Source organism: Electrona antarctica, assembly GCF_951216825.1.
Source record: "Electrona antarctica genome assembly, chromosome: 1".
In the NCBI taxonomy this organism is placed as follows: domain Eukaryota; kingdom Metazoa; phylum Chordata; class Actinopteri; order Myctophiformes; family Myctophidae; genus Electrona; species Electrona antarctica.
In genome coordinates this window covers 32653000-32725088 of record NC_136806.1, presented here as the reverse complement: position 1 = coordinate 32725088, position 72089 = coordinate 32653000, and the positions used below count along the sequence as shown (strand labels likewise).

The window sequence follows — 72089 nt, the reverse complement described above, 5'->3', positions numbered from 1 at the left end:
TCCTCAAAAATGATGGAAAACGGCATGCTATAGTATGCCGTTCGAGACCATGGGCTATAGCCCATCGCCATGGTCATAAATGATGAAAAACGAGGATTTGAAAAAAAGACGAAAATGACTCCGAGACGATGGGCTATAGCCCATGGTCTCGGAGTGATTTTCGTCTTTTTTTCAAATCCTCAAAAATGATGCAAAACGGCATGCTATAGTAGGCCGTTCGAGACCATGGGCTATAGCCCATCGCCATGGTCATAAATGATGAAAAACAAGGATTTGAAAAAAAGACGAAAATGACTCCGAGACGATGGGCTATAGCCCATGGTCTCGGAGTCATTTTCGTCTTTTTTTCAAATCCTTAAAAATGATGGAAAACGGCATGCTATAGTATGCCGTTCGAGACCATGGGCTATAGCCCATCGCCATGGTCATAAATGATGAAAAAAAGACGAAAATGACTCCGAGACGATGGGCTATAGCCCATGGTCTCGGAGTAATTTTCGTCTTTTTTTCAAATCCTCAAAAATGATGAAAAACGGCATGCTATAGTATGCCGTTCGAGACCATGGGCTATAGCCCATCGCCATGGTCATAAATGATGAAAAACGAGGATTTGAAAAAAAGACGAAAATGACTCCGAGACGATGGGCTATAGCGCATGGTCTCGGAGTGATTTTCGTCTTTTTTTCAAATCCTCAAAAATGTTGCAAAACGGCATGCTATAGTATGCCGTTCGAGACCATGGGCTATAGCCCATCGCCATGGTCATAAATGATGAAAAACAAGGATTTGAAAAAAAGACGAAAATGACTCCGAGACGATGGGCTATAGCCCATGGTCTCGGAGTGATTTTCGTCTTTTTTTCAAATCCTCAAAAATGATGGAAAACGGCATGCTATAGTATGCCGTTCGAGACCATGGGCTATAGCCCATCGCCATGGTCATAAATGATGAAAAACAAGGATTTGAAAAAAAGACGAAAATGACTCCGAGACGATGGGCTATAGCCCATGGTCTCGGAGTGATTTTTGTCTTTTTTTCAAATCCTCAAAAATGATGCAAAACGGCATGCTATAGTATGCCGTTCGAGACCATGGGCTATAGCCCATCGCCATGGTCATAAATGATGAAAAACAAGGATTTGAAAAAAAGACGAAAATGACTCCGAGACGATGGGCTATAGCCCATGGTCTCGGAGTGATTTTCGTCTTTTTTTCAAATCCTCAAAAATGATGCAAAACGGAATGCTATAGTATGCCGTTCGAGACCATGGGCTATAGCCCATCGCCATGGTCATAAATGATGAAAAACGAGGATTTGAAAAAAAGACGAAAATGACTCCGAGACGATGGGCTATAGCCCATGGTCTCGGAGTGATTTTCGTCTTTTTTTCAAATCCTCAAAAATGATGGAAAACGGCATGCTATAGTATGCCGTTCGAGACCATGGGCTATAGCCCATTGCCATGGTCATAAATGATGAAAAACAAGGATTTGAAAAAAAGACGAAAATGACTCCGAGACGATGGGCTATAGCCCATGGTCTCGGGGTGATTTTCGTCTTTTTTTCAAATCCTCAAAAATGATGGAAAACGGCATGCTATAGTATGCCGTTCGAGACCATGGGCTATAGCCCATCGCCATGGTCATAAATGATGAAAAACGAGGATTTGAAAAAAAGTCGAAAATGACTCCGAGACGATGGGCTATAGCCCATGGTCTCGGAGTGATTTTCGTCTTTTTTTCAAATCCTCAAAAATGATGCAAAACGGCATGCTATAGTATGCCGTTCGAGACCATGGGCTATAGCCCATCGCCATGGTCATAAATGATGAAAAACAAGGATTTGAAAAAAAGACGAAAATGACTCCGAGACGATGGGCTATAGCCCATGGTCTCGGAGTGATTTTCGTCTTTTTTTCAAATCCTCAAAAATGATGCAAAACGGAATGCTATAGTATGCCGTTCGAGACCATGGGCTATAGCCCATCGCCATGGTCATAAATGATGAAAAACAAGGATTTGAAAAAAAGACGAAAATGACTCCGAGACGATGGGCTATAGCCCATGGTCTCGGAGTGATTTTCGTCTTTTTTTCAAATCCTCAAAAATGATGCAAAACGGAATGCTATAGTATGCCGTTCGAGACCATGGGCTATAGCCCATCGCCATGGTCATAAATGATGAAAAACGAGGATTTGAAAAAAAGACGAAAATGACTCCGAGACGATGGGCTATAGCCCATGGTCTCGGAGTGATTTTCGTCTTTTTTTCAAATCCTCAAAAATGATGGAAAACGGCATGCTATAGTATGCCGTTCGAGACCATGGGCTATAGCCCATTGCCATGGTCATAAATGATGAAAAACAAGGATTTGAAAAAAAGACGAAAATGACTCCGAGACGATGGGCTATAGCCCATGGTCTCGGGGTGATTTTCGTCTTTTTTTCAAATCCTCAAAAATGATGGAAAACGGCATGCTATAGTATGCCGTTCGAGACCATGGGCTATAGCCCATCGCCATGGTCATAAATGATGAAAAACAAGGATTTGAAAAAAAGACGAAAATGACTCCGAGACGATGGGCTATAGCCCATGGTCTCGGAGTAATTTTCGTCTTTTTTTCAAATCCTCAAAAATGATGGAAAACGGCATGCTATAGTATGCCGTTCGAGACCATGGGCTATAGCCCATCGCCATGGTCATAAATTATGAAAAACAAGGATTTGAAAAAAAGACGAAAATGACTCCGAGACGATGGGCTATAGCCCATGGTCTCGGAGTGATTTTCGTCTTTTTTTCAAATCCTTAAAAATGATGGAAAACGGCATGCTATAGTATGCCGTTCGAGACCATGGGCTATAGCCCATCGCCATGGTCATAAATGATGAAAAAAATACGAAAATGACTCCGAGACGATGGGCTATAGCCCATGGTCTCGGAGTAATTTTCGTCTTTTTTTCAAATCCTCAAAAATGATGAAAAACGGCATGCTATAGTATGCCGTTCGAGACCATGGGCTATAGCCCATCGCCATGGTCATAAATGATGAAAAACAAGGATTTGAAAAAAAGACGAAAATGACTCCGAGACGATGGGCTATAGCCCATGGTCTCGGGGTGATTTTCGTCTTTTTTTCAAATCCTCAAAAATGATGGAAAACGGCATGCTATAGTATGCCGTTCGAGACCATGGGCTATAGCCCATCGCCATGGTCATAAATGATGAAAAACAAGGATTTGAAAAAAAGACGAAAATGACTCCGAGACGATGGGCTATAGCCCATGGTCTCGGAGTAATTTTCGTCTTTTTTTCAAATCCTCAAAAATGATGGAAAACGGCATGCTATAGTATGCCGTTCGAGACCATGGGCTATAGCCCATCGCCATGGTCATAAATTATGAAAAACAAGGATTTGAAAAAAAGACGAAAATGACTCCGAGACGATGGGCTATAGCCCATGGTCTCGGAGTGATTTTCGTCTTTTTTTCAAATCCTTAAAAATGATGGAAAACGGCATGCTATAGTATGCCGTTCGAGACCATGGGCTATAGCCCATCGCCATGGTCATAAATGATGAAAAAAATACGAAAATGACTCCGAGACGATGGGCTATAGCCCATGGTCTCGGAGTAATTTTCGTCTTTTTTTCAAATCCTCAAAAATGATGAAAAACGGCATGCTATAGTATGCCGTTCGAGACCATGGGCTATAGCCCATCGCCATGGTCATAAATGATGAAAAACGAGGATTTGAAAAAAAGACGAAAATGACTCCGAGACGATGGGCTATAGCCCATGGTCTCGGAGTGATTTTCGTCTTTTTTTCAAATCCTCAAAAATGTTGCAAAACGGCATGCTATAGTATGCCGTTCGAGACCATGGGCTATAGCCCATCGCCATGGTCATAAATGATGAAAAACAAGGATTTGAAAAAAAGACGAAAATGACTCCGAGACGATGGGCTATAGCCCATGGTCTCGGAGTGATTTTCGTCTTTTTTTTAAATCCTCAAAAATGATGGAAAACGGCATGCTATAGTATGCCGTTCGAGACCATGGGCTATAGCCCATCGCCATGGTCATAAATGATGAAAAACAAGGATTTGAAAAAAAGACGAAAATGACTCCGAGACGATGGGCTATAGCCCATGGTCTCGGAGTGATTTTCGTCTTTTTTTCAAATCCTCAAAAATGATGCAAAACGGCATGCTATAGTATGCCGTTCGAGACCATGGGCTATAGCCCATCGCCATGGTCATAAATGATGAAAAACAAGGATTTGAAAAAAAGACGAAAATGACTCCGAGACGATGGGCTATAGCCCATGGTCTCGGAGTGATTTTCGTCTTTTTTTCAAATCCTCAAAAATGATGGAAAACGGCATGCTATAGTATGCCGTTCGAGACCATGGGCTATAGCCCATCGCCATGGTCATAAATGATGAAAAACAAGGATTTGAAAAAAAGACGAAAATGACTCCGAGACGATGGGCTATAGCCCATGGTCTCGGAGTCATTTTCGTCTTTTTTTCAAATCCTCAAAAATGATGCAAAACGGCATGCTATAGTATGCCGTTCGAGACCATGGGCTATAGCCCATCGCCATGGTCATAAATGATGAAAAACAAGGATTTGAAAAAAAGACGAAAATGACTCCGAGACGATGGGCTATAGCCCATGGTCTCGGAGTGATTTTCGTCTTTTTTTCAAATCCTCAAAAATGATGCAAAACGGAATGCTATAGTATGCCGTTCGAGACCATGGGCTATAGCCCATCGCCATGGTCATAAATGATGAAAAACGAGGATTTGAAAAAAAGACGAAAATGACTCCGAGACGATGGGCTATAGCCCATGGTCTCGGAGTGATTTTCGTATTTTTTTCAAATCCTCAAAAATGATGGAAAACGGCATGCTATAGAATGCCGTTCGAGACCATGGGCTATAGCCCATCGCCATGGTCATAAATGATGAAAAACAAGGATTTGAAAAAAAGACGAAAATGACTCCGAGACGATGGGCTATAGCCCATGGTCTCGGAGTCATTTTCGTCTTTTTTTCAAATCCTTAAAAATGATGGAAAACGGCATGCTATAGTATGCCGTTCGAGACCATGGGCTATAGCCCATCGCCATGGTCATAAATGATGAAAAACGAGGATTTGAAAAAAAGACGAAAATGACTCCGAGACGATGGGCTATAGCCCATGGTCTCGGAGTGATTTTCGTCTTTTTTTCAAATCCTCAAAAATGATGGAAAACGGCATGCTATAGTATGCCGTTCGAGACCATGGGCTATAGCCCATCGCCATGGTCATAAATTATGAAAAACAAGGATTTGAAAAAAAGACGAAAATGACTCCGAGACGATGGGCTATAGCCCATGGTCTCGGAGTGATTTTCGTCTTTTTTTCAAATCCTTAAAAATGATGGAAAATGGCATGCTATAGTATGCCGTTCGAGACCATGGGCTATAGCCCATCGCCATGGTCATAAATGATGAAAAAAAGACGAAAATGACTCCGAGACGATGGGCTATAGCCCATCGTCTCGGAGTGATTTTCGTCTTTTTTTCAAATCCTCAAAAATGATGCAAAACGGCATGCTATAGTATGCCGTTCGAGACCATGGGCTATAGCCCATCGCCATGGTCATAAATGATGAAAAACGAGGATTTGAAAAAAAGTCGAAAATGACTCCGAGACGATGGGCTATAGCCCATGGTCTCGGAGTGATTTTCGTCTTTTTTTCAAATCCTCAAAAATGATGCAAAACGGCATGCTATAGTATGCCGTTCGAGACCATGGGCTATAGCCCATCGCCATGGTCATAAATGATGAAAAACAAGGATTTGAAAAAAAGACGAAAATGACTCCGAGACGATGGGCTATAGCCCATGGTCTCGGAGTCATTTTCGTCTTTTTTTCAAATCCTCAAAAATGATGCAAAACGGCATGCTATAGTATGCCGTTCGAGACCATGGGCTATAGCCCATCGCCATGGTCATAAATGATGAAAAACAAGGATTTGAAAAAAAGACGAAAATGACTCCGAGACGATGGGCTATAGCCCATGGTCTCGGAGTGATTTTCGTCTTTTTTTCAAATCCTCAAAAATGATGGAAAACGGCATGCTATAGAATGCCGTTCGAGACCATGGGCTATAGCCCATCGCCATGGTCATAAATGATGAAAAACAAGGATTTGAAAAAAAGACGAAAATGACTCCGAGACGATGGGCTATAGCCCATGGTCTCGGAGTCATTTTCGTCTTTTTTTCAAATCCTTAAAAATGATGGAAAACGGCATGCTATAGTATGCCGTTCGAGACCATGGGCTATAGCCCATCGCCATGGTCATAAATGATGAAAAACAAGGATTTGAAAAAAAGACGAAAATGACTCCGAGACGATGGGCTATAGCCCATGGTCTCGGAGTCATTTTCGTCTTTTTTTCAAATCCTCAAAAATGATGCAAAACGGCATGCTATAGTATGCCGTTCGAGACCATGGGCTATAGCCCATCGCCATGGTCATAAATGATGAAAAACAAGGATTTGAAAAAAAGACGAAAATGACTCCGAGACGATGGGCTATAGCCCATGGTCTCGGAGTGATTTTCGTATTTTTTTCAAATCCTCAAAAATGATGGAAAACGGCATGCTATAGAATGCCGTTCGAGACCATGGGCTATAGCCCATCGCCATGGTCATAAATGATGAAAAACAAGGATTTGAAAAAAAGACGAAAATGACTCCGAGACGATGGGCTATAGCCCATGGTCTCGGAGTCATTTTCGTCTTTTTTTCAAATCCTTAAAAATGATGGAAAACGGCATGCTATAGTATGCCGTTCGAGACCATGGGCTATAGCCCATCGCCATGGTCATAAATGATGAAAAACGAGGATTTGAAAAAAAGACGAAAATGACTCCGAGACGATGGGCTATAGCCCATGGTCTCGGAGTGATTTTCGTCTTTTTTTCAAATCCTCAAAAATGATGGAAAACGGCATGCTATAGTATGCCGTTCGAGACCATGGGCTATAGCCCATCGCCATGGTCATAAATTATGAAAAACAAGGATTTGAAAAAAAGACGAAAATGACTCCGAGACCATGGGCTATAGCCCATCGCCATGGTCATAAATGATGAAAAACGAGGATTTGAAAAAAAGACGAAAATGACTCCGAGACGATGGGCTATAGCCCATGGTCTCGGAGTGATTTTCGTCTTTTTTTCAAATCCTCATAAATGATGCAAAACGGCATGCTATAGTATGCCGTTCGAGACCATGGGCTTTAGCCCATCGCCATGGTCATAAATGATGAAAAACGAGGATTTGAAAAAAAGTCGAAAATGACTCCGAGACGATGGGCTATAGCCCATGGTCTCGGAGTGATTTTCGTCTTTTTTTCAAATCCTCAAAAATGATGCAAAACGGCATGCTATAGTATGCCGTTCGAGACCATGGGCTATAGCCCATCGCCATGGTCATAAATGATGAAAAACAAGGATTTGAAAAAAAGACGAAAATGACTCCGAGACGATGGGCTATAGCCCATGGTCTCGGAGTGATTTTCGTCTTTTTTTTCAAATCCTCAAAAATGATGGAAAACGGCATGCTATAGTATGCCGTTCGAGACCATGGGCTATAGCCCATCGCCATGGTCATAAATGATGAAAAACAAGGATTTGAAAAAAAGTCGAAAATGACTCCGAGACGATGGGCTATAGCCCATGGTCTCGGAGTCATTTTCGTCTTTTTTTCAAATCCTCAAAAATGATGCAAAACGGCATGCTATAGTATGCCGTTCGAGACCATGGGCTATAGCCCATCGCCATGGTCATAAATGATGAAAAACAAGGATTTGAAAAAAAGACGAAAATGACTCCGAGACGATGGGCTATAGCCCATGGTCTCGGAGTGATTTTCGTCTTTTTTTCAAATCCTCAAAAATGATGGAAAACGGCATGCTATAGTATGCCGTTCGAGACCATGGGCTATAGCCCATCGCCATGGTCATAAATGATGAAAAACGAGGATTTGAAAAAAAGACGAAAATTACTCCGAGACGATGGGCTATAGCCCATGGTCTCGGAGTGATTTTCGTCTTTTTTTCAAATCCTCAAAAATGATGGAAAACGGCATGCTATAGAATGCCGTTCGAGACCATGGGCTATAGCCCATCGCCATGGTCATAAATGATGAAAAACAAGGATTTGAAAAAAAGACGAAAATGACTCCGAGACGATGGGCTATAGCCCATGGTCTCGGAGTCATTTTCGTCTTTTTTTCAAATCCTTAAAAATGATGGAAAACGGCATGCTATAGTATGCCGTTCGAGACCATGGGCTATAGCCCATCGCCATGGTCATAAATGATGAAAAACGAGGATTTGAAAAAAAGACGAAAATGACTCCGAGACGATGGGCTATAGCCCATGGTCTCGGAGTGATTTTCGTCTTTTTTTCAAATCCTCAAAAATGATGCAAAACGGCAGGCTATAGTATGCCGTTCGAGACCATGGGCTATAGCCCATCGCCATGGTCATAAATGATGAAAAACGAGGATTTGAAAAAAAGTCGAAAATGACTCCGAGACGATGGGCTATAGCCCATGGTCTCGGAGTGATTTTCGTCTTTTTTTCAAATCCTCAAAAATGATGGAAAACGGCATGCTATAGTATGCCGTTCGAGACCATGGGCTATAGCCCATCGCCATGGTCATAAATTATGAAAAACAAGGATTTGAAAAAAAGACGAAAATGACTCCGAGACGATGGGCTATAGCCCATGGTCTCGGAGTGATTTTCGTCTTTTTTTCAAATCCTTAAAAATGATGGAAAACGGCATGCTATAGTATGCCGTTCGAGACCATGGGCTATAGCCCATCGCCATGGTCATAAATGATGAAAAAAAGACGAAAATGACTCCGAGACGATGGGCTATAGCCCATGGTCTCGGAGTGATTTTCGTCTTTTTTTCAAATCCTCAAAAATGATGCAAAACGGCATGCTATAGTATGCCGTTCGAGACCATGGGCTATAGCCCATCGCCATGGTCATAAATGATGAAAAACGAGGATTTGAAAAAAAGACGAAAATGACTCCGAGACGATGGGCTATAGCCCATGGTCTCGGAGTGATTTTCGTCTTTTTTTCAAATCCTCAAAAATGATGGAAAACGGCATGCTATAGAATGCCGTTCAAGACCATGGGCTATAGCCCATCGCCATGATCATAAATGATGAAAAACAAGGTTTTGAAAAAAAGACGAAAATGACTCCGAGACCATGGGCTATAGCCCATCGCCATGGTCATAAATGATGAAAAACGAGGATTTGAAAAAAAGTCATGGCGATTTTTTTGAGGATTTTTCAAATCCTCAAAAATGATGCAAAACGGCATGCTATAGTATGCCGTTCGAGACCATGGGCTATAGCCCATCGCCATGGTCATAAATGATGAAAAACGAGGATTTGAAAAAAAGTCGAAAATGACTCCGAGACGATGGGCTATAGCCCATGGTCTCGGAGTGATTTTCGTCTTTTTTTCAAATCCTCAAAAATGATGGAAAACGGCATGCTATAGTATGCCGTTCGAGACCATGGGCTATAGCCCATCGCCATGGTCATAAATTATGAAAAAGAAGGATTTGAAAAAAAGACGAAAATGACTCCGAGACGATGGGCTATAGCCCATGGTCTCGGAGTGATTTTCGTCTTTTTTTCAAATCCTCAAAAATGATGGAAAACGGCATGCTATAGAATGCCGTTCAAGACCATGGGCTATAGCCCATCGCCATGGTCATAAATGATGAAAAACAAGGATTTGAAAAAAAGACGAAAATGACTCCGAGACGATGGGCTATAGCCCATGGTCTCGGAGTGATTTTCGTCTTTTTTTCAAATCCTCAAAAATGATGCAAAACGGCATGCTATAGTATGCCGTTCGAGACCATGGGCTATAGCCCATCGCCATGGTCATAAATGATGAAAAACGAGGATTTGAAAAAAAGTCGAAAATTACTCCGAGACGATGGGCTATAGCCCATGGTCTCGGAGTGATTTTCGTCTTTTTTTCAAATCCTCAAAAATGATGGAAAACGGCATGCTATAGTATGCCGTTCGAGACCATGGGCTATAGCCCATCGCCATGGTCATAAATTATGAAAAACAAGGATTTGAAAAAAAGACGAAAATGACTCCGAGACGATGGGCTATAGCCCATGGTCTCGGAGTGATTTTCGTCTTTTTTTCAAATCCTTAAAAATGATGGAAAACGGCATGCTATAGTATGCCGTTCGAGACCATGGGCTATAGCCCATCGCCATGGTCATAAATGATGAAAAAAAGACGAAAATGACTCCGAGACGATGGGCTATAGCCCATGGTCTCGGAGTAATTTTCGTCTTTTTTTCAAATCCTCAAAAATGATGAAAAACGGCATGCTATAGTATGCCGTTCGAGACCATGGGCTATAGCCCATCGCCATGGTCATAAATGATGAAAAACGAGGATTTGAAAAAAAGACGAAAATGACTCCGAGACGATGGGCTATAGCCCATGGTCTCAGAGTGATTTTCGTCTTTTTTTCAAATCCTCAAAAATGTTGCAAAACGGCATGCTATAGTATGCCGTTCGAGACCATGGGCTATAGCCCATCGCCATGGTCATAAATGATGAAAAACAAGGATTTGAAAAAAAGACGAAAATGACTCCGAGACGATGGGCTATAGCCCATGGTCTCGGAGTGATTTTCGTCTTTTTTTCAAATCCTCAAAAATGATGGAAAACGGCATGCTATAGTATGCCGTTCGAGACCATGGGCTATAGCCCATCGCCATGGTCATAAATGATGAAAAACAAGGATTTGAAAAAAAGACGAAAATGACTCCGAGACGATGGGCTATAGCCCATGGTCTCGGAGTGATTTTCGTCTTTTTTTTAAATCCTCAAAAATGATGCAAAACGGCATGCTATAGTATGCCGTTCAAGACCATGGGCTATAGCCCATCGCCATGGTCATAAATGATGAAAAACGAGGATTTGAAAAAAAGTCGAAAATGACTCCGAGACGATGGGCTATAGCCCATGGTCTCGGAGTGATTTTCGTCTTTTTTTCAAATCCTTAAAAATGATGGAAAACGGCATGCTATAGTATGCCGTTCGAGACCATGGGCTATAGCCCATCGCCATGGTCATAAATTATGAAAAACGAGGATTTGAAAAAAAGACGAAAATGACTCCGAGACGATGGGCTATAGCCCATGGTCTCGGAGTGATTTTCGTCTTTTTTTCAAATCCTCAAAAATGATGCAAAACGGCATGCTATAGTATGCCGTTCGAGACCATGGGCTATAGCCCATCGCCATGGTCATAAATGATGAAAAACGAGGATTTGAAAAAAAGTCGAAAATGAATCCGAGACGATGGGCTATAGCCCATGGTCTCGGAGTGATTTTCGTCTTTTTTTCAAATCCTCAAAAATGATGGAAAACGGCATGCTATAGTATGCCGTTCGAGACCATGGGCTATAGCCCATCGCCATGGTCATAAATTATGAAAAACAAGGATTTGAAAAAAAGACGAAAATGACTCCGAGACGATGGGCTATAGCCCATGGTCTCGGAGTGATTTTCGTCTTTTTTTCAAATCCTTAAAAATGATGGAAAACGGCATGCTATAGTATGCCGTTCGAGACCATGGGCTATAGCCCATCGCCATGGTCATAAATGATGAAAAAAAGACGAAAATGACTCCGAGACGATGGGCTATAGCCCATGGTCTCGGAGTGATTTTCGTCTTTTTTTCAAATCCTCAAAAATGATGCAAAACGGCATGCTATAGTATGCCGTTCGAGACCATGGGCTATAGCCCATCGCCATGGTCATAAATGATGAAAAACGAGGATTTGAAAAAAAGACGAAAATGACTCCGAGACGATGGGCTATAGCCCATGGTCTCGGAGTGATTTTCGTCTTTTTTTCAAATCCTCAAAAATGATGGAAAACGGCATGCTATAGAATGCCGTTCAAGACCATGGGCTATAGCCCATCGCCATGATCATAAATGATGAAAAACAAGGATTTGAAAAAAAGACGAAAATGACTCCGAGACCATGGGCTATAGCCCATCGCCATGGTCATAAATGATGAAAAACGAGGATTTGAAAAAAAGTCATGGCGATTTTTTTGAGGATTTTTCAAATCCTCAAAAATGATGCAAAACGGCATGCTATAGTATGCCGTTCGAGACCATGGGCTATAGCCCATCGCCATGGTCATAAATGATGAAAAACGAGGATTTGAAAAAAAGTCGAAAATGACTCCGAGACGATGGGCTATAGCCCATGGTCTCGGAGTGATTTTCGTCTTTTTTTCAAATCCTCAAAAATGATGGAAAACGGCATGCTATAGTATGCCGTTCGAGACCATGGGCTATAGCCCATCGCCATGGTCATAAATTATGAAAAAGAAGGATTTGAAAAAAAGACGAAAATGACTCCGAGACGATGGGCTATAGCCCATGGTCTCGGAGTGATTTTCGTCTTTTTTTCAAATCCTCAAAAATGATGGAAAACGGCATGCTATAGAATGCCGTTCAAGACCATGGGCTATAGCCCATCGCCATGGTCATAAATGATGAAAAACAAGGATTTGAAAAAAAGACGAAAATGACTCCGAGACGATGGGCTATAGCCCATGGTCTCGGAGTGATTTTCGTCTTTTTTTCAAATCCTCAAAAATGATGCAAAACGGCATGCTATAGTATGCCGTTCGAGACCATGGGCTATAGCCCATCGCCATGGTCATAAATGATGAAAAACGAGGATTTGAAAAAAAGTCGAAAATTACTCCGAGACGATGGGCTATAGCCCATGGTCTCGGAGTGATTTTCGTCTTTTTTTCAAATCCTCAAAAATGATGGAAAACGGCATGCTATAGTATGCCGTTCGAGACCATGGGCTATAGCCCATCGCCATGGTCATAAATTATGAAAAACAAGGATTTGAAAAAAAGACGAAAATGACTCCGAGACGATGGGCTATAGCCCATGGTCTCGGAGTGATTTTCGTCTTTTTTTCAAATCCTTAAAAATGATGGAAAACGGCATGCTATAGTATGCCGTTCGAGACCATGGGCTATAGCCCATCGCCATGGTCATAAATGATGAAAAAAAGACGAAAATGACTCCGAGACGATGGGCTATAGCCCATGGTCTCGGAGTAATTTTCGTCTTTTTTTCAAATCCTCAAAAATGATGAAAAACGGCATGCTATAGTATGCCGTTCGAGACCATGGGCTATAGCCCATCGCCATGGTCATAAATGATGAAAAACGAGGATTTGAAAAAAAGACGAAAATGACTCCGAGACGATGGGCTATAGCCCATGGTCTCAGAGTGATTTTCGTCTTTTTTTCAAATCCTCAAAAATGTTGCAAAACGGCATGCTATAGTATGCCGTTCGAGACCATGGGCTATAGCCCATCGCCATGGTCATAAATGATGAAAAACAAGGATTTGAAAAAAAGACGAAAATGACTCCGAGACGATGGGCTATAGCCCATGGTCTCGGAGTGATTTTCGTCTTTTTTTCAAATCCTCAAAAATGATGGAAAACGGCATGCTATAGTATGCCGTTCGAGACCATGGGCTATAGCCCATCGCCATGGTCATAAATGATGAAAAACAAGGATTTGAAAAAAAGACGAAAATGACTCCGAGACGATGGGCTATAGCCCATGGTCTCGGAGTGATTTTCGTCTTTTTTTTAAATCCTCAAAAATGATGCAAAACGGCATGCTATAGTATGCCGTTCAAGACCATGGGCTATAGCCCATCGCCATGGTCATAAATGATGAAAAACGAGGATTTGAAAAAAAGTCGAAAATGACTCCGAGACGATGGGCTATAGCCCATGGTCTCGGAGTGATTTTCGTCTTTTTTTCAAATCCTCAAAAATGATGCAAAACGGCATGCTATAGTATGCCGTTCGAGACCATGGGCTATAGCCCATCGCCATGGTCATAAATGATGAAAAACAAGGATTTGAAAAAAATACGAAAATGACTCCGAGACGATGGGCTATAGCCCATGGTCTCGGAGTGATTTTCGTCTTTTTTTCAAATCCTTAAAAATGATGGAAAACGGCATGCTATAGTATGCCGTTCGAGACCATGGGCTATAGCCCATCGCCATGGTCATAAATTATGAAAAACGAGGATTTGAAAAAAAGACGAAAATGACTCCGAGACGATGGGCTATAGCCCATGGTCTCGGAGTGATTTTCGTCTTTTTTTCAAATCCTCAAAAATGATGCAAAACGGCATGCTATAGTATGCCGTTCGAGACCATGGGCTATAGCCCATCGCCATGGTCATAAATGATGAAAAACGAGGATTTGAAAAAAAGTCGAAAATGAATCCGAGACGATGGGCTATAGCCCATGGTCTCGGAGTGATTTTCGTCTTTTTTTCAAATCCTCAAAAATGATGGAAAACGGCATGCTATAGTATGCCGTTCGAGACCATGGGCTATAGCCCATCGCCATGGTCATAAATTATGAAAAACAAGGATTTGAAAAAAAGACGAAAATGACTCCGAGACGATGGGCTATAGCCCATGGTCTCGGAGTGATTTTCGTCTTTTTTTCAAATCCTTAAAAATGATGGAAAACGGCATGCTATAGTATGCCGTTCGAGACCATGGGCTATAGCCCATCGCCATGGTCATAAATGATGAAAAAAAGACGAAAATGACTCCGAGACGATGGGCTATAGCCCATGGTCTCGGAGTGATTTTCGTCTTTTTTTCAAATCCTCAAAAATGATGCAAAACGGCATGCTATAGTATGCCGTTCGAGACCATGGGCTATAGCCCATCGCCATGGTCATAAATGATGAAAAACGAGGATTTGAAAAAAAGACGAAAATGACTCCGAGACGATGGGCTATAGCCCATGGTCTCGGAGTGATTTTCGTCTTTTTTTCAAATCCTCAAAAATGATGGAAAACGGCATGCTATAGAATGCCGTTCAAGACCATGGGCTATAGCCCATCGCCATGATCATAAATGATGAAAAACAAGGATTTGAAAAAAAGACGAAAATGACTCCGAGACCATGGGCTATAGCCCATCGCCATGGTCATAAATGATGAAAAACGAGGATTTGAAAAAAAGTCATGGCGATTTTTTTGAGGATTTTTCAAATCCTCAAAAATGATGCAAAACGGCATGCTATAGTATGCCGTTCGAGACCATGGGCTATAGCCCATCGCCATGGTCATAAATGATGAAAAACAAGGATTTGAAAAAAAGACGAAAATGACTCCGAGACGATGGGCTATAGCCCATGGTCTCGGAGTGATTTTCGTCTTTTTTTCAAATCCTCAAAAATGATGGAAAACGGCATGCTATAGTATGCCGTTCGAGACCATGGGCTATAGCCCATCGCCATGGTCATAAATGATGAAAAACAAGGATTTGAAAAAAAGACGAAAATGACTCCGAGACGATGGGCTATAGCCCATGGTCTCGGAGTGATTTTCGTCTTTTTTTTAAATCCTCAAAAATGATGCAAAACGGCATGCTATAGTATGCCGTTCAAGACCATGGGCTATAGCCCATCGCCATGGTCATAAATGATGAAAAACGAGGATTTGAAAAAAAGTCGAAAATGACTCCGAGACGATGGGCTATAGCCCATGGTCTCGGAGTGATTTTCGTCTTTTTTTCAAATCCTCAAAAATGATGCAAAACGGCATGCTATAGTATGCCGTTCGAGACCATGGGCTATAGCCCATCGCCATGGTCATAAATGATGAAAAACAAGGATTTGAAAAAAAGACGAAAATGACTCCGAGACGATGGGCTATAGCCCATGGTCTCGGAGTGATTTTCGTCTTTTTTTCAAATCCTCAAAAATGATGGAAAACGGCATGCTATAGTATGCCGTTCGAGACCATGGGCTATAGCCCATCGCCATGGTCATAAATTATGAAAAACGAGGATTTGAAAAAAAGACGAAAATGACTCCGAGACGATGGGCTATAGCCCATGGTCTCGGAGTGATTTTCGTCTTTTTTTCAAATCCTCAAAAATGATGCAAAACGGCATGCTATAGTATGCCGTTCGAGACCATGGGCTATAGCCCATCGCCATGGTCATAAATGATGAAAAACGAGGATTTGAAAAAAAGTCGAAAATGACTCCGAGACGATGGGCTATAGCCCATGGTCTCGGAGTAATTTTCGTCTTTTTTTCAAATCCTCAAAAATGATGGAAAACGGCATGCTATAGTATGCCGTTCGAGACCATGGGCTATAGCCCATCGCCATGGTCATAAATGATGAAAAACAAGGATTTGAAAAAAAGACGAAAATTACTCCGAGACGATGGGCTATAGCCCATGGTCTCGGAGTGATTTTCGTCGAGACCATGGGCTATAGCCCATCGCCATGGTCATAAATGATGAAAAACAAGGATTTGAAAAAAAGACGAAAATGACTCCGAGACGATGGGCTATAGCCCATGGTCTCGGAGTGATTTTCGTCTTTTTTTCAAATCCTCAAAAATGATGGAAAACGGCATGCTATAGTATGCCGTTCGAGACCATGGGCTATAGCCCATCGCCATGGTCATAAATGATGAAAAACAAGGATTTGAAAAAAAGACGAAAATGACTCCGAGACGATGGGCTATAGCCCATGGTCTCGGAGTGATTTTCGTCTTTTTTTCAAATCCTCAAAAATGATGGAAAACGGCATGCTATAGTATGCCGTTCGAGACCATGGGCTATAGCCCATCGCCATGGTCATAAATGATGAAAAACAAGGATTTGAAAAAAAGACGAAAATGACTCCGAGACGATGGGCTATAGCCCATGGTCTCGGAGTCATTTTCGTCTTTTTTTCAAATCCTCAAAAATGATGCAAAACGGAATGCTATAGTATGCCGTTCGAGACCATGGGCTATAGCCCATCGCCATGGTCATAAATGATGAAAAACGAGGATTTGAAAAAAAGACGAAAATGACTCCGAGACGATGGGCTATAGCCCATGGTCTCGGAGTGATTTTCGTCTTTTTTTCAAATCCTCAAAAATGATGGAAAACGGCATGCTATAGAATGCCGTTCGAGACCATGGGCTATAGCCCATCGCCATGGTCATAAATGATGAAAAACAAGGATTTGAAAAAAAGTCGAAAATGACTCCGAGACGATGGGCTATAGCCCATGGTCTCGGAGTCATTTTCGTCTTTTTTTCAAATCCTTAAAAATGATGGAAAACGGCATGCTATAGTATGCCGTTCGAGACCATGGGCTATAGCCCATCGCCATGGTCATAAATGATGAAAAACGAGGATTTGAAAAAAAGACGAAAATGACTCCGAGACGATGGGCTATAGCCCATGGTCTCGGAGTGATTTTCGTCTTTTTTTCAAATCCTCAAAAATGATGCAAAACGGCATGCTATAGTATGCCGTTCGAGACCATGGGCTATAGCCCATCGCCATGGTCATAAATGATGAAAAACAAGGATTTGAAAAAAAGTCGAAAATGACTCCGAGACGATGGGCTATAGCCCATGGTCTCGGAGTGATTTTCGTCTTTTTTTCAAATCCTCAAAAATGATGGAAAACGGCATGCTATAGTATGCCGTTCGAGACCATGGGCTATAGCCCATCGCCATGGTCATAAATGATGAAAAACGAGGATTTGAAAAAAAGACGAAAATGACTCCGAGACGATGGGCTATAGCCCATGGTCTCGGAGTAATTTTCGTCTTTTTTTCAAATCCTCAAAAATGATGAAAAACGGCATGCTATAGTATGCCGTTCGAGACCATGGGCTATAGCCCATCGCCATGGTCATAAATGATGAAAAACGAGGATTTGAAAAAAAGTCGAAAATGACTCCGAGACGATGGGCTATAGCCCATGGTCTCGGAGTGATTTTCGTCTTTTTTTCAAATCCTCAAAAATGATGGAAAACGGCATGCTATAGTATGCCGTTCGAGACCATGGGCTATAGCCCATCGCCATGGTCATAAATTATGAAAAACAAGGATTTGAAAAAAAGACGAAAATGACTCCGAGACGATGGGCTATAGCCCATGGTCTCGGAGTGATTTTCGTCTTTTTTTCAAATCCTTAAAAATGATGGAAAACGGCATGCTATAGTATGCCGTTCGAGACCATGGGCTATAGCCCATCGCCATGGTCATAAATGATGAAAAAAAGACGAAAATGACTCCGAGACGATGGGCTATAGCCCATGGTCTCGGAGTGATTTTCGTCTTTTTTTCAAATCCTCAAAAATGATGCAAAACGGCATGCTATAGTATGCCGTTCGAGACCATGGGCTATAGCCCATCGCCATGGTCATAAATGATGAAAAACGAGGATTTGAAAAAAAGACGAAAATGACTCCGAGACGATGGGCTATAGCCCATGGTCTCGGAGTGATTTTCGTCTTTTTTTCAAATCCTCAAAAATGATGGAAAACGGCATGCTATAGTATGCCGTTCGAGACCATGGGCTATAGCCCATCGCCATGGTCATAAATGATGAAAAACAAGGATTTGAAAAAAAGACGAAAATGACTCCGAGACGATGGGCTATAGCCCATGGTCTCGGAGTCATTTTCGTCTTTTTTTCAAATCCTTAAAAATGATGGAAAACGGCATGCTATAGTATGCCGTTCGAGACCATGGGCTATAGCCCATCGCCATGGTCATAAATGATGAAAAACAAGGATTTGAAAAAAAGTCGAAAATGACTCCGAGACGATGGGCTATAGCCCATGGTCTCGGAGTGATTTTCGTCTTTTTTTCAAATCCTCAAAAATGATGGAAAACGGCATGCTATAGTATGCCGTTCGAGACCATGGGCTATAGCCCATCGCCATGGTCATAAATGATGAAAAACGAGGATTTGAAAAAAAGACGAAAATGACTCCGAGACGATGGGCTATAGCCCATGGTCTCGGAGTCATTTTCGTCTTTTTTTCAAATCCTCAAAAATGATGCAAAACGGAATGCTATAGTATGCCGTTCGAGACCATGGGCTATAGCCCATCGCCATGGTCATAAATGATGAAAAACGAGGATTTGAAAAAAAGACGAAAATGACTCCGAGACGATGGGCTATAGCCCATGGTCTCGGAGTGATTTTCGTCTTTTTTTCAAATCCTCAAAAATGATGGAAAACGGCATGCTATAGAATGCCGTTCGAGACCATGGGCTATAGCCCATCGCCATGGTCATAAATGATGAAAAACAAGGATTTGAAAAAAAGACGAAAATGACTCCGAGACGATGGGCTATAGCCCATGGTCTCGGAGTCATTTTCGTCTTTTTTTCAAATGCTTAAAAATGATGGAAAACGGCATGCTATAGTATGCCGTTCGAGACCATGGGCTATAGCCCATCGCCATGGTCATAAATGATGAAAAACGAGGATTTGAAAAAAAGACGAAAATGACTCCGAGACGATGGGCTATAGCCCATGGTCTCGGAGTGATTTTCGTCTTTTTTTCAAATCCTCAAAAATGATGCAAAACGGCATGCTATAGTATGCCGTTCGAGACCATGGGCTATAGCCCATCGCCATGGTCATAAATGATGAAAAACAAGGATTTGAAAAAAAGTCGAAAATGACTCCGAGACGATGGGCTATAGCCCATGGTCTCGGAGTGATTTTCGTCTTTTTTTCAAATCCTCAAAAATGATGGAAAACGGCATGCTATAGTATGCCGTTCGAGACCATGGGCTATAGCCCATCGCCATGGTCATAAATGATGAAAAACGAGGATTTGAAAAAAAGACGAAAATGACTCCGAGACGATGGGCTATAGCCCATGGTCTCGGAGTAATTTTCGTCTTTTTTTCAAATCCTCAAAAATGATGAAAAACGGCATGCTATAGTATGCCGTTCGAGACCATGGGCTATAGCCCATCGCCATGGTCATAAATGATGAAAAACGAGGATTTGAAAAAAAGTCGAAAATGACTCCGAGACGATGGGCTATAGCCCATGGTCTCGGAGTGATTTTCGTCTTTTTTTCAAATCCTCAAAAATGATGGAAAACGGCATGCTATAGTATGCCGTTCGAGACCATGGGCTATAGCCCATCGCCATGGTCATAAATTATGAAAAACAAGGATTTGAAAAAAAGACGAAAATGACTCCGAGACGATGGGCTATAGCCCATGGTCTCGGAGTGATTTTCGTCTTTTTTTCAAATCCTCAAAAATGATGGAAAACGGCATGCTATAGTATGCCGTTCGAGACCATGGGCTATAGCCCATCGCCATGGTCATAAATGATGAAAAACGAGGATTTGAAAAAAAGACGAAAATGACTCCGAGACGATGGGCTATAGCCCATGGTCTCGGAGTAATTTTCGTCTTTTTTTCAAATCCTCAAAAATGATGAAAAACGGCATGCTATAGTATGCCGTTCGAGACCATGGGCTATAGCCCATCGCCATGGTCATAAATGATGAAAAACGAGGATTTGAAAAAAAGTCGAAAATGACTCCGAGACGATGGGCTATAGCCCATGGTCTCGGAGTAATTTTCGTCTTTTTTTCAAATCCTCAAAAATGATGGAAAACGGCATGCTATAGTATGCCGTTCGAGACCATGGGCTATAGCCCATCGCCATGGTCATAAATGATGAAAAACAAGGATTTGAAAAAAAGACGAAAATTACTCCGAGACGATGGGCTATAGCCCATGGTCTCGGAGTGATTTTCGTCGAGACCATGGGCTATAGCCCATCGCCATGGTCATAAATGATGAAAAACAAGGATTTGAAAAAAAGACGAAAATGACTCCGAGACGATGGGCTATAGCCCATGGTCTCGGAGTGATTTTCGTCTTTTTTTCAAATCCTCAAAAATGATGGAAAACGGCATGCTATAGTATGCCGTTCGAGACCATGGGCTATAGCCCATCGCCATGGTCATAAATGATGAAAAACAAGGATTTGAAAAAAAGACGAAAATGACTCCGAGACGATGGGCTATAGCCCATGGTCTCGGAGTCATTTTCGTCTTTTTTTCAAATCCTCAAAAATGATGCAAAACGGAATGCTATAGTATGCCGTTCGAGACCATGGGCTATAGCCCATCGCCATGGTCATAAATGATGAAAAACGAGGATTTGAAAAAAAGACGAAAATGACTCCGAGACGATGGGCTATAGCCCATGGTCTCGGAGTGATTTTCGTCTTTTTTTCAAATCCTCAAAAATGATGCAAAACGGCATGCTATAGTATGCCGTTCGAGACCATGGGCTATAGCCCATCGCCATGGTCATAAATGATGAAAAACAAGGATTTGAAAAAAAGTCGAAAATGACTCCGAGACGATGGGCTATAGCCCATGGTCTCGGAGTGATTTTCGTCTTTTTTTCAAATCCTCAAAAATGATGGAAAACGGCATGCTATAGTATGCCGTTCGAGACCATGGGCTATAGCCCATCGCCATGGTCATAAATGATGAAAAACGAGGATTTGAAAAAAAGACGAAAATGACTCCGAGACGATGGGCTATAGCCCATGGTCTCGGAGTAATTTTCGTCTTTTTTTCAAATCCTCAAAAATGATGAAAAACGGCATGCTATAGTATGCCGTTCGAGACCATGGGCTATAGCCCATCGCCATGGTCATAAATGATGAAAAACGAGGATTTGAAAAAAAGTCGAAAATGACTCCGAGACGATGGGCTATAGCCCATGGTCTCGGAGTGATTTTCGTCTTTTTTTCAAATCCTCAAAAATGATGGAAAACGGCATGCTATAGTATGCCGTTCGAGACCATGGGCTATAGCCCATCGCCATGGTCATAAATTATGAAAAACAAGGATTTGAAAAAAAGACGAAAATGACTCCGAGACGATGGGCTATAGCCCATGGTCTCGGAGTGATTTTCGTCTTTTTTTCAAATCCTTAAAAATGATGGAAAACGGCATGCTATAGTATGCCGTTCGAGACCATGGGCTATAGCCCATCGCCATGGTCATAAATGATGAAAAAAAGACGAAAATGACTCCGAGACGATGGGCTATAGCCCATGGTCTCGGAGTGATTTTCGTCTTTTTTTCAAATCCTCAAAAATGATGCAAAACGGCATGCTATAGTATGCCGTTCGAGACCATGGGCTATAGCCCATCGCCATGGTCATAAATGATGAAAAACGAGGATTTGAAAAAAAGACGAAAATGACTCCGAGACGATGGGCTATAGCCCATGGTCTCGGAGTGATTTTCGTCTTTTTTTCAAATCCTCAAAAATGATGGAAAACGGCATGCTATAGTATGCCGTTCGAGACCATGGGCTATAGCCCATCGCCATGGTCATAAATGATGAAAAACAAGGATTTGAAAAAAAGACGAAAATGACTCCGAGACGATGGGCTATAGCCCATGGTCTCGGAGTCATTTTCGTCTTTTTTTCAAATCCTTAAAAATGATGGAAAACGGCATGCTATAGTATGCCGTTCGAGACCATGGGCTATAGCCCATCGCCATGGTCATAAATGATGAAAAACAAGGATTTGAAAAAAAGTCGAAAATGACTCCGAGACGATGGGCTATAGCCCATGGTCTCGGAGTGATTTTCGTCTTTTTTTCAAATCCTCAAAAATGATGGAAAACGGCATGCTATAGTATGCCGTTCGAGACCATGGGCTATAGCCCATCGCCATGGTCATAAATGATGAAAAACGAGGATTTGAAAAAAAGACGAAAATGACTCCGAGACGATGGGCTATAGCCCATGGTCTCGGAGTAATTTTCGTCTTTTTTTCAAATCCTCAAAAATGATGAAAAACGGCATGCTATAGTATGCCGTTCGAGACCATGGGCTATAGCCCATCGCCATGGTCATAAATGATGAAAAACGAGGATTTGAAAAAAAGTCGAAAATGACTCCGAGACGATGGGCTATAGCCCATGGTCTCGGAGTAATTTTCGTCTTTTTTTCAAATCCTCAAAAATGATGGAAAACGGCATGCTATAGTATGCCGTTCGAGACCATGGGCTATAGCCCATCGCCATGGTCATAAATGATGAAAAACAAGGATTTGAAAAAAAGACGAAAATTACTCCGAGACGATGGGCTATAGCCCATGGTCTCGGAGTGATTTTCGTCGAGACCATGGGCTATAGCCCATCGCCATGGTCATAAATGATGAAAAACAAGGATTTGAAAAAAAGACGAAAATGACTCCGAGACGATGGGCTATAGCCCATGGTCTCGGAGTGATTTTCGTCTTTTTTTCAAATCCTCAAAAATGATGGAAAACGGCATGCTATAGTATGCCGTTCGAGACCATGGGCTATAGCCCATCGCCATGGTCATAAATGATGAAAAACAAGGATTTGAAAAAAAGACGAAAATGACTCCGAGACGATGGGCTATAGCCCATGGTCTCGGAGTCATTTTCGTCTTTTTTTCAAATCCTCAAAAATGATGCAAAACGGAATGCTATAGTATGCCGTTCGAGACCATGGGCTATAGCCCATCGCCATGGTCATAAATGATGAAAAACGAGGATTTGAAAAAAAGACGAAAATGACTCCGAGACGATGGGCTATAGCCCATGGTCTCGGAGTGATTTTCGTCTTTTTTTCAAATCCTCAAAAATGATGGAAAACGGCATGCTATAGAATGCCGTTCGAGACCATGGGCTATAGCCCATCGCCATGGTCATAAATGATGAAAAACAAGGATTTGAAAAAAAGACGAAAATGACTCCGAGACGATGGGCTATAGCCCATGGTCTCGGAGTGATTTTCGTCTTTTTTTCAAATCCTTAAAAATGATGGAAAACGGCATGCTATAGAATGCCGTTCGAGACCATGGGCTATAGCCCATCGCCATGGTCATAAATGATGAAAAACAAGGATTTGAAAAAAAGACGAAAATGACTCCGAGACGATGGGCTATAGCCCATGGTCTCGGAGTCATTTTCGTCTTTTTTTCAAATCCTTAAAAATGATGGAAAACGGCATGCTATAGTATGCCGTTCGAGACCATGGGCTATAGCCCATCGCCATGGTCATAAATGATGAAAAACGAGGATTTGAAAAAAAGACGAAAATGACTCCGAGACGATGGGCTATAGCCCATGGTCTCGGAGTGATTTTCGTCTTTTTTTCAAATCCTCAAAAATGATGCAAAACGGCATGCTATAGTATGCCGTTCGAGACCATGGGCTATAGCCCATCGCCATGGTCATAAATGATGAAAAACAAGGATTTGAAAAAAAGACGAAAATTACTCCGAGACGATGGGCTATAGCCCATGGTCTCGGAGTGATTTTCGCCGAGACCATGGGCTTTAGCCCATCGCCATGGTCATAAATGATGAAAAACAAGGATTTGAAAAAAAGACGAAAATGACTCCGAGACGATGGGCTATAGCCCATGGTCTCGGAGTCATTTTCGTCTTTTTTTCAAATCCTCAAAAATGATGCAAAACGGAATGCTATAGTATGCCGTTCGAGACCATGGGCTATAGCCCATCGCCATGGTCATAAATGATGAAAAACGAGGATTTGAAAAAAAGACGAAAATGACTCCGAGACGATGGGCTATAGCCCATGGTCTCGGAGTGATTTTCGTCTTTTTTTCAAATCCTCAAAATGATGGAAAACGGCATTCTATAGAATGCCGTTCGAGACCATGGGCTATAGCCCATCGCCATGGTCATAAATGATGAAAAACAAGGATTTGAAAAAAAGACGAAAATGACTCCGAGACGATGGGCTATAGCCCATGGTCTCGGAGTCATTTTCGTCTTTTTTTCAAATCCTTAAAAATGATGGAAAACGGCATGCTATAGTATGCCGTTCGAGACCATGGGCTATAGCCCATCGCCATGGTCATAAATGATGAAAAACGAGGATTTGAAAAAAAGACGAAAATGACTCCGAGACGATGGGCTATAGCTCATGGTCTCGGAGTGATTTTCGTCTTTTTTTCAAATCCTCAAAAATGATGCAAAACGGCATGCTATAGTATGCCGTTCGAGACCATGGGCTATAGCCCATCGCCATGGTCATAAATGATGAAAAACGAGGATTTGAAAAAAAGTCGAAAATGACTCCGAGACGATGGGCTATAGCCCATGGTCTCGGAGTGATTTTCGTCTTTTTTTTAAATCCTCAAAAATGATGGAAAACGGCATGCTATAGTATGCCGTTCGAGACCATGGGCTATAGCCCATCGCCATGGTCATAAATGATGAAAAACGAGGATTTGAAAAAAAGACGAAAATGACTCCGAGACGATGGGCTATAGCCCATGGTCTCGGAGTAATTTTCGTCTTTTTTTTAAATCCTCAAAAATGATGAAAAACGGCATGCTATAGTATGCCGTTCGAGACCATGGGCTATAGCCCATCGCCATGGTCATAAATGATGAAAAACGAGGATTTGAAAAAAAGACGAAAATGACTCCGAGACGATGGGCTATAGCCCATGGTCTCGGAGTGATTTTCGTCTTTTTTTCAAATCCTCAAAAATGTTGCAAAACGGCATGCTATAGTATGCCGTTCGAGACCATGGGCTATAGCCCATCGCCATGGTCATAAATGATGAAAAACAAGGATTTGAAAAAAAGACGAAAATGACTCCGAGACGATGGGCTATAGCCCATGGTCTCGGAGTGATTTTCGTCTTTTTTTCAAATCCTCAAAAATGATGGAAAACGGCATGCTATAGTATGCCGTTCGAGACCATGGGCTATAGCCCATCGCCATGGTCATAAATGATGAAAAACAAGGATTTGAAAAAAAGACGAAAATGACTCCGAGACGATGGGCTATAGCCCATGGTCTCGGAGTGATTTTCGTCTTTTTTTCAAATCCTCAAAAATGATGCAAAACGGCATGCTATAGTATGCCGTTCGAGACCATGGGCTATAGCCCATCGCCATGGTCATAAATGATGAAAAACGAGGATTTGAAAAAAAGACGAAAATGACTCCGAGACGATGGGCTATAGCCCATGGTCTCGGAGTGATTTTCGTCTTTTTTTCAAATCCTCAAAAATGTTGCAAAACGGCATGCTATAGTATGCCGTTCGAGACCATGGGCTATAGCCCATCGCCATGGTCATAAATGATGAAAAACAAGGATTTGAAAAAAAGACGAAAATGACTCCGAGACGATGGGCTATAGCCCATGGTCTCGGAGTGATTTTCGTCTTTTTTTCAAATCCTCAAAAATGATGGAAAACGGCATGCTATAGTATGCCGTTCGAGACCATGGGCTATAGCCCATCGCCATGGTCATAAATGATGAAAAACAAGGATTTGAAAAAAAGACGAAAATGACTCCGAGACGATGGGCTATAGCCCATGGTCTCGGAGTGATTTTCGTCTTTTTTTCAAATCCTCAAAAATGATGCAAAACGGCATGCTATAGTATGCCGTTCGAGACCATGGGCTATAGCCCATCGCCATGGTCATAAATGATGAAAAACGAGGATTTGAAAAAAAGTCGAAAATGACTCCGAGACGATGGGCTATAGCCCATGGTCTCGGAGTGATTTTCGTCTTTTTTTCAAATCCTCAAAAATGATGCAAAACGGCATGCTATAGTATGCCGTTCGAGACCATGGGCTATAGCCCATCGCCATGGTCATAAATGATGAAAAACAAGGATTTGAAAAAAAGACGAAAAGGACTCCGAGACGATGGGCTATAGCCCATGGTCTCGGAGTGATTTTCGTCTTTTTTTCAAATCCTCAAAAATGATGCAAAACGGCATGCTATAGTATGCCGTTCGAGACCATGGGCTATAGCCCATCGCCATGGTCATAAATGATGAAAAACGAGGATTTGAAAAAAAGACGAAAATGACTCCGAGACGATGGGCTATAGCCCATGGTCTCGGAGTGATTTTCGTCTTTTTTTCAAATCCTCAAAAATGATGCAAAACGGCATGCTATAGTATGCCGTTCGAGACCATGGGCTATAGCCCATCGCCATGGTCATAAATGATGAAAAAAAGACGAAAATGACTCCGAGACGATAGGCTATAGCCCATGGTCTCGGAGTAATTTTCGTCTTTTTTTCAAATCCTCAAAAATGATGCAAAACGGCATGCTATAGTATGCCGTTCGAGACCATGGGCTATAGCCCATCGCAATGGTCATAAATGATGAAAAACGAGGATTTGAAAAAAAGACGAAAATGACTCCGAGACGATGGGCTATAGCCCATGGTCTCGGAGTGATTTTCGTCTTTTTTTCAAATCCTCAAAAATGATGCAAAACGGAATGCTATAGTATGCCGTTCGAGACCATGGGCTATAGCCCATCGCCATGGTCATAAATGATGAAAAACAAGGATTTGAAAAAAAGTCGAAAATGACTCCGAGACGATGGGCTATAGCCCATGGTCTCGGAGTAATTTTCGTCTTTTTTTCAAATCCTCAAAAATGATGAAAAACGGCATGCTATAGTATGCCGTTCGAGACCATGGGCTATAGCCCATCGACATGGTCATAAATGATGAAAAACGAGGATTTGAAAAAAAGTCGAAAATGACTCCGAGACGATGGGCTATAGCCCATGGTCTCGGAGTGATTTTCGTCTTTTTTTCAAATCCTCAAAAATGTTGCAAAACGGCATGCTATAGTATGCCGTTCGAGACCATGGGCTATAGCCCATCGCCATGGTCATAAATGATGAAAAACAAGGATTTGAAAAAAAGACGAAAATGACTCCGAGACGATGGGCTATAGCCCATGGTCTCGGAGTGATTTTCGTCTTTTTTTCAAATCCTCAAAAATGATGGAAAACGGCATGCTATAGTATGCCGTTCGAGACCATGGGCTATAGCCCATCGCCATGGTCATAAATGATGAAAAACAAGGATTTGAAAAAAAGACGAAAATGACTCCGAGACGATGGGCTATAGCCCATGGTCTCGGAGTGATTTTCGTCTTTTTTTCAAATCCTCAAAAATGATGCAAAACGGCATGCTATAGTATGCCGTTCGAGACCATGGGCTATAGCCCATCGCCATGGTCATAAATGATGAAAAACGAGGATTTGAAAAAAAGTCGAAAATGACTCCGAGACGATGGGCTATAGCCCATGGTCTCGGAGTAATTTTCGTCTTTTTTTCAAATCCTCAAAAATGATGAAAAACGGCATGCTATAGTATGCCGTTCGAGACCATGGGCTATAGCCCATCGACATGGTCATAAATGATGAAAAACGAGGATTTGAAAAAAAGTCGAAAATGACTCCGAGACGATGGGCTATAGCCCATGGTCTCGGAGTAATTTTCGTCTTTTTTTCAAATCCTCAAAAATGATGGAAAACGGCATGCTATAGTATGCCGTTCGAGACCATGGGCTATAGCCCATCGCCATGGTCATAAATGATGAAAAACGAGGATTTGAAAAAAAGACGAAAATGACTCCGAGACGATGGGCTATAGCCCATGGTCTCGGAGTGATTTTCATCTTTTTTTCAAATCCTCAAAAATGATGCAAAACGGCATGCTATAGTATGCCGTTCGAGACCATGGGCTATAGCCCATCGCCATGGTCATAAATGATGAAAAACGAGGATTTGAAAAAAAGTCGAAAATGACTACGAGACGATGGGCTATAGCCCATGGTCTCGGAGTAATTTTCGTCTTTTTTTCAAATCCTCAAAAATGATGGAAAACGGCATGCTATAGTATGCCGTTCGAGACCATGGGCTATAGCCCATCGCCATGGTCATAAATGATGAAAAACGAGGATTTGAAAAAAAGACGAAAATGACCCCGAGACGATGGGCTATAGCCCATGGTCTCGGAGTGATTTTCGTCTTTTTTTCAAATCCTCAAAAATGTTGCAAAACGGCATGCTATAGTATGCCGTTCGAGACCATGGGCTATAGCCCATCGCCATGGTCATAAATGATGAAAAACAAGGATTTGAAAAAAAGACGAAAATGACTCCGAGACGATGGGCTATAGCCCATGGTCTCGGAGTGATTTTCGTCTTTTTTTTAAATCCTCAAAAATGATGCAAAACGGCATGCTATAGTATGCCGTTCAAGACCATGGGCTATAGCCCATCGCCATGGTCATAAATGATGAAAAACGAGGATTTGAAAAAAAGTCGAAAATGACTCCGAGACGATGGGCTATAGCCCATGGTCTCGGAGTGATTTTCGTCTTTTTTTCAAATCCTCAAAAATGATGCAAAACGGAATGCTATAGTATGCCGTTCGAGACCATGGGCTATAGCCCATCGCCATGGTCATAAATGATGAAAAACAAGGATTTGAAAAAAAGACGAAAATGACTCCGAGACGATGGGCTATAGCCCATGGTCTCGGAGTGATTTTCGTCTTTTTTTCAAATCCTTAAAAATGATGGAAAACGGCATGCTATAGTATGCCGTTCGAGACCATGGGCTATAGCCCATCGCCATGGTCATAAATGATGAAAAACGAGGATTTGAAAAAAAGACGAAAATGACTCCGAGACGATGGGCTATAGCCCATGGTCTCGGAGTGATTTTCGTCTTTTTTTCAAATCCTCAAAAATGATGCAAAACGGCATGCTATAGTATGCCGTTCGAGACCATGGGCTATAGCCCATCGCCATGGTCATAAATGATGAAAAACGAGGATTTGAAAAAAAGTCGAAAATGACTCCGAGACGATGGGCTATAGCCCATGGTCTCGGAGTAATTTTCGTCTTTTTTTCAAATCCTCAAAAATGATGGAAAACGGCATGCTATAGTATGCCGTTCGAGACCATGGGCTATAGCCCATCGCCATGGTCATAAATGATGAAAAACAAGGATTTGAAAAAAAGACGAAAATTACTCCGAGACGATGGGCTATAGCCCATGGTCTCGGAGTGATTTTCGTCGAGACCATGGGCTATAGCCCATCGCCATGGTCATAAATGATGAAAAACAAGGATTTGAAAAAAAGACGAAAATGACTCCGAGACGATGGGCTATAGCCCATGGTCTCGGAGTGATTTTCGTCTTTTTTTCAAATCCTCAAAAATGATGGAAAACGGCATGCTATAGTATGCCGTTCGAGACCATGGGCTATAGCCCATCGCCATGGTCATAAATGATGAAAAACAAGGATTTGAAAAAAAGACGAAAATGACTCCGAGACGATGGGCTATAGCCCATGGTCTCGGAGTGATTTTCGTCTTCTTTTCAAATCCTCAAAAATGATGCAAAACGGAATGCTATAGTATGCCGTTCGAGACCATGGGCTATAGCCCATCGCCATGGTCATAAATGATGAAAAACAAGGATTTGAAAAAAAGACGAAAATGACTCCGAGACGATGGGCTATAGCCCATGGTCTCGGAGTGATTTTCGTCTTTTTTTCAAATCCTCAAAAATGATGCAAAACGGCATGCTATAGTATGCCGTTCGAGACCATGGGCTATAGCCCATCGCCATGGTCATAAATGATGAAAAACGAGGATTTGAAAAAAAGTCGAAAATGACTCCGAGACGATGGGCTATAGCCCATGGTCTCGGAGTGATTTTCGTCTTTTTTTCAAATCCTCAAAAATGATGCAAAACGGCATGCTATAGTATGCCGTTCGAGACCATGGGCTATAGCCCATCGCCATGGTCATAAATGATGAAAAACAAGGATTTGAAAAAAAGACGAAAAGGACTCCGAGACGATGGGCTATAGCCCATGGTCTCGGAGTGATTTTCGTATTTTTTTCAAATCCTCAAAAATGATGCAAAACGGAATGCTATAGTATGCCGTTCGAGACCATGGGCTATAGCCCATCGCCATGGTCATAAATGATGAAAAACGAGGATTTGAAAAAAAGACGAAAATGACTCCGAGACGATGGGCTATAGCCCATGGTCTCGGAGTGATTTTCGTCTTTTTTTCAAATCCTCAAAAATGATGCAAAACGGCATGCTATAGTATGCCGTTCGAGACCATGGGCTATAGCCCATCGCCATGGTCATAAATGATGAAAAACGAGGATTTGAAAAAAAGACGAAAATGACTCCGAGACGATGGGCTATAGCCCATGGTCTCGGAGTGATTTTCGTCTTTTTTTCAAATCCTCAAAAATGATGCAAAACGGCATGCTATAGTATGCCGTTCGAGACCATGGGCTATAGCCCATCGCCATGGTCATAAATGATGAAAAACGAGGATTTGAAAAAAAGTCGAAAATGACTCCGAGACGATGGGCTATAGCCCATGGTCTCGGAGTGATTTTCGTCTTTTTTTCAAATCCTCAAAAATGATGCAAAACGGCATGCTATAGTATGCCGTTCGAGACCATGGGCTATAGCCCATCGCCATGGTCATAAATGATGAAAAACGAGGATTTGAAAAAAAGTCGAAAATGACTCCGAGACGATGGGCTATAGCCCATGGTCTCGGAGTGATTTTCGTCTTTTTTTCAAATCCTCAAAAATGATGCAAAACGGCATGCTATAGTATGCCGTTCGAGACCATGGGCTATAGCCCATCGCCATGGTCATAAATGATGAAAAACAAGGATTTGAAAAAAAGACGAAAAGGACTCCGAGACGATGGGCTATAGCCCATGGTCTCGGAGTGATTTTCGTCTTTTTTTCAAATCCTCAAAAATGATGCAAAACGGAATGCTATAGTATGCCGTTCGAGACCATGGGCTATAGCCCATCGCCATGGTCATAAATGATGAAAAACGAGGATTTGAAAAAAAGACGAAAATGACTCCGAGACGATGGGCTATAGCCCATGGTCTCGGAGTGATTTTCGTCTTTTTTTCAAATCCTCAAAAATGATGCAAAACGGCATGCTATAGTATGCCGTTCGAGACCATGGGCTATAGCCCATCGCCATGGTCATAAATGATGAAAAACGAGGATTTGAAAAAAAGACGAAAATGACTCCGAGACGATGGGCTATAGCCCATGGTCTCGGAGTGATTTTCGTCTTTTTTTCAAATCCTCAAAAATGATGCAAAACGGCATGCTATAGTATGCCGTTCGAGACCATGGGCTATAGCCCATCGCCATGGTCATAAATGATGAAAAACAAGGATTTGAAAAAAAAACGAAAATGACTCCGAGACGATGGGCTATAGCCCATGGTCTCGGAGTCATTTTCGTCTTTTTTTCAAATCCTTAAAAATGATGGAAAACGGCATGCTATAGTATGCCGTTCGAGACCATGGGCTATAGCCCATCGCCATGGTCATAAATGATGAAAAACAAGGATTTGAAAAAAAGACGAAAATTACTCCGAGACGATGGGCTATAGCCCATGGTCTCGGAGTGATTTTCGTCGAGACCATGGGCTATAGCCCATCGCCATGGTCATAAATGATGAAAAACAAGGATTTGAAAAAAAGACGAAAATTACTCCGAGACGATGGGCTATAGCCCATGGTCTCGGAGTGATTTTCGTCTTTTTTTCAAATCCTCAAAAATGATGCAAAACGGCATGCTATAGTATGCCGTTCGAGACCATGGGCTATAGCCCATCGCCATGGTCATAAATGATGAAAAACGAGGATTTGAAAAAAAGACGAAAATGACTCCGAGACGATGGGCTATAGCCCATGGTCTCGGAGTGATTTTCGTCTTCTTTTCAAATCCTCAAAAATGATGCAAAACGGAATGCTATAGTATGCCGTTCGAGACCATGGGCTATAGCCCATCGCCATGGTCATAAATGATGAAAAACAAGGATTTGAAAAAAAGACGAAAATGACTCCGAGACGATGGGCTATAGCCCATGGTCTCGGAGTGATTTTCGTCTTTTTTTCAAATCCTCAAAAATGATGCAAAACGGCATGCTATAGTATGCCGTTCGAGACCATGGGCTATAGCCCATCGCCATGGTCATAAATGATGAAAAACGAGGATTTGAAAAAAAGTCGAAAATGACTCCGAGACGATGGGCTATAGCCCATGGTCTCGGAGTGATTTTCGTCTTTTTTTCAAATCCTCAAAAATGATGCAAAACGGCATGCTATAGTATGCCGTTCGAGACCATGGGCTATAGCCCATCGCCATGGTCATAAATGATGAAAAACAAGGATTTGAAAAAAAGACGAAAAGGACTCCGAGACGATGGGCTATAGCCCATGGTCTCGGAGTGATTTTCGTATTTTTTTCAAATCCTCAAAAATGATGCAAAACGGAATGCTATAGTATGCCGTTCGAGACCATGGGCTATAGCCCATCGCCATGGTCATAAATGATGAAAAACGAGGATTTGAAAAAAAGACGAAAATGACTCCGAGACGATGGGCTATAGCCCATGGTCTCGGAGTGATTTTCGTCTTTTGTTCAAATCCTCAAAAATGATGCAAAACGGCATGCTATAGTATGCCGTTCGAGACCATGGGCTATAGCCCATCGCCATGGTCATAAATGATGAAAAACGAGGATTTGAAAAAAAGACGAAAATGACTCCGAGACGATGGGCTATAGCCCATGGTCTCGGAGTGATTTTCGTCTTTTTTTCAAATCCTCAAAAATGATGCAAAACGGCATGCTATAGTATGCCGTTCGAGACCATGGGCTATAGCCCATCGCCATGGTCATAAATGATGAAAAACGAGGATTTGAAAAAAAGTCGAAAATGACTCCGAGACGATGGGCTATAGCCCATGGTCTCGGAGTGATTTTCGTCTTTTTTTCAAATCCTCAAAAATGATGCAAAACGGCATGCTATAGTATGCCGTTCGAGACCATGGGCTATAGCCCATCGCCATGGTCATAAATGATGAAAAACGAGGATTTGAAAAAAAGTCGAAAATGACTCCGAGACGATGGGCTATAGCCCATGGTCTCGGAGTGATTTTCGTCTTTTTTTCAAATCCTCAAAAATGATGCAAAACGGCATGCTATAGTATGCCGTTCGAGACCATGGGCTATAGCCCATCGCCATGGTCATAAATGATGAAAAACAAGGATTTGAAAAAAAGACGAAAAGGACTCCGAGACGATGGGCTATAGCCCATGGTCTCGGAGTGATTTTCGTCTTTTTTTCAAATCCTCAAAAATGATGCAAAACGGAATGCTATAGTATGCCGTTCGAGACCATGGGCTATAGCCCATCGCCATGGTCATAAATGATGAAAAACGAGGATTTGAAAAAAAGACGAAAATGACTCCGAGACGATGGGCTATAGCCCATGGTCTCGGAGTGATTTTCGTCTTTTTTTCAAATCCTCAAAAATGATGCAAAACGGCATGCTATAGTATGCCGTTCGAGACCATGGGCTATAGCCCATCGCCATGGTCATAAATGATGAAAAACGAGGATTTGAAAAAAAGACGAAAATGACTCCGAGACGATGGGCTATAGCCCATGGTCTCGGAGTCATTTTCGTCTTTTTTTCAAATCCTTAAAAATGATGGAAAACGGCATGCTATAGTATGCCGTTCGAGACCATGGGCTATAGCCCATCGCCATGGTCATAAATGATGAAAAACAAGGATTTGAAAAAAAGACGAAAATTACTCCGAGACGATGGGCTATAGCCCATGGTCTCGGAGTGATTTTCGTCGAGACCATGGGCTATAGCCCATCGCCATGGTCATAAATGATGAAAAACAAGGATTTGAAAAAAAGACGAAAATGACTCCGAGACGATGGGCTATAGCCCATGGTCTCGGAGTGATTTTCGTCTTTTTTTCAAATCCTCAAAAATGATGGAAAACGGCATGCTATAGTATGCCGTTCGAGACCATGGGCTATAGCCCATCGCCATGGTCATAAATGATGAAAAACAAGGATTTGAAAAAAAGACGAAAATTACTCCGAGACGATGGGCTATAGCCCATGGTCTCGGAGTGATTTTCGTCTTTTTTTCAAATCCTCAAAAATGATGCAAAACGGCATGCTATAGTATGCCGTTCGAGACCATGGGCTATAGCCCATCGCCATGGTCATAAATGATGAAAAACGAGGATTTGAAAAAAAGTCGAAAATGACTCCGAGACGATGGGCTATAGCCCATGGTCTCGGAGTGATTTTCGTCTTTTTTTCAAATCCTCAAAAATGATGCAAAACGGCATGCTATAGTATGCCGTTCGAGACCATGGGCTATAGCCCATCGCCATGGTCATAAATGATGAAAAACAAGGATTTGAAAAAAAGACGAAAAGGACTCCGAGACGATGGGCTATAGCCCATGGTCTCGGAGTGATTTTCGTCTTTTTTTCAAATCCTCAAAAATGATGCAAAACGGAATGCTATAGTATGCCGTTCGAGACCATGGGCTATAGCCCATCGCCATGGTCATAAATGATGAAAAACGAGGATTTGAAAAAAAGACGAAAATGACTCCGAGACGATGGGCTATAGCCCATGGTCTCGGAGTGATTTTCGTCTTTTTTTCAAATCCTCAAAAATGATGCAAAACGGCATGCTATAGTATGCCGTTCGAGACCATGGGCTATAGCCCATCGCCATGGTCATAAATGATGAAAAACGAGGATTTGAAAAAAAGACGAAAATGACTCCGAGACGATGGGCTATAGCCCATGGTCTCGGAGTGATTTTCGTCTTTTTTTCAAATCCTCAAAAATGATGCAAAACGGCATGCTATAGTATGCCGTTCGAGACCATGGGCTATAGCCCATCGCCATGGTCATAAATGATGAAAAACGAGGATTTGAAAAAAAGTCGAAAATGACTCCGAGACGATGGGCTATAGCCCATGGTCTCGGAGTGATTTTCGTCTTTTTTTCAAATCCTCAAAAATGATGCAAAACGGCATGCTATAGTATGCCGTTCGAGACCATGGGCTATAGCCCATCGCCATGGTCATAAATGATGAAAAACGAGGATTTGAAAAAAAGTCGAAAATGACTCCGAGACGATGGGCTATAGCCCATGGTCTCGGAGTCATTTTCGTCTTTTTTTCAAATCCTTAAAAATGATGGAAAACGGCATGCTATAGTATGCCGTTCGAGACCATGGGCTATAGCCCATCGCCATGGTCATAAATGATGAAAAAAAGACGAAAATGACTCCGAGACGATGGGCTATAGCCCATGGTCTCGGAGTAATTTTCGTCTTTTTTTCAAATCCTCAAAAATGATGAAAAACGGCATGCTATAGTATGCCGTTCGAGACCATGGGCTATAGCCCATCGCAATGGTCATAAATGATGAAAAACGAGGATTTGAAAAAAAGACGAAAATGACTCCGAGACGATGGGCTATAGCCCATGGTCTCGGAGTGATTTTCGTCTTTTTTTCAAATCCTCAAAAATGTTGCAAAACGGCATGCTATAGTATGCCGTTCGAGACCATGGGCTATAGCCCATCTCCATGGTCATAAATGATGAAAAACAAGGATTTGAAAAAAAGACGAAAATGATTTGCTATAGCCCATGGTCTCGAACGGCATACTATAGCATGCCGTTTTCCATCATTTTTAAGGATTTGAAAAAAAGACGAAAATGACTCCGAGACCATGGGCTATAGCCCATCGTCTCGGAGTCATTTTCGTTTTTTTTTTCAAATCCTTGTTTTTCATCATTTATGACCATGGCGATGGGCTATAGCCCATGGTCTCGAACAAGGATTTGAAAAAAAGACGAAAAGGACTCCGAGACGATGGGCTATAGCCCATGGTCTCGGAGTGATTTTCGTCTTTTTTTCAAATCCTCAAAAATGATGCAAAACGGAATGCTATAGTATGCCGTTCGAGACCATGGGCTATAGCCCATCGCCATGGTCATAAATGATGAAAAACGAGGATTTGAAAAAAAGACGAAAATGACTCCGAGACGATGGGCTATAGCCCATGGTCTCGGAGTGATTTTCGTCTTTTTTTCAAATCCTCAAAAATGATGCAAAACGGCATGCTATAGTATGCCGTTCGAGACCATGGGCTATAGCCCATCGCCATGGTCATAAATGATGAAAAACGAGGATTTGAAAAAAAGACGAAAATGACTCCGAGACGATGGGCTATAGCCCATGGTCTCGGAGTGATTTTCGTCTTTTTTTCAAATCCTCAAAAATGATGCAAAACGGCATGCTATAGTATGCCGTTCGAGACCATGGGCTATAGCCCATCGCCATGGTCATAAATGATGAAAAACAAGGATTTGAAAAAAAAACGAAAATGACTCCGAGACGATGGGCTATAGCCCATGGTCTCGGAGTCATTTTCGTCTTTTTTTAAAATCCTTAAAAATGATGGAAAACGGCATGCTATAGTATGCCGTTCGAGACCATGGGCTATAGCCCATCGCCATGGTCATAAATGATGAAAAAAAGACGAAAATGACTCCGAGACGATGGGCTATAGCCCTAGCCTGGGTAAACCCACTCCCCCTACTGGACAACATTTCATTCTGCCAGGAGGGTTGAGTCTGGCAAAATGGTAATACAAAGTCTTTAGCATTGTATCAGCTTTGGTACGAGCCAATCCGCGACCGAGCTCAGGGCTCTGTGATTGACAGCGCACGTTGGCCAATCAGGAACGATTTGAGCAGTTGATGACGTATGTACTGCTCGACTCATTCACCACAACAAACATGGCGGAGCTAGTAGCTAGCAGTGACGTTACCGACGGAATAAAAACAGCCATAGGGGAAGTTATTGCAGAAATTGATTCAATAACAGCAATTAAACAAGAGCAAGAGTATGCACTTGTGGAGTTTCTCAGTGCACGGGACATTCTCTGCGTTCTTCCTACAGGTTTTGGAAAAAGCTTAGTATATCAACTAGCACCGTTGGTGACAAAGAAAATGTTCCCAGACAGCAATCCTATCTTCATCATTGTTTCGCCACTCGTCGCGCTGATGGAGGACCAGATAAAAGAAGCAACAAAACTAGGAGTTACTGCTATGCAGCTTGGTGTTCACAACGTTACAGACCTAGAACAGGGATCCTATCAATTAGTATTTGGCAGTCCAGAGGCTTGGCTGATGAATGATAAGTGGCTGAAAATGCTGGAAAGTCCTGTGTATCGTGAAAACATCATGGGAATAGTGGTCGATGAAGTACACGTCGCATATAAATGGTAAATATATATAGAATCTCCTGTTACTGTTTAAACTTATGATTATTTGTGTTGTAGACTAGTAGGGCAGTGGTTTTAAACCCTTTTCATATCAAGGCACCTTATTTATTCAGAACTTGAGCCACAGACCACTATTTGAAGACAATTAGCCTCAATATTTTGTTATTGTTGTATAAAATGTCCACAATTCCATGCTGTATGATTAGGAGAGATAGCAGGCAAACGTTGATCAAAATAACATTCTACATTCTGTAATTGTGTAGACTTCTTTTAAATTAAGTAATGCAGATGTTTAACAATAGAGAGAGTTGAGATAATCTATAATAAGGGTACATTTGGTAACCAACTTTCCATAATTTAACTGGGGACCACCTGTAACCCGCTCAAAGATCACTGGTGGTCCCCGGAACACTGGTTAAAAATCACTGTAGTAGACTACCAGGGCTAGGACGTAGGCCCCCTATTTTTCATGTGTATATGATGATTTCTTTTTGTTGTTGTATAGAAGTTGCATAGAAGTGTTTATTTGTCTTTAAATGTTCTGATGAATAGAAACCGGGTGACCCTGATGAAAACTAGTCTTAGTGCTTTTAATGGATTTATTCTCTTACTTGTACTGTAGTTGAACTGTACCCATTCTACAAACTGTTAATAACATAATCAATCAACAACATGTTATCTGTGAACACAAGTGGAACATTAGGCTACTGGCTTCAATGTGGTAATCATCAACATTGTCTGCTTTATTGTCTTCATCAGGGGACTGGGTGCAAAGGGGAAACCTGCCTTCAGAGATAGCTTTTCAAAGCTTAGTGTACTCCGATCCATTGTGAAACAAGGTGAGTAAAATGAACCCTTTAACCCATTTAAATCTGAGACCAGATTCTACAAAATGTCATACAAAATCATGACAGTTTTCTATATCAGTGGTGCTCAAACTATTTAACGTCAAGGACACCCAAAATTATATGTAATTGGCCACCGACCCCCATCTGAAAATATGTTGTTCCAGGGAGCCCCCAGAAGCAAATATTTGAGTTGAAAAATAGCTTGTAGATCTGCTATTTTTCAACAGCTACAGTTTTAAATAATGGTTAAAAGCTATAAGGCGACACAGATGCGGCCTCAGGTCTAAATGGGTTAACTGTAGTGCGGTACATAATGAATAAACCTGTTCTGTTGGTTTGGTCTGATGTCTCATCCGATAGTTTGATAAACCAGCCGGTCACGTGAACTCACATTCTGTTTTACCAGGCTAATTATTTTGATGTCTTGTAATTTACCATTGCACTATTCTGCAATAAATAGCACTGTTTATTTGTGACATCATGTATTATATTCTTATTCTTATGTCTTCTTCAGGCACCCCAGTGTTGGCTCTGACCGCATCAGCAGACATGGAGTCCAGAGACAGAGTCACCAGACTTCTAGCAATGGAGAATGCAACACGGGTGATTGTGAGCCCCAACAGAACCAACATCCGACTAGCACTAGCCTCAGCACCACGCCACGAAAAAGTACAATGTCTTGACTGGATAGTGGATGATGTTCGAGCCAAGGGAACAGCGATGGCACAGATCATTATCTACTGCCGGTCACGTGACAAGACAGCAGAGGTGTACCACTATCTGAAAGCAGAACTAGGTGAAGATTTCTGGTTAGACAGGGACCCAGAGAAAAAGTGGGACAATGAATTGATTGGCATGTACCATAAAGGGACTGACAAAGACAACAAGAACTTTGTAATTAGTTCACTGAATGGACAGGGGAATTGCAGAGTTGTTGCTGCCACAACTGCGCTCGGGATGGGCCTCAACTTTCCCAATATCTCTCATGTGGTGATGTTTGGTCCACCAAACGACACAGAAGCGATAGTCCAACAGGCTGGCAGAGCTGGGAGAAACGGAGTGCAATCACACGCAGTTTTATACAACACAAGGTCATTTCATGTGGATAAGGCAGTACGAGATTTGTTTACAGAAGGCAGAACCAGTTGCTTGAGAAAAGCTTTGTATAGTAAATTTGAAGAGATTACAGAAAGTCTTGAGCCAGGTCATCTGTGCTGTACATTTTGCCATAAGTCATGTTCATGTGATGGATCAGGTGTTTGTGTGGAGCCTCTACCCATTTATGAGCAGCAGAAAAATATTTGTGTACCTTTGCAGTCAAGGGTGGTTACACGTAATCACAAAACATTAATCAAGGCACAGTTGGAGAAGTACAAAAACGATTTGGTTGCAGACCTCCCATACCTCTTTACTAGCCAGGCTGCTTGTACAGGATTTAGTGATCAATTGATTGTTGCCGTTTTGGAAAAGTGTGCACACATCTTCGACATCGATTACATAGATAACCACCTTCCTGTCTACAGCCACGAACATGCACGGCACATATTACAAGTTATCAATGATGTTTTTCATGACATTGAAGATATGCCGCCTGCCAACCCCACAGAGGGTGCTAGCATTTGTCCGCCAGATATTTATTACCGTGGGTATTTTGATGAGTCAGATGAAGACACATACTGTGATTCCAATGAGGATTCCAATTCCAGCTCAAATGATGACATTTGAAGTTGGCCTGAGCATGTACATTTGTTTTGTTTTGAGTCAATACTTATGTACTTTTCTGAATGCAACTTAATAAAGTTTTCATTGTTGGATACTCTATTTCTTGTCGGTTGTAGGTGTGCAAAAGCCTTGCTTTTTAAGTCTACCGATTGACGGGTCAATTTGGTTTCATTTTACACTCCCTAGAGTTTTATTATATTCTGCATTACTTCATTTACAGTATACACTATATTAGAGAATGTAGAATAATCATTTTGGTAAACGTTTATCTCTCCTATGGTACCACATATTTAACGTTTAAGGTCAGAGCTTCACCCATTTAGACCTGAGGACAATTCTACAAATGTCTTCTAAATCTAAGGCAGTTTTCTGAAAAACCCATGTTTCTATGTCAGTGGTTCTCAAACATTTTCATGTCGAGGACCCCCAAAAATATATGTCATTGGCTGCCGACCCCCATCTGAAAATATGTTGTTCCAGGGACCCCCCGGAAGCAAAGATTTGAGTTAAATTTTCAGGAGTTAAATTTTTGCACCACATTTTCAGGATTTTTCAAAAAATAGCAGATCTACAAGCTTGTAGCGCGGCACTCGGTGCAGCGCTATGAGCTTGTAGATCTACTTGAACAGCTACAGTATAACATAATGCTTAAAACACCCAGAATGGGCTAAATCTCAAATGCCAAATAATGGACCTGGATATTATTTTTTTAAAACCACTGTGCTAGACAAACAGAATCCAGGAGCTTCTTATCAATTTCCTTGCTCATTGATCTAAATATATAACTATTTTAAGATGGCGTTCCCTTATTGCATGGTGTGGATTAAATCCGGGAGAGCTAGGTGAGATTGACATCAAACATCAGCCATCCATGAAGTGCTTCTCTCTTCTGGACATTAGACATTAGAATGTTAAGATGGACCACTTTCCAGGTTAAATTTGGCTTTAGTCACAGGAAACATTTTGTTGGGTTGATCCAATCAAGCAGGTCTCATGCAGCTCAGGGGTTAATTTACAGTACAAGTAGAGAATGTAGAATAATTATTTTGGTAACACTTTTAAGGGAAGTCAACACCTCAAGAGATTCCCATGCGGTACCCTGTGGAGAAAGCCATTGTCTGTCTAATCCTTTGAAGCTTCCCAGACGTGTGACCCAAAAACACTATATCCTGTAGGACTATATCATGTCATGTATGAATCAACTTATGCTCTCTCTCACAATAAATTGTTTTGTGGAAGTCTGACGACTGCCTGTCCTTTGAGACCTTGTGCTGTATTAACACAGTGCTATTTAAGAAATGCAAAGGTGGTGTTCAAAGCATTTTATTTTACAAATTAAACAATGAAAAAGCAACATTTATAACAGACACACAAACATATAAAATAAATGGAAAGGACAAATGGTTACCCTACATTCAGAGCTTTGTTAAGCCAAAATATGTCCCTGTACAATTGCACATGAGAAATGGGAGACAAAATACTCAGGGAAGTTTCACATTTGAACTACTCTCCATTCTCTTAGCCTAGCCTTCATCCACAAACGATATTCACTGTAATTGAATTTGGACAGGAGGTTCCTGTCAAAACGAGGGAAGGCACTGAATTCTCTGCCGGGATGACTTGCAAAGAGCTCTCCCTCAAGGGCAACCTGGACCAGTGCTCTGATGTCGTTTGTCTGGTCAGGTGTGTGATGCCTGCCACTTTGCTTGGCCACTCCCAACTCAGCGTCTGTGGCATCTAACAAGTGCTTGAGGACACTGATGGACCTACTAATTCTGCTGGCAGATTGCTCGGTCAGGTTTGCTCCAAGGCCCTTCAAGAAAGACTTGAGGAAATTGTTCAAGTGTTCCAGGTGCAAGTCTAGGCTGATGTTATTTCCTTTCCCCCCCCTGCTGCTCCAAAAACGGTTATATGTGATGCTGTGGACCAACTTGGGTGAAAGAGTGGCATTCAGTTGCACCGATAGCAGGAAGGTGCTGTAGGCATACTGAGTGTGACCATATGCTTTATAGTACATAAGGGCAACTGTGTACAGCTTCAATAGCCTCTTTCCGTCTCCTTCTTTCACAGCATCGCGTAGATTCATCAAAAAAAAAACAAAGCTTAATCTTGCCACTGAATGTTCTGTTTTGTGGTCCATTGTAGGGGTGGTTGGGGAGGTCGGTACATCTGGTTGTAGCTGGAGTTTGTGGTATTTGAGCTCATGTGTATTGCGAGACTTCTTGTGCTTGTAGACCTTTGAGCAGCCTTCCATGCGGCACCTAAGCTGTGTCTGTGGAGACAACAGTGTAAGACTTAAAAGAAAGACAGAGGAATACAGTGTGCTATGCCTAAGACAAATGTGGTACAGCAAGGCACAGGTGAATCACATGACAACATGCCCCTAAAGAATATTTCAATTCAATATATAATATATATATATAATATATATATAATATAAACAATTCTTGGCATCTGCCACTTGAATTAAAGGTGACTTGATCAAAAAGCACCTGTCAGCTCAAATCCACAATGCAACATTTTGTTTTCAGTGTTGCTGTGCACAAACATCGGTAGCATTATAAATTAAATACAAAAAAAACCCTACCTATTCCATTTCCCCCCCTCTATTTCCCATTCCAAGTACATTTGTCTTATATGTAATGCCAGCGCCGCTATTCTAAAGCACCCTCAGGTACATATTTAAACTATTTTCAGGTGGGTAGATCTTGTTGAGCTGGTCATTTTGAAAGTAGCTCTCAAGTCAAAAAAGGGTGGGCACCCCTTTGGTACAGTGACAGTCACACTGCAATATCTTACAATATGGTTTACATATTTGTATTGCTAACATACATACTAACTATTTTAGTCTAGATGGCACGGCCTCATCAAACAAACAAATTACTATTATGGAAATGTTAAAAAACCTCAGGTTGTTGTTCTTCGGCCAGGGTAACCGCTGTTGCAACGGCAGACGTGGTGTCATTGATGTTGACGAAGGTTTTCACAACTAGCGCTGCTTTGTCATGCAGCCAGGTCCGCTTGAGTTCCATATCCTCGGCATCCCTTACGTTGTCTGGGATGAATCCCTCAGGCGTTTCTGTTAGCGGAAACAGTGCAAGAAAAAACAGCATGTTGATGGAAATACTACCTATTAATCCAATATAGGAATGAAAATGTTTTAATTGATAAAAAAAAAGTGTTATACCAGAGACATCCTTCAGCTGAAAAATGGTCATTGCTGCTGCCAGGAAAAGTGCTGCTGTCTCTTTAGCCACAAACTCTTTATATGCATTGAATGCAACTTTTGGGCCCTTCTTCGCATTGCTGCACCTAGGACATATTAACAAGTTTAATTGCACTATATTGTGCCCCTCTTTCTCTCTCTCTCTCACACACAGACTCACACTTGCAAGACGACTGGGCCAACTCCTTTTGCACGCACACGCGCGCGCACACACACGCCCACAGACAGACAGACAGACAGACAGACAGACAGACAGACAGACAGTTACACGAACCAGTTGAATCTTTTGATACCAAGCCAATAGCGGCCAGGTGTTCACTGGGGACAGGACTTCATAGATCACTTTGCCCTATCTCTCTCTCCCTCATTCACTCACTCACTCACTCAAACACTCAAACACGCACGCACGCATGCACATGGACAGGCCAAAATTCATGGGGCCGGTTTTCACTGCAGAATAAACAGAAGATACAGTTAAATAAACAGGTTTAATAAACAGAAATTATGAGCATTCAACTAATATGATCATAAGGTATTTTTGAATAGGGTTACATTTTGAGTCGGTATTACAAACCTGAGCTTGTTCATGTTCGCCAGCAAGGTACCGTGGTCTTTGGCAGACGCGTCTTTGAAGAAGACCTTATGATATATCTGAATGACATTTTGTATTAGATTACACTATAGCAGAAACAAAAGTTTGAAGCTTCAATCTATATATGGTAATCAAACTTTGTTCAATTTGCAACAAGTATTATTACTTGTTCTCTTAGACAAGGGCATTGTGTGTTTAAATATAAAGATATCCTTGAAGTCAACATGCTATTGGGGGACAGCACAAGCTTTTATTTTATTAGCCAAAAAACTATTCATTTCGTAACCATCTGTTGACCATTTAAATTCACTCACTTCATAAAGGTTTCTGATAGCGTGCCAGTCTTCAAACTTGAACTGCATTCCTGCAAGTCTTACTTCGGGTGATCTTCCATTGCCCATGGTCCACTGCATTTTGCGACTGGCACCTTCAGTGAGCCTGTCACCTCCAACCAGGAGAGTTTCCATGCCATCCTTGCCCTTTGGTACATAGCTACAAAATACACAAGTCTTTTAACACCATTCAGCCTCTCTCTCTCTCAAACACACACACACACACACACACACACACAATTCACATTTAAAATTACTTACTTGGTCTGTATATGCTCCAGAATGGCTTGCAGGTCGTCAGATTCGTTCTCATTTTTAAAGAGGAGACCAAGGGGATGCTATGAAGAGTATATTGACAATATAGTGATTATAACAACACAGGCTTATGTCTATACACATTGACAGTGAAGGTTAATACTAATTGCATTGTTTAGCTAACAGCACTTACATGGGTGGAAGCCTTTGACATGTTCTCTGAATACTCATGGGGAATGTGATGGACTGCAACGTTGCGTAGGGGTTTGAAGGCGTCAAGATGCTGGGTGAGGATTCTTGCTCCGAGTACAATGAATTCCTGTTCCATGCTCCATTGCGATTCACGGCTAGGCATAGATGTCTTAATGTCGTACCCTGTGAGAGACAGCCGGGGTTTCTCGTTGCTGAGGTGGTGGGTGGGTACTCTGTCTTCCACAGCCATGAGATGAGTCCAGTGTATAGATTTGTTGCTTCTATCTATTGCCTGGTGGTGTGTGGGCATGTAGAAGTCCAGATTGTCTAATATTATTGAGTAGCTGTGTGGTGGCTGGTTGGTTAACTCTAGGCTTAGTGGTGGTGATGCCTCTGCGGCAGCCATTAATGCATTGAAAGTCTGGAATTCTAATTCACTGGTCTGCTGTTGTGAAGTGCTTTGTTGTTCCTCTGTGTCCTGGATGTCCATGTCTAACCAGTCCATGTCCTCTCTGACACTTGCCTCGTCTACAGCTGAAGTGCTCGGTGCTCCCTCTATTGCAAAAACAAAAGTAAGAATAATAGGAAATCATTACATTTATTATGGCTCTGGGTATGAATAATACCAAAAAAATCACACTGGTGTTAAGTCATGCATCATTATAGTAATACACAAAGAAAAAATAAACAACATTTATTTTCAATTTGAGGGTTAAACATTTAAAAATTCTGTCCCTCTTACCAGACAATTCAAGCATTTCCATACATCTCAAAACATCTCCATCCGAGCCTTGCTGGGGGTTGAGGTCCAGGTCACCATCTGAGTTTGGCTGGGGGTTGAGGAACAATTCGTTGGCAGCTTTGAGCTTCTGAAGTGCTTCACCACATGTGTTTGCCAGTAAACGTTGCTTCTTGACTGCTGAGACATGGCTGGTTGAAATCCCTAACTTGCAAAGTCTTTGAAACACAGCCTTTTTTGCCCCACCATACTGCAGAACACTGTTTATATAATATGCAAAAGCAGATGGCAATTTTTCATGTCTTCCTCTCAAGAGTACAGATGCAGCAGCACAGATTTGGAGTGGAGACTGGTTTGTGATGGTGGACAACAGTGAGAACAGGAATGGAGCTAGACGTTGGAGATCTGACCCCATCTTGGCAAATGAAAAGGATTTCAAGTTTTTGGGAGAACAACGAAACAGCATGAAATCTTGTTTTGGCTGGCAAAGTCTCTTGCATTCATTGTTTAGGAGAATGAGCACAGATTCTTTGATTGTGTCCAGCAGTGTGTCGTGTTTCATGATGAGGTTTGCAGCAGTTGACCATTTTTCCTTTGCGATGTTCTCCAAAATCCCTGCTGCAGATTTGGGGCATCTCAGTGTGATTGGTTTAGCCGTAGGATAATGAATGATAAGCTGAAAGATTAAGCAGAGTGTGCATTACAACTTAAATACATAATTATAGGTTTATAATAGCCAGGGCAGCATTCCTTTTTGGGTTTATGATCCGGTCGGGAACGGATGATATCGTTGCAGTCATTGTTTTGTAGTCATCAGGCAGGAACCATCAATCTGGAACTTCCTTTCCCTCAAACCGATTTTTCTCAATAAAAGCTGCAGGCTACGAGAGAACGAGTCACGCTTTTATTATTTTGTTATTCTTCCGGTTGCTGCCTGATGACTACAAAACAATGACTGCAACGATATCATCCGCTCCTGACCGATTCACACAGCAATTTTGTAACACAGACTAGGCTTTCCTCAGAGGTGGAAAGCCTGGTGACGTGAGGTTAGGTTTATATTTTATAATAGGCTGCAGTTATCAATAAACGGGTGATGATAATAGGTTTTGGAGCTTTATATTGCCAATTTTAAAACAGAAAAAGACAGTCCAACAAAACACATTTTTCTTACACCATACTTTGAACACAAAGTGGTATGCAGACTTGCAGAGCAAGAGCAATGTCAAAGTAAAACTTACATTTTAAATTGATACAGGAAAAGCGCAAATGCTTGATCTTAGTCAGTGGTTTTCAACCAGTGGTCCAGGGACCACCAGTGGTGCTGGTCCCCAGCTAAATGATGGAGTTTGTAACCAATTGGACCCTTATAAGTTATTTACCTTTTGACCCTTATGGGTCCATTTGGTTTCATTTTACGGTCTCAAGAGTTAAATCAGTTAAATCATTGTTACATCTGCATTACTTAATTTAGAAGAAGTCTAGTAACTAGTCTACATAATTAGAGAATGAAATTGTGGACAAAATCGTATCCAACGATAACAGCATTCTTTAGTGTTGGGTCAGCAAGACTAAATCTCATGAAATGGTGGTCCGTGGCTCAAATGCTAAATAAAAAATTGGCATTGATGAAAAAGGTTGAAAACCACTCTCATCTACTCTACCTAGCTGTAAATAACAAACATAATTCATGTTTGTGATTATTTAAAAGGTATTATCATATTAATTTATCATTGTTAAGTTCACTCTGTATATCCACGGGCATAATAGCATGATGATGCCATTACAAATCATGGGCAACATGGAAGAAATGTGATTAATAAAAACGAAATGAACTGCTAGAAGGTCTTAACTTAATTAAGCAGTCACCGTCTCTATGACATGTTGTTCTTTATAAAGTAAGTATAGAGATCGACTACTATGCAATCAAATAAATCTGTATACAAGATCATTTCAGATTTCAGGGAAATACTAAATTAACTGTTACATTTAAAAAATTGCGGAGCGAGTTGGTAAAGGGGCGAGCAGTCTCGTATTCCTCATTTTTTAACTCATAATAAATAGCAGGTTAGTACATCGTTGTGATTGTGAACTTCTTACCTCTATCACACTTTGTCTTGTGGCTGTCCCAGGAGTTTTTAGTGGGGTTAACTTGCGATTTGGTGTAGGAGGATAGTATCTTTTCCTTTTCGCTGCCCGTGGTGTTTTCATAGGGGAATCTCTCATCCTTTTCTCTGTTTGGGGTGGTGTAGTTTTCGTTGTTGGGGACTGGCTACTAGCGGCCGGTTCGGCACCAGTTTCTACCTGTTTCCATTTGTTGAGTGTTAATAACGACTCCTCTATTGTTGTCATCTGTCTGAAGCACTTATTGCAAATACGCAAAGACTTGTCATCTTGTGGAAGCAGCTGTAGGCCAACGGAAACCAGACGCTGATATATGGTTCTTTGGCTAGGATCCAGTTCGTAAATCTTCCTGGTGTTAGATAAACGGCCGGCTTTCCGACAACTCTCTTTGCAGAGACGGCAAAAATCGTTTACATTCGATTCAGCCATAACAAATAACGATCGTTTGTTGCTGGTTTGATTTCGAAATAAACTAGTGTGGCAAGGCAAGAAGATTTCAATAGCTGCTGTGTGCAATGCATAGAGACTATGTAGGCTACTGGTGGAGGAGGAAGGAAGTAGGAAGTAGGAACAGGAAGTAGGAACGGAACGCGTTTAGATGACGCCACTTATTTTGATATACGCTGATTGGCTGAAGGGGTTGTCCGTCAACGCTACTCTCCCGCCCCACGGCTAAACAGCCACACAGGCGATTATGCCAGACTCTCCCCGCAGGCAGAATGAAAATCTGGCGAGGGGGGAGGGGTTTACCCAGGCTACTATAGCCCATGGTCTCGGAGTAATTTTCGTCTTTTTTTCAAATCCTCAAAAATGATGAAAAACGGCATGCTATAGTATGCCGTTCGAGACCATGGGCTATAGCCCATCGCAATGGTCATAAATGATGAAAAACGAGGATTTGAAAAAAAGACGAAAATGACTCCGAGACGATGGGCTATAGCCCATGGTCTCGGAGTGATTTTCGTCTTTTTTTCAAATCCTCAAAAATGTTGCAAAACGGCATGCTATAGTATGCCGTTCGAGACCATGGGCTATAGCCCATCGCCATGGTCATAAATGATGAAAAACAAGGATTTGAAAAAAAGACGAAAATTACTCCGAGACGATGGGCTATAGCCCATGGTCTCGGAGTGATTTTCGTCTTTTTTTCAAATCCTCAAAAATGATGGAAAACGGCATGCTATAGTATGCCGTTCGAGACCATGGGCTATAGCCCATCGCCATGGTCATAAATGATGAAAAACAAGGATTTGAAAAAAAGACGAAAATGACTCCGAGACGATGGGCTATAGCCCATGGTCTCGGAGTGATTTTCGTCTTTTTTTCAAATCCTCAAAAATGATGCAAAACGGCATGCTATAGTATGCCGTTCGAGACCATGGGCTATAGCCCATCGCCATGGTCATAAATGATGAAAAACGAGGATTTGAAAAAAAGTCGAAAATGACTCCGAGACGATGGGCTATAGCCCATGGTCTCGGAGTAATTTTCGTCTTTTTTTCAAATCCTCAAAAATGATGAAAAACGGCATGCTATAGTATGCCGTTCGAGACCATGGGCTATAGCCCATCGACATGGTCATAAATGATGAAAAACGAGGATTTGAAAAAAAGTCGAAAATGACTCCGAGACGATGGGCTATAGCCCATGGTCTCGGAGTGATTTTCGTCTTTTTTTCAAATCCTCAAAAATGTTGCAAAACGGCATGCTATAGTATGCCGTTCGAGACCATGGGCTATAGCCCATCGCCATGGTCATAAATGATGAAAAACAAGGATTTGAAAAAAAGACGAAAATGACTCCGAGACGATGGGCTATAGCCCATGGTCTCGGAGTGATTTTCGTCTTTTTTTCAAATCCTCAAAAATGATGGAAAACGGCATGCTATAGTATGCCGTTCGAGACCATGGGCTATAGCCCATCGCCATGGTCATAAATGATGAAAAACAAGGATTTGAAAAAAAGACGAAAATGACTCCGAGACGATGGGCTATAGCCCATGGTCTCGGAGTGATTTTCGTCTTTTTTTCAAATCCTCAAAAATGATGCAAAACGGCATGCTATAGTATGCCGTTCGAGACCATGGGCTATAGCCCATCGCCATGGTCATAAATGATGAAAAACGAGGATTTGAAAAAAAGTCGAAAATGACTCCGAGACGATGGGCTATAGCCCATGGTCTCGGAGTAATTTTCGTCTTTTTTTCAAATCCTCAAAAATGATGAAAAACGGCATGCTATAGTATGCCGTTCGAGACCATGGGCTATAGCCCATCGACATGGTCATAAATGATGAAAAACGAGGATTTGAAAAAAAGTCGAAAATGACTCCGAGACGATGGGCTATAGCCCATGGTCTCGGAGTAATTTTCGTCTTTTTTTCAAATCCTCAAAAATGATGGAAAACGGCATGCTATAGTATGCCGTTCGAGACCATGGGCTATAGCCCATCGCCATGGTCATAAATGATGAAAAACGAGGATTTGAAAAAAAGACGAAAATGACTCCGAGACGATGGGCTATAGCCCATGGTCTCGGAGTGATTTTCGTCTTTTTTTCAAATCCTCAAAAATGTTGCAAAACGGCATGCTATAGTATGCCGTTCGAGACCATGGGCTATAGCCCATCGCCATGGTCATAAATGATGAAAAACAAGGATTTGAAAAAAAGACGAAAATGACTCCGAGACGATGGGCTATAGCCCATGGTCTCGGAGTGATTTTCGTCTTTTTTTCAAATCCTCAAAAATGTTGCAAAACGGCATGCTATAGTATGCCGTTCGAGACCATGGGCTATAGCCCATCGCCATGGTCATAAATGATGAAAAACAAGGATTTGAAAAAAAGACGAAAATGACTCCGAGACGATGGGCTATAGCCCATGGTCTCGGAGTGATTTTCGTCTTTTTTTCAAATCCTCAAAAATGATGGAAAACGGCATGCTATAGTATGCCGTTCGAGACCATGGGCTATAGCCCATCGCCATGGTCATAAATGATGAAAAACAAGGATTTGAAAAAAAGACGAAAATGACTCCGAGACGATGGGCTATAGCCCATGGTCTCGGAGTGATTTTCGTCTTTTTTTCAAATCCTTAAAAATGATGGAAAACGGCATGCTATAGTATGCCGTTCGAGACCATGGGCTATAGCCCATCGCCATGGTCATAAATGATGAAAAACGAGGATTTGAAAAAAAGACGAAAATGACTCCGAGACGATGGGCTATAGCCCATGGTCTCGGAGTGATTTTCGTCTTTTTTTCAAATCCTCAAAAATGATGCAAAACGGCATGCTATAGTATGCCGTTCGAGACCATGGGCTATAGCCCATCGCCATGGTCATAAATGATGAAAAACGAGGATTTGAAAAAAAGTCGAAAATGACTCCGAGACGATGGGCTATAGCCCATGGTCTCGGAGTAATTTTCGTCTTTTTTTCAAATCCTCAAAAATGATGGAAAACGGCATGCTATAGTATGCCGTTCGAGACCATGGGCTATAGCCCATCGCCATGGTCATAAATGATGAAAAACAAGGATTTGAAAAAAAGACGAAAATTACTCCGAGACGATGGGCTATAGCCCATGGTCTCGGAGTGATTTTCGTCGAGACCATGGGCTATAGCCCATCGCCATGGTCATAAATGATGAAAAACAAGGATTTGAAAAAAAGACGAAAATGACTCCGAGACGATGGGCTATAGCCCATGGTCTCGGAGTGATTTTCGTCTTTTTTTCAAATCCTCAAAAATGATGGAAAACGGCATGCTATAGTATGCCGTTCGAGACCATGGGCTATAGCCCATCGCCATGGTCATAAATGATGAAAAACAAGGATTTGAAAAAAAGACGAAAATGACTCCGAGACGATGGGCTATAGCCCATGGTCTCGGAGTCATTTTCGTCTTTTTTTCAAATCCTCAAAAATGATGCAAAACGGAATGCTATAGTATGCCGTTCGAGACCATGGGCTATAGCCCATCGCCATGGTCATAAATGATGAAAAACGAGGATTTGAAAAAAAGACGAAAATGACTCCGAGACGATGGGCTATAGCCCATGGTCTCGGAGTGATTTTCGTCTTTTTTTCAAATCCTCAAAAATGATGGAAAACGGCATGCTATAGAATGCCGTTCGAGACCATGGGCTATAGCCCATCGCCATGGTCATAAATGATGAAAAACAAGGATTTGAAAAAAAGTCGAAAATGACTCCGAGACGATGGGCTATAGCCCATGGTCTCGGAGTGATTTTCGTCTTTTTTTCAAATCCTCAAAAATGATGGAAAACGGCATGCTATAGAATGCCGTTCGAGACCATGGGCTATAGCCCATCGCCATGGTCATAAATGATGAAAAACAAGGATTTGAAAAAAAGACGAAAATGACTCCGAGACGATGGGCTATAGCCCATGGTCTCGGAGTGATTTTCGTCTTTTTTTCAAATCCTCAAAAATGATGGAAAACGGCATGCTGTAGTATGCCGTTCGAGACCATGGGCTATAGCCCATCGCCATGGTCATAAATGATGAAAAACGAGGATTTGAAAAAAAGACGAAAATGACTCCGAGACGATGGGCTATAGCCCATGGTCTCGGAGTAATTTTCGTCTTTTTTTCAAATCCTCAAAAATGATGAAAAACGGCATGCTAGAGTATGCCGTTCGAGACCATGGGCTATAGCCCATCGCCATGGTCATAAATGATGAAAAACGAGGATTTGAAAAAAAGACGAAAATGACTCCGAGACGATGGGCTATAGCCCATGGTCTCGGAGTGATTTTCGTCTTTTTTTCAAATCCTCAAAAATGTTGCAAAACGGCATGCTATAGTATGCCGTTCGAGACCATGGGCTATAGCCCATCGCCATGGTCATAAATGATGAAAAACAAGGATTTGAAAAAAAGACGAAAATGACTCCGAGACGATGGGCTATAGCCCATGGTCTCGGAGTGATTTTCGTCTTTTTTTCAAATCCTCAAAAATGATGGAAAATGGCATGCTATAGTATGCCGTTCGAGACCATGGGCTATAGCCCATCGCCATTGTCATAAATGATGAAAAACAAGGATTTGAAAAAAAGACGAAAATGACTCCGAGACGATGGGCTATAGCCCATGGTCTCGGAGTGATTTTCGTCTTTTTTTCAAATCCTCAAAAATGATGCAAAACGGCATGCTATAGTATGCCGTTCGAGACCATGGGCTATAGCCCATCGCCATGGTCATAAATGATGAAAAACGAGGATTTGAAAAAAAGTCGAAAATGACTCCGAGACGATGGGCTATAGCCCATGGTCTCGGAGTGATTTTCGTCTTTTTTTCAAATCCTCAAAAATGATGCAAAACGGCATGCTATAGTATGCCGTTCGAGACCATGGGCTATAGCCCATCGCCATGGTCATAAATGATGAAAAACAAGGATTTGAAAAAAAGACGAAAAGGACTCCGAGACGATGGGCTATAGCCCATGGTCTCGGAGTGATTTTCGTCTTTTTTTCAAATCCTCAAAAATGATGCAAAACGGAATGCTATAGTATGCCGTTCGAGACCATGGGCTATAGCCCATCGCCATGGTCATAAATGATGAAAAACGAGGATTTGAAAAAAAGACGCAAATGACTCCGAGACGATGGGCTATAGCCCATGGTCTCGGAGTGATTTTCGTCTTTTTTTCAAATCCTCAAAAATGATGGAAAACGGCATGCTATAGTATGCCGTTCGAGACCATGGGCTATAGCCCATCGCCATGGTCATAAATGATGAAAAACGAGGATTTGAAAAAAAGTCGAAAATGACTCCGAGACGATGGGCTATAGCCCATGGTCTCGGAGTGATTTTCGTCTTTTTTTCAAATCCTCAAAAATGATGCAAGACGGCATGCTATAGTATGCCGTTCGAGACCATGGGCTATAGCCCATCGCCATGGTCATAAATGATGAAAAACAAGGATTTGAAAAAAAGACGAAAAGGACTCCGAGACGATGGGCTATAGCCCATGGTCTCGGAGTGATTTTCGTCTTTTTTTCAAATCCTCAAAAATGATGCAAAACGGAATGCTATAGTATGCCGTTCGAGACCATGGGCTATAGCCCATCGCCATGGTCATAAATGATGAAAAACGAGGATTTGAAAAAAAGACGAAAATGACTCCGAGACGATGGGCTATAGCCCATGGTCTCGGAGTGATTTTCGTCTTTTTTTCAAATCCTCAAAAATGATGGAAAACGGCATGCTATAGTATGCCGTTCGAGACCATGGGCTATAGCCCATCGCCATGGTCATAAATGATGAAAAACGAGGATTTGAAAAAAAGACGAAAATGACTCCGAGACGATGGGCTATAGCCCATGGTCTCGGAGTGATTTTCGTCTTTTTTTCAAATCCTCAAAAATGATGCAAAACGGCATGCTATAGTATGCCGTTCGTGACCATGGGCTATAGCCCATCGCCATGGTCATAAATGATGAAAAACAAGGATTTGAAAAAAAGACGAAAATGACTCCGAGACGATGGGCTATAGCCCATGGTCTCGGAGTCATTTTCGTCTTTTTTTCAAATCCTTAAAAATGATGGAAAACGGCATGCTATAGTATGCCGTTCGAGACCATGGGCTATAGCCCATCGCCATGGTCATAAATGATGAAAAAAAGACGAAAATGACTCCGAGACGATGGGCTATAGCCCATGGTCTCGGAGTAATTTTCGTCTTTTTTTCAAATCCTCAAAAATGATGAAAAACGGCATGCTATAGTATGCCGTTCGAGACCATGGGCTATAGCCCATCGCAATGGTCATAAATGATGAAAAACGAGGATTTGAAAAAAAGACGAAAATGACTCCGAGACGATGGGCTATAGCCCATGGTCTCGGAGTGATTTTCGTCTTTTTTTCAAATCCTCAAAAATGTTGCAAAACGGCATGCTATAGTATGCCGTTCGAGACCATGGGCTATAGCCCATCGCCATGGTCATAAATGATGAAAAACAAGGATTTGAAAAAAAGACGAAAATGACTCCGAGACGATGGGCTATAGCCCATGGTCTCGGAGTGATTTTCGTCTTTTTTTCAAATCCTCAAAAATGATGCAAAACGGCATGCTATAGTATGCCGTTCGAGACCATGGGCTATAGCCCATCGCCATGGTCATAAATGATGAAAAACGAGGATTTGAAAAAAAGTCGAAAATGACTCCGAGACGATGGGCTATAGCCCATTGTCTCGGAGTAATTTTCGTCTTTTTTTCAAATCCTCAAAAATGATGAAAAACGGCATGCTATAGTATGCCGTTCGAGACCATGGGCTATAGCCCATCGACATGGTCATAAATGATGAAAAACGAGGATTTGAAAAAAAGTCGAAAATGACTCCGAGACGATGGGCTATAGCCCATGGTCTCGGAGTAATTTTCGTCTTTTTTTCAAATCCTCAAAAATGATGGAAAACGGCATGCTATAGTATGCCGTTCGAGACCATGGGCTATAGCCCATCGCCATGGTCATAAATGATGAAAAACGAGGATTTGAAAAAAAGACGAAAATGACTCCGAGACGATGGGCTATAGCCCATGGTCTCGGAGTAATTTTCGTCTTTTTTTCAAATCCTCAAAAATGATGAAAAACGGCATGCTATAGTATGCCGTTCGAGACCATGGGCTATAGCCCATCGCCATGGTCATAAATGATGAAAAACGAGGATTTGAAAAAAAGACGAAAATGACTCCGAGACGATGGGCTATAGCCCATGGTCTCGGAGTGATTTTCGTCTTTTTTCAAATCCTCAAAAATGATGGAAAACGGCATGGTATAGTATGCCGTTCGAGACCATGGGCTATAGCCCATCGCCATGGTCATAAATGATGAAAAACAAGGATTTGAAAAAAAGACGAAAATTACTCCGAGACGATGGGCTATAGCCCATGGTCTCGGAGTGATTTTCGTCTTGTTTTCAAATCCTCAAAAATGATGCAAAACGGCATGCTATAGTATGCCGTTCGAGACCATGGGCTATAGCCCATCGCCATGGTCATAAATGATGAAAAACAAGGATTTGAAAAAAAGACGAAAATGACTCCGAGACGATGGGCTATAGCCCTTGGTCTCGGAGTCATTTTCGTCTTTTTTTCAAATCCTTAAAAATGATGGAAAACGGCATGCTATAGTATGCCGTTCGAGACCATGGGCTATAGCCCATCGCCATGGTCATAAATGATGAAAAACGAGGATTTGAAAAAAAGACGAAAATGACTCCGAGACGATGGGCTATAGCCCATGGTCTCGGAGTGATTTTCGTCTTTTTTTCAAATCCTCAAAAATGATGCAAAACGGCATGCTATAGTATGCCGTTCGAGACCATGGGCTATAGCCCATCGCCATGGTCATAAATGATGAAAAACGAGGATTTGAAAAAAAGTCGAAAATGACTCCGAGACGATGGGCTATAGCCCATGGTCTCGGAGTAATTTTCGTCTTTTTTTCAAATCCTCAAAAATGATGGAAAACGGCATGCTATAGTATGCCGTTCGAGACCATGGGCTATAGCCCATCGCCATGGTCATAAATGATGAAAAACGAGGATTTGAAAAAAAGACGAAAATGACTCCGAGACGATGGGCTATAGCCCATGGTCTCGGAGTGATTTTCGTCTTTTTTCAAATCCTCAAAAATGATGGAAAACGGCATGGTATAGTATGCCGTTCGAGACCATGGGCTATAGCCCATCGCCATGGTCATAAATGATGAAAAACAAGGATTTGAAAAAAAGACGAAAATTACTCCGAGACGATGGGCTATAGCCCATGGTCTCGGAGTAATTTTCGTCTTTTTTTCAAATCCTCAAAAATGATGGAAAACGGCATGCTATAGTATGCCGTTCGAGACCATGGGCTATAGCCCATCGCCATGGTCATAAATGATGAAAAACAAGGATTTGAAAAAAAGACGAAAATGACTCCGAGACGATGGGCTATAGCCCATGGTCTCGGAGTGATTTTCGTCTTTTTTTCAAATCCTCAAAAATGATGCAAAACGGCATGCTATAGTATGCCATTCGAGACCATGGGCTATAGCCCATCGCCATGGTCATAAATGATGAAAAAAAGACGAAAATGACTCCGAGACGATGGGCTATAGCCCATGGTCTCGGAGGGATTTTCGTCTTTTTTTCAAATCCTCAAAAATGATGCAAAACGGCATGCTATAGTATGCCGTTCGAGACCATGGGCTATAGCCCATCGCCATGGTCATAAATGATGAAAAACGAGGATTTGAAAAAAAGTCGAAAATGACTCCGAGACGATGGGCTATAGCCCATTGTCTCGGAGTAATTTTCGTCTTTTTTTCAAATCCTCAAAAATGATGAAAAACGGCATGCTATAGTATGCCGTTCGAGACCATGGGCTATAGCCCATCGACATGGTCATAAATGATGAAAAACGAGGATTTGAAAAAAAGTCGAAAATGACTCCGAGACGATGGGCTATAGCCCATGGTCTCGGAGTAATTTTCGTCTTTTTTTCAAATCCTCAAAAATGATGGAAAACGGCATGCTATAGTATGCCGTTCGAGACCATGGGCTATAGCCCATCGCCATGGTCATAAATGATGAAAAACGAGGATTTGAAAAAAAGACGAAAATGACTCCGAGACGATGGGCTATAGCCCATGGTCTCGGAGTAATTTTCGTCTTTTTTTCAAATCCTCAAAAATGATGAAAAACGGCATGCTATAGTATGCCGTTCGAGACCATGGGCTATAGCCCATCGCCATGGTCATAAATGATGAAAAACGAGGATTTGAAAAAAAGACGAAAATGACTCCGAGACGATGGGCTATAGCCCATGGTCTCGGAGTGATTTTCGTCTTTTTTCAAATCCTCAAAAATGATGGAAAACGGCATGGTATAGTATGCCGTTCGAGACCATGGGCTATAGCCCATCGCCATGGTCATAAATGATGAAAAACAAGGATTTGAAAAAAAGACGAAAATTACTCCGAGACGATGGGCTATAGCCCATGGTCTCGGAGTGATTTTCGTCTTGTTTTCAAATCCTCAAAAATGATGCAAAACGGCATGCTATAGTATGCCGTTCGAGACCATGGGCTATAGCCCATCGCCATGGTCATAAATGATGAAAAACAAGGATTTGAAAAAAAGACGAAAATGACTCCGAGACGATGGGCTATAGCCCATGGTCTCGGAGTCATTTTCGTCTTTTTTTCAAATCCTTAAAAATGATGGAAAACGGCATGCTATAGTATGCCGTTCGAGACCATGGGCTATAGCCCATCGCCATGGTCATAAATGATGAAAAACGAGGATTTGAAAAAAAGACGAAAATGACTCCGAGACGATGGGCTATAGCCCATGGTCTCGGAGTGATTTTCGTCTTTTTTTCAAATCCTCAAAAATGATGCAAAACGGCATGCTATAGTATGCCGTTCGAGACCATGGGCTATAGCCCATCGCCATGGTCATAAATGATGAAAAACGAGGATTTGAAAAAAAGTCGAAAATGACTCCGAGACGATGGGCTATAGCCCATGGTCTCGGAGTAATTTTCGTCTTTTTTTCAAATCCTCAAAAATGATGGAAAACGGCATGCTATAGTATGCCGTTCGAGACCATGGGCTATAGCCCATCGCCATGGTCATAAATGATGAAAAACGAGGATTTGAAAAAAAGACGAAAATGACTCCGAGACGATGGGCTATAGCCCATGGTCTCGGAGTGATTTTCGTCTTTTTTCAAATCCTCAAAAATGATGGAAAACGGCATGGTATAGTATGCCGTTCGAGACCATGGGCTATAGCCCATCGCCATGGTCATAAATGATGAAAAACAAGGATTTGAAAAAAAGACGAAAATTACTCCGAGACGATGGGCTATAGCCCATGGTCTCGGAGTGATTTTCGTCTTGTTTTCAAATCCTCAAAAATGATGCAAAACGGCATGCTATAGTATGCCGTTCGAGACCATGGGCTATAGCCCATCGCCATGGTCATAAATGATGAAAAACAAGGATTTGAAAAAAAGACGAAAATGACTCCGAGACGATGGGCTATAGCCCATGGTCTCGGAGTCATTTTCGTCTTTTTTTCAAATCCTTAAAAATGATGGAAAACGGCATGCTATAGTATGCCGTTCGAGACCATGGGCTATAGCCCATCGCCATGGTCATAAATGATGAAAAACGAGGATTTGAAAAAAAGACGAAAATGACTCCGAGACGATGGGCTATAGCCCATGGTCTCGGAGTAATTTTCGTCTTTTTTTCAAATCCTCAAAAATGATGGAAAACGGCATGCTATAGTATGCCGTTCGAGACCATGGGCTATAGCCCATCGCCATGGTCATAAATGATGAAAAACAAGGATTTGAAAAAAAGACGAAAATGACTCCGAGACGATGGGCTATAGCCCATGGTCTCGGAGTGATTTTCGTCTTTTTTTCAAATCCTCAAAAATGATGCAAAACGGCATGCTATAGTATGCCATTCGAGACCATGGGCTATAGCCCATCGCCATGGTCATAAATGATGAAAAAAAGACGAAAATGACTCCGAGACGATGGGCTATAGCCCATGGTCTCGGAGGGATTTTCGTCTTTTTTTCAAATCCTCAAAAATGATGCAAAACGGCATGCTATAGTATGCCGTTCGAGACCATGGGCTATAGCCCATCGCCATGGTCATAAATGATGAAAAACGAGGATTTGAAAAAAAGACGAAAATGACTCCGAGACGATGGGCTATAGCCCATGGTCTCGGAGTCATTTTCGTCTTTTTTTCAAATCCTTAAAAATGATGGAAAACGGCATGCTATAGTATGCCGTTCGAGACCATGGGCTATAGCCCATCGCCATGGTCATAAATGATGAAAAACGAGGATTTGAAAAAAAGACGAAAATGACTCCGAGACGATGGGCTATAGCCCATGGTCTCGGAGTGATTTTCGTCTTTTTTCAAATCCTCAAAAATGATGGAAAACGGCATGGTATAGTATGCCGTTCGAGACCATGGGCTATAGCCCATCGCCATGGTCATAAATGATGAAAAACAAGGATTTGAAAAAAAGACGAAAATTACTCCGAGACGATGGGCTATAGCCCATGGTCTCGGAGTGATTTTCGTCTTGTTTTCAAATCCTCAAAAATGATGCAAAACGGCATGCTATAGTATGCCGTTCGAGACCATGGGCTATAGCCCATCGCCATGGTCATAAATGATGAAAAACAAGGATTTGAAAAAAAGACGAAAATGACTCCGAGACGATGGGCTATAGCCCATGGTCTCGGAGTCATTTTCGTCTTTTTTTCAAATCCTTAAAAATGATGGAAAACGGCATGCTATAGTATGCCGTTCGAGACCATGGGCTATAGCCCATCGCCATGGTCATAAATGATGAAAAACGAGGATTTGAAAAAAAGACGAAAATGACTCCGAGACGATGGGCTATAGCCCATGGTCTCGGAGTGATTTTCGTCTTTTTTTCAAATCCTCAAAAATGATGCAAAACGGCATGCTATAGTATGCCGTTCGAGACCATGGGCTATAGCCCATCGCCATGGTCATAAATGATGAAAAACGAGGATTTGAAAAAAAGTCGAAAATGACTCCGAGACGATGGGCTATAGCCCATGGTCTCGGAGTAATTTTCGTCTTTTTTTCAAATCCTCAAAAATGATGGAAAACGGCATGCTATAGTATGCCGTTCGAGACCATGGGCTATAGCCCATCGCCATGGTCATAAATGATGAAAAACGAGGATTTGAAAAAAAGACGAAAATGACTCCGAGACGATGGGCTATAGCCCATGGTCTCGGAGTGATTTTCGTCTTTTTTCAAATCCTCAAAAATGATGGAAAACGGCATGGTATAGTATGCCGTTCGAGACCATGGGCTATAGCCCATCGCCATGGTCATAAATGATGAAAAACAAGGATTTGAAAAAAAGACGAAAATTACTCCGAGACGATGGGCTATAGCCCATGGTCTCGGAGTGATTTTCGTCTTGTTTTCAAATCCTCAAAAATGATGCAAAACGGCATGCTATAGTATGCCGTTCGAGACCATGGGCTATAGCCCATCGCCATGGTCATAAATGATGAAAAACAAGGATTTGAAAAAAAGACGAAAATGACTCCGAGACGATGGGCTATAGCCCATGGTCTCGGAGTCATTTTCGTCTTTTTTTCAAATCCTTAAAAATGATGGAAAACGGCATGCTATAGTATGCCGTTCGAGACCATGGGCTATAGCCCATCGCCATGGTCATAAATGATGAAAAACGAGGATTTGAAAAAAAGACGAAAATGACTCCGAGACGATGGGCTATAGCCCATGGTCTCGGAGTAATTTTCGTCTTTTTTTCAAATCCTCAAAAATGATGGAAAACGGCATGCTATAGTATGCCGTTCGAGACCATGGGCTATAGCCCATCGCCATGGTCATAAATGATGAAAAACAAGGATTTGAAAAAAAGACGAAAATGACTCCGAGACGATGGGCTATAGCCCATGGTCTCGGAGTGATTTTCGTCTTTTTTTCAAATCCTCAAAAATGATGCAAAACGGCATGCTATAGTATGCCATTCGAGACCATGGGCTATAGCCCATCGCCATGGTCATAAATGATGAAAAAAAGACGAAAATGACTCCGAGACGATGGGCTATAGCCCATGGTCTCGGAGGGATTTTCGTCTTTTTTTCAAATCCTCAAAAATGATGCAAAACGGCATGCTATAGTATGCCGTTCGAGACCATGGGCTATAGCCCATCGCCATGGTCATAAATGATGAAAAACGAGGATTTGAAAAAAAGACGAAAATGACTCCGAGACGATGGGCTATAGCCCATGGTCTCGGAGTCATTTTCGTCTTTTTTTCAAATCCTTAAAAATGATGGAAAACGGCATGCTATAGTATGCCGTTCGAGACCATGGGCTATAGCCCATCGCCATGGTCATAAATGATGAAAAACGAGGATTTGAAAAAAAGACGAAAATGACTCCGAGACGATGGGCTATAGCCCATGGTCTCGGAGTCATTTTCGTCTTTTTTTCAAATCCTTAAAAATGATGGAAAACGGCATGCTATAGTATGCCGTTCGAGACCATGGGCTATAGCCCATCGCCATGGTCATAAATGATGAAAAACGAGGATTTGAAAAAAAGACGAAAATGACTCCGAGACGATGGGCTATAGCCCATGGTCTCGGAGTGATTTTCGTCTTTTTTTCAAATCCTCAAAAATGATGGAAAACGGCATGCTATAGTATGCCGTTCGAGACCATGGGCTATAGCCCATCGCCATGGTCATAAATGATGAAAAACAAGGATTTGAAAAAAAGACGAAAATGACTCCGAGACGATGGGCTATAGCCCATGGTCTCGGAGTCATTTTCGTCTTTTTTTCAAATCCTTAAAAATGATGGAAAACGGCATGCTATAGTATGCCGTTCGAGACCATGGGCTATAGCCCATCGCCATGGTCATAAATGATGAAAAACGAGGATTTGAAAAAAAGACGAAAATGACTCCGAGACGATGGGCTATAGCCCATGGTCTCGGAGTGATTTTCGTCTTTTTTTCAAATCCTCAAAAATGATGCAAAACGGCATGCTATAGTATGCCGTTCGAGACCATGGGCTATAGCCCATCGCCATGGTCATAAATGATGAAAAACGAGGATTTGAAAAAAAGTCGAAAATGACTCCGAGACGATGGGCTATAGCCCATGGTCTCGGAGTAATTTTCGTCTTTTTTTCAAATCCTCAAAAATGATGGAAAACGGCATGCTATAGTATGCCGTTCGAGACCATGGGCTATAGCCCATCGCCATGGTCATAAATGATGAAAAACAAGGATTTGAAAAAAAGACGAAAATGACTCCGAGACGATGGGCTATAGCCCATGGTCTCGGAGTGATTTTCGTCTTTTTTTCAAATCCTCAAAAATGATGCAAAACGGCATGCTATAGTATGCCGTTCGAGACCATGGGCTATAGCCCATCGCCATGGTCATAAATGATGAAAAACAAGGATTTGAAAAAAAGACGAAAATGACTCCGAGACGATGGGCTATAGCCCATGGTCTCGGAGTCATTTTCGTCTTTTTTTCAAATCCTTAAAAATGATGGAAAACGGCATGCTATAGTATGCCGTTCGAGACCATGGGCTATAGCCCATCGCCATGGTCATAAATGATGAAAAAAAGACGAAAATGACTCCGAGACGATGGGCTATAGCCCATGGTCTCGGAGTAATTTTCGTCTTTTTTTCAAATCCTCAAAAATGATGAAAAACGGCATGCTATAGTATGCCGTTCGAGACCATGGGCTATAGCCCATCGCCATGGTCATAAATGATGAAAAACGAGGATTTGAAAAAAAGACGAAAATGACTCCGAGACGATGGGCTATAGCCCATGGTCTCGGAGTGATTTTCGTCTTTTTTCAAATCCTCAAAAATGATGGAAAACGGCATGGTATAGTATGCCGTTCGAGACCATGGGCTATAGCCCATCGCCATGGTCATAAATGATGAAAAACAAGGATTTGAAAAAAAGACGAAAATTACTCCGAGACGATGGGCTATAGCCCATGGTCTCGGAGTGATTTTCGTCTTGTTTTCAAATCCTCAAAAATGATGCAAAACGGCATGCTATAGTATGCCGTTCGAGACCATGGGCTATAGCCCATCGCCATGGTCATAAATGATGAAAAACAAGGATTTGAAAAAAAGACGAAAATGACTCCGAGATGATGGGCTATAGCCCATGGTCTCGGAGTCATTTTCGTCTTTTTTTCAAATCCTTAAAAATGATGGAAAACGGCATGCTATAGTATGCCGTTCGAGACCATGGGCTATAGCCCATCGCCATGGTCATAAATGATGAAAAACGAGGATTTGAAAAAAAGACGAAAATGACTCCGAGACGATGGGCTATAGCCCATGGTCTCGGAGTGATTTTCGTCTTTTTTTCAAATCCTCAAAAATGATGCAAAACGGCATGCTATAGTATGCCGTTCGAGACCATGGGCTATAGCCCATCGCCATGGTCATAAATGATGAAAAACGAGGATTTGAAAAAAAGTCGAAAATGACTCCGAGACGATGGGCTATAGCCCATGGTCTCGGAGTAATTTTCGTCTTTTTTTCAAATCCTCAAAAATGATGGAAAACGGCATGCTATAGTATGCCGTTCGAGACCATGGGCTATAGCCCATCGCCATGGTCATAAATGATGAAAAACAAGGATTTGAAAAAAAGACGAAAATGACTCCGAGACGATGGGCTATAGCCCATGGTCTCGGAGTGATTTTCGTCTTTTTTTCAAATCCTCAAAAATGATGCAAAACGGCATGCTATAGTATGCCATTCGAGACCATGGGCTATAGCCCATCGCCATGGTCATAAATGATGAAAAACAAGGATTTGAAAAAAAGACGAAAATGACTCCGAGACGATGGGCTATAGCCCATGGTCTCGGAGTCATTTTCGTCTTTTTTTCAAATCCTTAAAAATGATGGAAAACGGCATGCTATAGTATGCCGTTCGAGACCATGGGCTATAGCCCATCGCCATGGTCATAAATGATGAAAAAAAGACGAAAATGACTCCGAGACGATGGGCTATAGCCCATGGTCTCGGAGTAATTTTCGTCTTTTTTTCAAATCCTCAAAAATGATGAAAAACGGCATGCTATAGTATGCCGTTCGAGACCATGGGCTATAGCCCATCGCCATGGTCATAAATGATGAAAAACGAGGATTTGAAAAAAAGACGAAAATGACTCCGAGACGATGGGCTATAGCCCATGGTCTCGGAGTGATTTTCGTCTTTTTTCAAATCCTCAAAAATGATGGAAAACGGCATGGTATAGTATGCCGTTCGAGACCATGGGCTATAGCCCATCGCCATGGTCATAAATGATGAAAAACAAGGATTTGAAAAAAAGACGAAAATTACTCCGAGACGATGGGCTATAGCCCATGGTCTCGGAGTGATTTTCGTCTTGTTTTCAAATCCTCAAAAATGATGGAAAACGGCATGCTATAGTATGCCGTTCGAGACCATGGGCTATAGCCCATCGCCATGGTCATAAATGATGAAAAACGAGGATTTGAAAAAAAGACGAAAATGACTCCGAGACGATGGGCTATAGCCCATGGTCTCGGAGTGATTTTCGTCTTTTTTTCAAATCCTCAAAAATGATGCAAAACGGCATGCTATAGTATGCCGTTCGAGACCATGGGCTATAGCCCATCGCCATGGTCATAAATGATGAAAAACGAGGATTTGAAAAAAAGTCGAAAATGACTCCGAGACGATGGGCTATAGCCCATGGTCTCGGAGTGATTTTCGTCTTTTTTTCAAATCCTCAAAAATGATGCAAAACGGCATGCTATAGTATGCCGTTCGAGACCATGGGCTATAGCCCATCGCCATGGTCATAAATGATGAAAAACAAGGATTTGAAAAAAAGACGAAAATGACTCCGAGACGATGGGCTATAGCCCATGGTCTCGGAGTCATTTTCGTCTTTTTTTCAAATCCTTAAAAATGATGGAAAACGGCATGCTATAGTATGCCGTTCGAGACCATGGGCTATAGCCCATCGCCATGGTCATAAATGATGAAAAAAAGACGAAAATGACTCCGAGACGATGGGCTATAGCCCATGGTCTCGGAGTAATTTTCGTCTTTTTTTCAAATCCTCAAAAATGATGAAAAACGGCATGCTATAGTATGCCGTTCGAGACCATGGGCTATAGCCCATCGCCATGGTCATAAATGATGAAAAACGAGGATTTGAAAAAAAGACGAAAATGACTCCGAGACGATGGGCTATAGCCCATGGTCTCGGAGTGATTTTCGTCTTTTTTCAAATCCTCAAAAATGATGGAAAACGGCATGGTATAGTATGCCGTTCGAGACCATGGGCTATAGCCCATCGCCATGGTCATAAATGATGAAAAACAAGGATTTGAAAAAAAGACGAAAATTACTCCGAGACGATGGGCTATAGCCCATGGTCTCGGAGTGATTTTCGTCTTGTTTTCAAATCCTCAAAAATGATGCAAAACGGCATGCTATAGTATGCCGTTCGAGACCATGGGCTATAGCCCATCGCCATGGTCATACATGATGAAAAACAAGGATTTGAAAAAAAGACGAAAATGACTCCGAGACGATGGGCTATAGCCCATGGTCTCGGAGTCATTTTCGTCTTTTTTTCAAATCCTTAAAAATGATGGAAAACGGCATGCTATAGTATGCCGTTCGAGACCATGGGCTATAGCCCATCGCCATGGTCATAAATGATGAAAAACGAGGATTTGAAAAAAAGACGAAAATGACTCCGAGACGATGGGCTATAGCCCATGGTCTCGGAGTGATTTTCGTCTTTTTTTCAAATCCTCAAAAATGATGCAAAACGGCATGCTATAGTATGCCGTTCGAGACCATGGGCTATAGCCCATCGCCATGGTCATAAATGATGAAAAACGAGGATTTGAAAAAAAGTCGAAAATGACTCCGAGACGATGGGCTATAGCCCATTGTCTCGGAGTAATTTTCGTCTTTTTTTCAAATCCTCAAAAATGATGGAAAACGGCATGCTATAGTATGCCGTTCGAGACCATGGGCTATAGCCCATCGCCATGGTCATAAATGATGAAAAACAAGGATTTGAAAAAAAGACGAAAATGACTCCGAGACGATGGGCTATAGCCCATGGTCTCGGAGTGATTTTCGTCTTTTTTTCAAATCCTCAAAAATGATGCAAAACGGCATGCTATAGTATGCCATTCGAGACCATGGGCTATAGCCCATCGCCATGGTCATAAATGATGAAAAACAAGGATTTGAAAAAAAGACGAAAATGACTCCGAGACGATGGGCTATAGCCCATGGTCTCGGAGTCATTTTCGTCTTTTTTTCAAATCCTTAAAAATGATGGAAAACGGCATGCTATAGTATGCCGTTCGAGACCATGGGCTATAGCCCATCGCCATGGTCATAAATGATGAAAAAAAGACGAAAATGACTCCGAGACGATGGGCTATAGCCCATGGTCTCGGAGTAATTTTCGTCTTTTTTTCAAATCCTCAAAAATGATGAAAAACGGCATGCTATAGTATGCCGTTCGAGACCATGGGCTATAGCCCATCGCCATGGACATAAATGATGAAAAACGAGGATTTGAAAAAAAGACGAAAATGACTCCGAGACGATGGGCTATAGCCCATGGTCTCGGAGTGATTTTCGTCTTTTTTCAAATCCTCAAAAATGATGGAAAACGGCATGGTATAGTATGCCGTTCGAGACCATGGGCTATAGCCCATCGCCATGGTCATAAATGATGAAAAACAAGGATTTGAAAAAAAGACGAAAATTACTCCGAGACGATGGGCTATAGCCCATGGTCTCGGAGTGATTTTCGTCTTGTTTTCAAATCCTCAAAAATGTTGCAAAACGGCATGCTATAGTATGCCGTTCGAGACCATGGGCTATAGCCCATCGCCATGGTCATAAATTATGAAAAACAAGGATTTGAAAAAAAGACGAAAATGACTCCGAGACGATGGGCTATAGCCCATGGTCTCGGAGTGATTTTCGTCTTTTTTTCAAATCCTCAAAAATGATGCAAAACGGCATGCTATAGTATGCCGTTCGAGACCATGGGCTATAGCCCATCGCCATGGTCATAAATGATGAAAAACAAGGATTTGAAAAAAAGACGAAAATGACTCCGAGACGATGGGCTATAGCCCATGGTCTCGGAATAATTTTCGTCTTTTTTTCAAATCCTCAAAAATGATGGAAAACGGCATGCTATAGTATGCCGTTCGAGACCATGGGCTATAGCCCATCGCCATGGTCATAAATGATGAAAAACAAGGATTTGAAAAAAAGACGAAAATGACTCCGAGACGATGGGCTATAGCCCATGGTCTCGGAGTGATTTTCGTCTTTTTTTCAAATCCTCAAAAATGATGCAAAACGGCATGCTATAGTATGCCATTCGAGACCATGGGCTATAGCCCATCGCCATGGTCATAAATGATGAAAAACAAGGATTTGAAAAAAAGACGAAAATGACTCCGAGACGATGGGCTATAGCCCATGGTCTCGGAGTCATTTTCGTCTTTTTTTCAAATCCTTAAAAATGATGGAAAACGGCATGCTATAGTATGCCGTTCGAGACCATGGGCTATAGCCCATCGCCATGGTCATAAATGATGAAAAAAAGACGAAAATGACTCCGAGACGATGGGCTATAGCCCATGGTCTCGGAGTAATTTTCGTCTTTTTTTCAAATCCTCAAAAATGATGAAAAACGGCATGCTATAGTATGCCGTTCGAGACCATGGGCTATAGCCCATCGCCATGGTCATAAATGATGAAAAACGAGGATTTGAAAAAAAGACGAAAATGACTCCGAGACGATGGGCTATAGCCCATGGTCTCGGAGTGATTTTCGTCTTTTTTCAAATCCTCAAAAATGATGGAAAACGGCATGGTATAGTATGCCGTTCGAGACCATGGGCTATAGCCCATCGCCATGGTCATAAATGATGAAAAACAAGGATTTGAAAAAAAGACGAAAATTACTCCGAGACGATGGGCTATAGCCCATGGTCTCGGAGTGATTTTCGTCTTGTTTTCAAATCCTCAAAAATGATGGAAAACGGCATGCTATAGTATGCCGTTCGAGACCATGGGCTATAGCCCATCGCCATGGTCATAAATGATGAAAAACAAGGATTTGAAAAAAAGACGAAAATGACTCCGAGACGATGGGCTATAGCCCATGGTCTCGGAGTCATTTTCGTCTTTTTTTCAAATCCTTAAAAATGATGGAAAACGGCATGCTATAGTATGCCGTTCGAGACCATGGGCTATAGCCCATCGCCATGGTCATAAATGATGAAAAACGAGGATTTGAAAAAAAGACGAAAATGACTCCGAGACGATGGGCTATAGCCCATGGTCTCGGAGTGATTTTCGTCTTTTTTTCAAATCCTCAAAAATGATGCAAAACGGCATGCTATAGTATGCCGTTCGAGACCATGGGCTATAGCCCATCGCCATGGTCATAAATGATGAAAAACGAGGATTTGAAAAAAAGTCGAAAATGACTCCGAGACGATGGGCTATAGCCCATGGTCTCGGAGTAATTTTCGTCTTTTTTTCAAATCCTCAAAAATGATGGAAAACGGCATGCTATAGTATGCCGTTCGAGACCATGGGCTATAGCCCATCGCCATGGTCATAAATGATGAAAAACAAGGATTTGAAAAAAAGACGAAAATGACTCCGAGACGATGGGCTATAGCCCATGGTCTCGGAGTGATTTTCGTCTTTTTTTCAAATCCTCAAAAATGATGCAAAACGGCATGCTATAGTATGCCGTTCGAGACCATGGGCTATAGCCCATCGCCATGGTCATAAATGATGAAAAACAAGGATTTGAAAAAAAGACGAAAATGACTCCGAGACGATGGGCTATAGCCCATGGTCTCGGAGTCATTTTCGTCTTTTTTTCAAATCCTTAAAAATGATGGAAAACGGCATGCTATAGTATGCCGTTCGAGACCATGGGCTATAGCCCATCGCCATGGTCATAAATGATGAAAAAAAGACGAAAATGACTCCGAGACGATGGGCTATAGCCCATGGTCTCGGAGTAATTTTCGTCTTTTTTTCAAATCCTCAAAAATGATGAAAAACGGCATGCTATAGTATGCCGTTCGAGACCATGGGCTATAGCCCATCGCCATGGTCATAAATGATGAAAAACGAGGATTTGAAAAAAAGACGAAAATGACTCCGAGACGATGGGCTATAGCCCATGGTCTCGGAGTGATTTTCGTCTTTTTTCAAATCCTCAAAAATGATGGAAAACGGCATGGTATAGTATGCCGTTCGAGACCATGGGCTATAGCCCATCGCCATGGTCATAAATGATGAAAAACAAGGATTTGAAAAAAAGACGAAAATTACTCCGAGACGATGGGCTATAGCCCATGGTCTCGGAGTGATTTTCGTCTTGTTTTCAAATCCTCAAAAATGATGCAAAACGGCATGCTATAGTATGCCGTTCGAGACCATGGGCTATAGCCCATCGCCATGGTCATAAATGATGAAAAACAAGGATTTGAAAAAAAGACGAAAATGACTCCGAGACGATGGGCTATAGCCCATGGTCTCGGAGTCATTTTCGTCTTTTTTTCAAATCCTTAAAAATGATGGAAAACGGCATGCTATAGTATGCCGTTCGAGACCATGGGCTATAGCCCATCGCCATGGTCATAAATGATGAAAAACGAGGATTTGAAAAAAAGACGAAAATGACTCCGAGACGATGGCCTATAGCCCATGGTCTCGGAGTGATTTTCGTCTTTTTTTCAAATCCTCAAAAATGATGCAAAACGGCATGCTATAGTATGCCGTTCGAGACCATGGGCTATAGCCCATCGCCATGGTCATAAATGATGAAAAACGAGGATTTGAAAAAAAGTCGAAAATGACTCCGAGACGATGGGCTATAGCCCATGGTCTCGGAGTAATTTTCGTCTTTTTTTCAAATCCTCAAAAATGATGGAAAACGGCATGCTATAGTATGCCGTTCGAGACCATGGGCTATAGCCCATCGCCATGGTCATAAATGATGAAAAACAAGGATTTGAAAAAAAGACGAAAATGACTCCGAGACGATGGGCTATTAGTACTGTGACAATGGCCCCCAGAAATTGGCATACCCCTACCGGGCTTAGGACCAAACACAACATAGTTTTTCCTCATCTCTAAGGCCTCCCATACATGAAATGGATTCTTGTATACAAATATTTTACTGTAATAGTGGTGAAATTGATATTTAAAGTCATACACCTCAAACTAAAAATACAGCCTGTCCGTCTGGGGGTTGATGCATATAAACTCATGTAGATTCACAATGGAAGCTCTGAGAGGTTTAAAATGTGGCATATTGGAAGCCAGGACATCCCTCTATATTCTAGAAAAATAATAATGTCAATATGTGAATGTAAATATGAGATATAGTCATTTGAACACATACCTACATTAGGCGAAAATGTAAATCTGTATAGTGTCTTCTTTACTTTGCAGTGACTCTGACATGGATTGTCATAGCAACACATATGAGGGCTTGTAGGAATGGTGTGGTTCTACTGTATCCAGCAATACCAATTGTGTAATTGTAGCTTGCATACTCGTGGAGTTATGGCACTAAACGTACATTGTGTCCCAAATGGGGGGAATAAAACAGTCCTAATGAAATCGACAGTATTAGTTAGTGTGGTTGCTCTAGGCAACACCAACACACTATTGTTCTCTGTCCGATATTTTTTGCCAGCAAGGTGCTTTTTGAGGGAGGTTTAATGGTTTTTTTTGTTCAATGTTTTTTTTGAAAACGCCATTGCCAATAAAGGGAACATTTGCGTCATAGTGTCTCTTTATTGTTAATGGCATTTAATGTGTTTACACCGTCTGTTTCACATCACCATTACATCACCTAATCAACATGAGTTAGACTTTAATATATTAGCCCCCCTCACTTCACACAGGTGTGATTTGTGTTAACTTTTGCACAACAGAAAAGTGAAGCTTTTATGCTTTTATGCTTCACACACTGTTGTCACTGTTGTCATGCTTCACATGACATCACAATATAGAATACAAACGGTAAGACGGAATTCAGTTCCCAGGTCCCTATATGCTTTGTGACTCACGTCAGTGCAACCACACTTGCAATTTCCCAGACTTGCACCTTTCTAGTTTTATTTTGACTTCACCAATGGTGGAATAATTATAACAAATTGACTTGAATAGAAGTTCCAAAATGTATGAAATCCCAAACTTGAGAAATTGTGAAAAGAATATTGCAGCTGTAACAATACTGCAGAGAAATGCAGGCCTACAATAGAACTACTATTATATAGCACAGACCTGGATGAGGGTGCTCAATGATCAATGTTATCCTCATAACAGCAAGTCATTAGTTACTGCGAGAGTCTAGCAAACACCAACTC

At 41.8% G+C, this 72089-nt stretch overlaps 2 protein-coding genes across 2 annotated transcripts; one reads left to right on the top strand and one right to left on the bottom strand.

The window, feature by feature from the left end:
* Positions 1 to 37350: 37350 nt before the first annotated feature.
* On the top strand, positions 37351 to 40734 carry LOC306920077 (ATP-dependent DNA helicase RecQ-like; the record flags this gene model as incomplete). Its single annotated transcript, XM_079496698.1, has 4 exons — positions 37351 to 38011; positions 38771 to 38850; positions 39374 to 39950; positions 40698 to 40734. Exons 1-4 carry the CDS (start codon positions 37485 to 37487, stop codon positions 40732 to 40734), a joined length of 1221 nt encoding a protein of 406 aa, XP_079352824.1. The 5' UTR covers positions 37351 to 37484.
* A 1339-nt stretch (positions 40735 to 42073) lies between these two features.
* On the bottom strand, positions 42074 to 46355 carry LOC306920068 (uncharacterized protein; the record flags this gene model as incomplete). The annotated part of the gene is made up of 7 exons (XM_079496684.1): positions 45921 to 46355; positions 45180 to 45733; positions 44993 to 45069; positions 43769 to 43893; positions 43488 to 43660; positions 42749 to 42853; positions 42074 to 42568 (listed from the first exon to the last, which is right to left on the bottom strand). The coding sequence occupies exons 1-7, from the start codon at positions 46330 to 46332 to the stop codon at positions 42074 to 42076; spliced, it is 1941 nt and encodes a 646-aa protein (XP_079352810.1). The 5' UTR covers positions 46333 to 46355.
* Positions 46356 to 72089: the final 25734 nt, after the last annotated feature.